This window comes from Phaseolus vulgaris, chromosome 7 (assembly GCF_051622355.1).
Source record: "Phaseolus vulgaris cultivar YP4 chromosome 7, ASM5162235v1, whole genome shotgun sequence".
In the NCBI taxonomy this organism is placed as follows: domain Eukaryota; kingdom Viridiplantae; phylum Streptophyta; class Magnoliopsida; order Fabales; family Fabaceae; genus Phaseolus; species Phaseolus vulgaris.
Genome location: NC_143504.1, coordinates 53,075,321 through 53,147,409, shown reverse-complemented (window position 1 = coordinate 53,147,409; position 72,089 = coordinate 53,075,321). Strand labels below are relative to the sequence as shown.

Below are 72,089 nucleotides of genomic sequence, written 5' to 3'. Positions count from 1 at the left end.
ATGTTCGAACTAGGTTTGTGGTTCCGAATCCTTGCTGTGTGACTTTCTCCCTCGAATATGGTCAGATATGATGATGTGGCTGGTTTACCAACCAAAGTTTATGAATAACTATTCTCTTACACTCAACTATAACCGAATCACTTCTTTCAATTTATACACCAAATCCAAACCAACCAAAGCCAAACCTTACATAGCAATCATATATTCTCATTTTTACTTTGGTACAATTCTCTATTAATTCTCTATTAGAGATTTCATAGTGGATGCAAATCTTTCAGTATAAACTGATTTTAGAAAATTAAATTAAATTTAAAATTAACTTTGTTTAACCCTAAACAAATCATACCGTATGAGAAGTATATTTCTCTCTCATTTTTATACATGAGTGACTAGTGCATTGCTATTTTTCCTCCCTCCACTTCTTCAAACTTTTGTTTTTTTATACACAAAACAAAATACAACATGCAGTAAATTAGGTTACCTTTTTCATTTACGAGAACTTACTTTTTGGGAATTTCAAATGTTGATTTTACAAGAGTCAAGAGAGGGAATTAGGCTCACCGATTTAATCTATTTATTTAAGGATTTAGGATTTAATTTTTTGGTCATGTCACGCCATTTATTTTTTTAAGACTTTTTTTCCTAATCTATTCACGAATCCCTGTGCTAGGTTAGTTTGTAAGACAAGTTGGCCGAATATCAAAACCTGCTGCAAAAGCTTCACACAGTGAAAGAAAAAACTAATGAAAAAGGTAGGTTGAAAAAGAAAAAGGAAACTAAAGAATTAAGAAAGTGACGATAAACTTTGAAGGATTGATCAGATTTCGTAGATCACATGCACACGAGTGAACACTATTATTACAATTTGGCATTTTCAGAAAAGACGGAGAAAAAAAAATTCATTTAACGCCGTTAGAATCTAGGAGATGACGGAACCCCGTTCACACACACCCTAAACCAGTTAAGGGGTCAAATGCTACGTATGAAAGCGTCGACCATGGCATGCATTGATTGCCACCGGCTCAGCGTTGTCCGTACCAGTCCATGACCTGCACCTGCCAGTCAAATCTCGCCTTCATTTCTATCTTTGTTCCTTCCACACAGTTTTCACTTTCTTCTAAATCCAAGACTACTCATAAACTTTCTCTCTCTCTCTTTCACACACACCTAAGCTATAAACCAGATCAACCCTACCTCTCTCCACTTCTTACTAGTGTTAAGTTCGAGTTTGTGGCGTGTGAGAGATGAAGGATTTGAGCATTTGAGAGATCAACTCGTTTGGTATATGGAGAAGAAGGAGATGGTTGTGAAGACTGAGGATGCGGTTGGGTCCTCTTCCATTCCTTGTTATAATTCAAACGTTTATCCATTCTCGAACGCCTTTGATTTCTCTGAGGTGGAAAAGAGCTCTTTAGGGTTTATGGAGCTACTGGGTGTGCAGGATTATAGTCCTCTGCTTGAGTTACCTCAACTTTCAACAGTTTCTGTGCCTCATCACTCTACAGTTAAGGTTCCATCTGATAACGGGAAAGAGTCTTCCGAGGTGTTGAACCACCAACCCGCCACTCCAAACTCTTCTTCTATTTCATCTGCATCCAGTGATGCTGTCAATGATGAACAGAAGATGACTCTAGACCAAGTTGAAGAAGATGACGATGAAGAAGAAGAAGAAGAAGGACAACAGAAGACTAAGAAACAGTGGGTTTTTCCTATTTATCTCATCATTTTTTCTTTTCTCGTGGATTGCTGGATTTTTTTTTTTCTAGTGAAAAGATTACTCATATATATGGTGAATTGTTTTTAATTTTGTGCAAGTATTCAGTATTTTTTTATTAAGACCGCGGTATCTTCTCACCGAAGACAATCTTAGTCTAGCATAGCTTTTGTTTTCATTTTTCGTGGTTGTTGGGGGGCGGGGCGATGAAGCTTTCGTTTTCAAAAGTTAATTTTACAAATGAATGGTTCATGGGATGTGAAGAACACACAATTTGGGATGGTCTCTCTAGTATAAAGTACGTGTTTTTATATATTGTTTGGCTTTAATATGTAGCGAGGGAGAACATGTTTGACGATCCAATTAGATAAACTAAGGAGATCATGGGATACCTTTTGTTTGTTTAGTTATCTTTTCCTTTTGAGATAAGAAAACAATACATGTGATGTGGTTGATGTGAGGAAGGTTATAAGATTTGATGGTTTCTGGGATCTGGTTCTTATCGGATTTAGGTTGAAGCCAAAGAAGACAAATCAGAAGAGACAGAGAGAACCAAGATTCGCGTTCATGACGAAAAGCGAGGTCGATCATCTGGAAGATGGGTACAGATGGAGAAAGTACGGTCAAAAGGCCGTGAAAAACAGCCCTTTTCCCAGGTAACATCCGATTTAATTCTCCCGGTAAACTCTAATCTTAAGTCTTACAGCTCCTGCACCTACCTACTTTTCCTTCCTTCCCTATTTCTCTTAATTGGTTTAATTCACTTACAAGTTACACCAAACAAATTAGTTAATTAATTAAATAAATAAATAGTCATAACATTTGGAATATACTATGTGTGGATCACATGTAGGAGCTACTATCGTTGCACCAGTGTTTCATGTAATGTGAAGAAACGCGTGGAGCGATCTTTCACTGATCCAAGCGTGGTAGTCACAACCTATGAAGGCCAACACACACATCCAAGCCCAGTTATGCCTCGCTCAGGTGTCTCCGCTGGATACGCCACCAACTTGGCTTCAGTTTTTCCACAAGCAGGAAACTACTTATCACAGTATCAGCAGCAGCACCACCACCAGCAACTTATTTTTAGCACATTGTCCTCTTTGGGTTTCCCTTACAATGACTCTTCCTCTCCAAAGAACGCTGGTTTTACTCAAGAGAGACGGCTTTGTAATCCGGGGACGAACGCATTTCTAAGGGATCATGGACTTCTTCAAGATGTTGTTCCTTCACACATGTTGAAAGAAGAGTAGAGATGATAACTCCATTACTCATGCTTCTATGTGGTTTATTTTTTGCTGACTTTTTCGTATGAGATATAGGTGAGAACTGTAGTACTGGTACATGTAATTTTTCTTCCTGACCGAAGGTAATATTAGTGATCGTGATCATATATACTTGTAAAACCCAGTTTATAGCTTTTTGCACATAGCCCTTCGATCATTACTATGTCTGTATAACAAGATGGATTATGATCTAACGCAGGGACTACTTCTAGTTCTAATTATTTGGCTTGGATATTAATTTTCTTATTATGGTATAGAAAAACACTTCTCCTCCCAAGAAAAGAAGAGAAAAAAAAGGGAACGAAGCATTCATTGGTGGATTGGGGTGTGTGGAAATGATAAAAAAGAAATAGGCAAATAGACTTCTGTCTTCTTTTTAATAGTCTGATTCTGACTCCTCGTTTTGTCTTGTATTTTTGTTTGTTTTTGTTGAAGGAATGTGCATTGATTTCACAGATGTACAGCAGTGAAGATTGTTAGGTTAAGGTTTTTAAACGGGAACGAACAATTGGTGTAGAAACCTGCTTTGGCTTGTTTTGTTCCTGGAATCGACCGAAAAGTAATTATAGATAAATGTTTTTTGAAATTAGGAGGATATGGTGCTAAAAGTCTTGTCCCAATATGGAGAGGAGGTTATAAATAGGAAGAGTAATTCAACTACTCTGCGATCCATTTTGAGGTGAATGAGTTAATGCCTCTCTGAATCCTGCACGCGATGCAATCCATTCACGGATTGAAGAGTGGCGGAGACGGGAGGAATTAAAGAAGAACATAAACAAAAGGAGAAAAATTTATACAAGCTAAGCATATGGAGTGTGATATGGTCACTATGATGGAATAGATCTTGATAACGACACATGTTAGCTTTATTTATGAAGGTATCAAAGATAGCTCGTGCTTGTTTACAAGTTTTGTTTTTATTGAGCAGATGAGGCTCTCATTGTGAAGAAGAATAATTGAAGTTTTTGATATATAGCCGTTCACGGACAGATAGGCATAGGCTAACATTTTGTGAGATGTTATATACGACACGCCACCGTCAAAGAAACCACTGGGACCAGCTCTCTTTTTCTCTTCTACGCTTTCGTTTTCTTTCTCTTTAACGGCAAATGCCAAATACATTGCATCCAATTCAAATCCTTCACTTCCTTCACCATAAAGTGGGGAATCATCGGTTACCCTGCTCTCTTCTTCTAAAGCCAAAATTGTCTCTTCATTTCCCTATTTCTTCCATTATTTCGGCCTATAGACAAATAACTGCCACGCATTACGCTTTTGTTGACTTCATTAAACAAATAATATGTTAAACTTTGTTTAGAAAGGGAATAAACCAACCATCCTTTTAGAATCCACTAGAACTTCCACAATCAATCACAATTTTAACATCAAAAGCAACACGAGTTCATGAAACAGATATTTTGGCTCCGTTTATCACATGCCATCACTACAACGCCTTTTATGTCAAATTTCAATGTAGAAAATCATTTTTCTAGAATTAAAATTTAGCAATGTAACGAGCAGACAAAGAATCTTAATCGTGTGGTGCCTACAGTAGTAGTGGAGCCACACTTCTTATCTTGCCTTGTAGACTTAATTTAGTTTCTTATTCCTCTCTCACCCACAAGCAATCCAAGTACGAATAAAAATCTAAAGATTTCTTTGATTGACAAGCCGAGTATGAACGTGAATCAACAGCAGCAATAACCTGCCCCCACCAAAGAAATGGAAAAGCCTGGCACCGCATCATGAAATGCGAATAGCACGCTCTATACAGAAAAACAAAATGTCCATGTTTTTTTTGGTGTGCGTGTGGTAAGGAACCTGTTTTACAATCACCTGAATTATACTACCTCCACAGGTTTAAACAGTTCTAATTAAGAACATTTTATTGGATCATTTACTTATCTAGCTATCAATACAACAAATCATCCACAGAGTATATCTTTTCAAGTGCACTTCCATGTATGAAAATAAAAATGCAAAAAGGTTTCCTAATAACAAGATTTTGCTGCTGTAAGTAAATTGAGAAAGTGATAGTATATTACGATTACAAAAAACTTTAAAACTAAATTAACAATGGGTAGTTCTTCTCTTTCTTACTCTCAACTGTACTTAATTACTTGAGAGGAGTTATACCCTAAATAACCAAATATCAGTAGCTTATGATACAAGTAAGGGCGCGTTTGTACAATACCCTAGCGTATCATGTTGGTTATGTAACTTACACTTATTTTTTATTAGTTTGAATTAGTTATCAAGACTAATAGCATTGCAACATGCTAGTTAAAAGTGAATAACATTTGAATAGTTTTTCTGTCAGAGAGAGGCGGATGTTAGGAGTCTTCTTTTAAGCCGTATGAAGAATCTTAAAGATAAATTTTGATATCAAACAAAAAGAACCACAAGAAACATTAGAAGATAAAATCTGAAGCAATTTTAAAAGTCTCAATGATAATAACTTTTAACAATCTGGTAATTCAGGCGACCAAGATTAACATAATTAAACCTGCCGAACAATAGGACTACTTTCTGACAGCCTATTAACATGATTTGTTCCTGCATAATTGCATCACGTTAAATGAAGTAACAGACTGTGAACAAATAACATTTAGCACCAAATACAGGTCACTCTGTTAAATAAACATGAGTAAATTAGTTTATAGTTTAAAAAATTAACTGTCACAGTATGATCAAGTTTCAAGGAGCCAAACTTGGCATGTGCAAGTGCAAGAAATGGTTAGAGCCTAACCATCCTCAATGCCTTGCAAAAGTACAAAGTAACCAAAATAATTCATTGGAAGAAGCCAGAATATAATTGTCTACCCAGGGAGGGGGGAGGAAAAGAGAGGAGGGGAATCACCGATGGTTTTGAATGTACGATACTACCAATACACAAAGTTGACAGAATAAACCCTGTTTTGGTTACTCTTGCAGAAGATCTGTAAAGTAGAATTATTGAAATAGGAATATGGCATCAGAATGCACAGGAAGATTGTCATATTTGTGCAAATTTAAAGAAATGATACTATAGCAAGCACATGTCATTGAAAGACAACTAAATTTATTCATAATTAGGAGATAAAGCAAGACGAAATTCAATGGGACTACACTACACTTCTGAAACGATGATCGACCAACTAGAAACATGGTTTCAAAAACCGATCTATAGCCTCAAGGTTTTTGGACTCACCGTGAACTCATTGTTGCTGCAATTTAAAACCTTGATTAGAAAGAATCTCAGATTAAAGAGGATAAGAAGCTAGCTGATGTCTTATATATAATTGAGTGTGTCAGTGGAACTGTTTTGAGAGTGTACCCGTTGTCTTTGAGCATTTTTGTTGAGAGAAATAAGATGACAAGTGTGAATGAGACCAGCTATGACCCTTATGCTCATCGCTGCTATTTCTGTCACTCTTTCCTCTACATCATACAAGGCTTCTCCCACCGCACAGACTTAAAAGAGTAATAATCATCACACACTAAACCTGCAGAAACCTAGCACAAACAAAAAGGGTTAAAACATTACTTCGCTGCCACAAGCTTCACGGATGTAACAGTACTTATAAGAATTGCTTTGAGGCTGAGTAGGCAACTTCGAAAAACGTCACCAGAAAAAAACACTAATGCTGATGCAAATTAAAGAAGGTGAAATAAACTAGAAAATTGTCAAAATAGATAATTTACTTCAAACATTTTAAAGTAGTCGGAACTGGTCCTAAATTATGCCACCCCATCAAATAATGAAAAAAAATTCTAAATTTGAAGCAGCAATTGAACGATTTGGGAAAGCTCAAAGTCACTGATATGCAGAAATTGAGGGCTGTTATGAATTATGACTAAAGAGTGAGAATGAACATACATGCATATAAGAGTTGAATAAGTAAAAGTATCGGCTAAAAGACGTCACTTCACCTCTTCCATACCAGAAATTCAATTGACAACGATGATTGATTGCCGTTACTTCCATGTCGATTACCAACCACCAACCACTCTTCTTGAGAAGATGAGAAAAGTGTGTTAGATATGATTAATTAGAAAAAGGATTCAATACCTATAACTATTATGATGATGATGATTTAACCATCACTGGCAAAATTGCAAAAACTATTGGATAATCTTTAGAATTGCTTGTACCTGGAGAGGTAGGAATTCGGGCAAGGACGAGGCACGATTAGCAAACCCTTTTTTGTGATGCTCTCTGCACAAATTGAACTATTTGCTTGCTTGGCTGTTCCGATTCTAAAAAATCATAAAGGTTAATTGAGTGCTGGGAAGACTAAGAAAATCCGCGTTACAAAAAAAAATTGAGGTTCATTTCTGTTATAAAAGATTGAGTTACTCTTTCAACCAATTACAAATCACAATCTAAGTTTGAATTTTTATAATAATTATTGAAAAGTTATATAAAGAAATTTTAACCAGTAAAGATTGGTACAGAAACACATCACGAACAAAAGAAGTCGTACTTAATAAATAATATTCTTTTCATACATAAGACGTGAGAGGTGAGAGAGAAAATCATTTTGATTTTGTTTTAATTTTTTGAACTTTTATGTTTTATTTAAGTTGAAAACAAAATGGATTGAGCAAACAAAAATACAAATAAAATAAATGCTAAAGAATCTAAAATATTTTTTATAATTTTAAAATTTTATAATAAGAAATAGAACAATTCTGGATTTATATTTTAATTTTCTAATTTAATTTAATTTTTAATTTTTAAAACTTTATTACTTTTTAATTTTAATTTTAAAAAATTATTTAGCTTGATGAAATTTAGTATGGATAAATTTGGTGTTCAAAATTTATTTATCTATCTCTTTCCACTTAACGGTATTTAGTATGGATAGATTTTGGTATTTATTATATAAATATAAATATGAACATGAATGAATTAATAATATAAAAATATAATATTTATTTTATATAATAATTATAAAATATATATTTAATATATATTATTTTTTTAATTTTTTTTATCGATAATAAAATATAAATAAATGTGAACCACTTCAGGGGTGGTCCAATCCTTATACATAATAAAAGACCTAAGACACTCCAACCTAAAACTCGCACCACCGGACGTCTAGGATAACAAAACACCCCTAACTTAACACAAAAGTAAACACACTAAAAACATGCACCTAAGCTAAAAAATATATCAGAAACCTTCATCATACAGACCAAAGGTTCGAGACACCAATCGAAAAAGGAGAAAAAACCAGAGAGAGACTTGGACGTAGTCTAAGACCAAGCCTTCACTTGAACCAAGGCAACCACTTCTAAACCATCAACAACTCTCCCTTTAAAGATTTCATTGTTTCTTTGCTTCCACAACTCACTTACCATTGCAGTCCAAATCACTCCCCACATCTCATTTACTGAAGCAGACGCATTACACAATCTAAACTGAGAAAAATTTAGCAGTGGATCATTATGGGACACAAATTGCACTCCAAGCCATGCAAAACAACAACTCCACACTAGCCAAACAAATCTACACTCGAAAAAAAAATGGCTATTTGATTTCACCTCCACCGTACAAAGACTACACAAGACTTTCAACTGCAATCCCACGCTTTTCCAAGTTAATCCTAGTAGCTAATTTATTTTCCAACACCCTCCAAGCAGTAACAAGTGCAAAAGGCAGGGCTTTACATCTCCAAAGCTGTTTAAACACGATGACATTCACCTCTTCTTGACCCCTCCTAAGACGATTATAGGTAGATTTAACCATATATGATAACGCTTCCCCATCCTTCCAAACCCAACTATCCTCATTTTCCAAGTCAAAACACACACCTTGGACTACCTATGAAAGTAGACACTCCAATTGCTTTTCCCATTCAAAAAGACTCTTTTCCAGGCGAAAGTCCAAACCCTAAACCCATTATTCTACGCCCCAAGCTCGACCACCTTAGATTCTTTTGACAAACTCAGGGAGAACAACCTCAGGAAAACACTCTTCAAAGCACTTGATAGCATCTTCAAAATTCCGACCCCAACCCTCCAGACTCCAAACCTCCTTCAAATCTCTCCACCAAAGAGAGTCCTTACTATTTTTCCCTCCCTTTCTCAAAACTCTTCACCCCCGTACTTAGAGTTAAGAATCTCTTTCCACAAACCACCCTTATCAGATCCCAATCGCCAAATCCATGTACCAAGCAGCGCCAAATTAAAAATCCTAAGTCAATGATACCAAGACCACCGGTCTCACGTGGTTCACACACCTTTTTCCAAGAAGCCAAGGCAACCTTTCTTCCATCATATCCCCATCCCATAAAAAATCTCTTTGTAATCTCACTAACTCATTTGCCACCGCAGAGGGTATTTTGAATAAGTACATATAAAACAACGAAATAGAGGAAAATACCGACTTAATCAGGCAGATCCTCCTTGCCATTGACAAGAACCTACTTTTTCTACCTGCTTAATCTATTTCTCAGTTTGTCAACCACTCCAACCTAGAATGCCCATCTCTTATGGCACCCCCTACCTGCATACCCAAGATAACTGATCAACCCACTAGGTGGAAAAAAATAACTAAAATTTATCTAAATTTTGAATATAAAACACAATCCAAATCGATTCTCAATGGCAAATAAAATTTGAAGAATTAGGGGTTTAAAAACACAAAACATAAATTGTAAAATAAAAATTAAATTAAATTTCAAAAGCGTAACTCCAAAATATTAAGACAAATCGATCATTAAATACAAAATAACCAAACAATTCCAAATCATAGTTCACTAACAATTTAATCAAATTTATATTTAATTATCAAATTAATATTGAACTGATTCCTAATTTGAATTTTAATTTTAGAAACCAAACTGACATCACAAGAAGTAAAATCAAAATTTAGAAAAAAAAATCTCATTTTGACAAATGATATGTGCAAAATTCAATTAGTGTTATTTGATAATGATTACGTAAAATGTATTAGAAAAATATGGAAAGATGAAAATCATAAAAAAAGACGTAAAACCTAAAAATAGTACAATTAGTTTTTTATTTTGTTTTGAACAAAATTAGGCTTCAAATAAGATATGACCTTAAACTCTGATTATGCAATAAAGAAATTATGTATCTAATCTAATCTTACTAAAAGTATAAAACCCAATTAAAAAACGGTAAACTACAACAAGCAAATCAAAATATACAAGATTCTATAAAAATGATAAATAAATAATAGAAGAATTCAAATCCAACAATCCATATATTCATTTTAAAGGCATACCAATAATCCACAATGTTAGCAACAATTACCGCTAGTTATTAGAGGAAGGAGACAACAGAAACACAAATTGCTTTTAGTGAAGAAAATTAAAAATAACACAGGAGAAGTATCTCCTAATACACATAATTCCACAAAACATAAACTTCAAAGCAACAAACATAATCAAACAATTTTAATACCAGATACCTACAAGCTTATTCATAAGCTTTCACAACGCTCAAGCAATCTGCTCCCAACTTTATAAAAAGAGTAAACATTAGTGGTGGCTAGCTTAGCTAATTTTACGCCAAGTGCACATTGACCCCAATCCTTAAACAGAGCAGTTAAGGGTCTGTGTTTTCGAAGATCGAGTTTATTAACCGCGACGGTTAGTTCATCGATGCCACAACCACTCAAACGAGGCATCTTCATGACACTGGCAGCTAAAGGCCCTAGTTCCACTGCATTTCTGCACCTGATCCCATACTCAACCTCCAACTGATACAAATCATCTCTGATGCCAATACCCACGAAACTATAATCCGGCAAATGAAGAAAATTAAACAGAGACTTGGGAATGGAATCCATATGCAGCAGCTGGATAATAAGACATGTGTTTCCATCACAAAGATTCAAGGTGGCACATTTGGTTTTTTTCAAATCATCATTTGTGTGATGCCACTCCATATCGATCCCAATAACTTTCACTTGCTCCGAATCTGCGGAATGCAAAAATGATTCTAGAACCTCAAGGATCGTACTCTTCTTCTTGGTGACATGGGTGTTAATTTGCACTCCTTGCAGATCAAAACAATGAACAGAATCCATAAATCTGAACTGCAACGTGACTTAGGAAAAAAAAGAGAAAATGCTACAGCTATATATAGCTACAAGATATGTTCGTCGTGTGACTTTCCAATTCCTATACAATCTAATGAGTGGATTTGATGGGGAAGCGCAAGGGTATCCATCTCATAAATTAGGTATTCCAAAGGTTCAAAATAACTCTAATGCTGACATTTTTCTTGTTATTAATCATCTATAATTTCTCCTTCCATCCCTATTTTCTAGAATATCTGTAATTGATAAAGATATTTTTGTTACAAAATTAATAAATATTTAAATAAATAATTTAGAGTTTTTGTCTGTTTAAATATATAAGTGTTCTACCTTATATCTTTTAAAATATAGTTATCTGGGTTGAGTTTTGTGAAGAAGAGAACTAGAGAATATAATTGTGAATAATAAATATAATATCTCCTAATAAATATTTTATTCCTAAAAATGAAGAGAAACAAATAAAAAGTGATGTGATTATTTCTGAATTTAGTTTATTAAATAAAATTAATTAACACAAATATCTTAATAAAATAAAATAATAATTATTAATAATAATAAAATAAAATATAATACAAAAATATACTTATTTATAATAAACAAATTATATAATAATTATTATTATAAATATAATAATATTATTTACATTTAATACAAAATAATTTCTAATTACAATTTTTAAATTTATGAATATTTAAATTATTTACTTTTATATAACAATTGACAATTTTTATATGTATTCAAAATTTTACATGTAAATTATTTTTTGTCAAGTAATTCGTATTTTTTATAGAAATTAATTATTAAACTATATAAGGTTATACTACTAATAATTTTAATTAGTACAAATTTACACAAAAGTACTTAATATTTGATTATTCTATTTTTTTAAAAACAAGAGTAAATTTGTAATATTACATTTTACACCTTTACAAAAAATAAAAATATCCTCACAATCATCACATCACTCACAAGATTCAATAAACTTCTTACACAAATCCACCTTAACATACCTCAATCTAAACAATGTAACTTTATTCACAAAATTCTATCAAATTTTCACACAATCACTCCCTCAAATAATCATATTTGTACTCTTCAATTTAAACACAACCTTAATCTTTTAAATATAATAAGAATAGATTTAAAATAACTAGTGATTATATATAAATTAGAGGTATTGAGAATAGAGACGGTAAAATATTATGATTATAAAAGAAAGGGTAAAAAACAAATATTTTTATATTTATTTTTTTCTCTATGAAAATTTCCCTTTTAATATGTACTTCAAGTCTCATTAATATTTAAATAGTTTTATATTTTTAGTAATATTTTTTTTGTCTTCCTTAATTTTCAGGTCTCATACCCATATGAATCGATTAGAAGATAAGTAAAGTATAGCGAAGGATTATTTTGTCAAATAAAGTATACAAAATCCATATTTTATTCTAACTACAGTTAAGCTCATTAAGTTATATTATGTGTATATTAATTAAATTGACTACTAAGATAAATCTAAACTCTGTAATATTTATTTATTTATTTTTAAGTGGATGATAATCTCTAATTCAATTTTGTATTAATTTCAAAAGGTCTAAACTTTTAAAAGTACATACAAGTAGACAAAGAGATTCACTCTTATTATTATTTTTAAATGGATTAAAAGGCAAAGAATTTTCAATAGTTATAACCTATAGATAAATCCTACTTATTAAAAATAAAGCAAAATATTAAATATAATGATTTTTGTTTAAAGTTTTTATAAAGCAGACAAAATTATAAAATAAATCATAAAATGGCATATAAGAATATGTAATAAAATTATAGCAAAAAAATAAATAAAATCTAATGTTCTCTATAATTTTGTGAATGTGTTATTTTGATTCTTAAAATTTCTATGATAAATTTGTTCATGTATTTCTTTAAAATTAAGCATGTTTAATTCCTTAATATGTGATTTAATTACTAACAGAAAAGTTTACATGAATAATACCGTATCGACGTAATATATTACTAATAAAGTTTACTAATAAACTTTAATACATGTTATCCTCACACATCAAAGTTAATTAATAATTAAATTATATATGACAGTGAAATAAAAAAAATAATCTTAAATTTTTAACTATAAAATTTATAATTAATTTTGTATAGAAATCAAAATTATATATTCACAAAACTAAAAAGTAAATTTAAATGCAATATTATATTTAATATAGTCTTTATTTAATATTCTTACACGAATTGAGAAGAGTCGTCTATTCACACTATTGTCGTGATTTAGATCTTCAACTTTAGTAAATAATGTTCAAATAAGACATAATTTTTTATGATTGAAGTATTAATTATTATTATAAATGCATACATTTGTTTTGATTTGGATATTATAAAATATTAATAACATCATAATAGATGAATGGATTAGGATGAGTTATTGAGTTAATCGGATTATAATGATCTTTTGTGATCAAAGTTAATATTAATTTTTAAAGAATGTCAATTAAAAATAAAATATTATTTTTGAAATAAATTAATAAAATGAATGCATCTTAAATAATTCATACTTTTTATTTATATATATAGAATATAATAGCCATTACTTACTGCGCTAACCTTTCTTTAAAAAAAATACACGAGTGGATAATAATTGATCTATAAGTTGGAAATCCTCGTGGTGTCTTCTTGTGGGAGTGTGCATTGGGAGGACAGAGCATGTCTTATGACTCTATTCCAAACAACTAAGTTGATGTTGGATTTCATTAAAAGCATCAAAATAGATTTATTTCAAAAATAAGTAAAAAGAAAGATAGAGAAATCACTGGCCATTATTAAAAGAGAAAGAAAAACCTTAAATTGTTGTTGTTGTCTTTTTATTTGTTTTAAAAAAATGTCATGTTTGTGTATGAGTGCGCCTGCTGGCTTTGACAGATTCCTAGTTAGGAATGTTTCTAGGGTTCTACCCTTTGACACAAGGTACATCCCTCTTATTTTTTCATGATATTCTATTTATTTTCAATTTTCCATTTTTCGTTTTTCTATTTCGTCTTAATTTTTGAATCATTGTTTTGACTATAACGTTCATGCTTTAGGATTGAAATTTTCATATTTGGGGTGATTGGGAGCTGGGTTTTTTTAAATTGAAACTCCTTGTTAATGAAACTGATTCACCCCAGATGAGCCATACTATCCCAAGAGAGAAAGACGTTGCATTTGACCTTGAAAGTGGTGGGAACACTAGCGAAGAGGATGTAGGCAAGGATCGTTGTGTTGGTGACAAAGAATCAAAGGGTGTTTTGGGTTGGGAAGGGAATGATGGGGTTCCAAACATTGATGGAACAGATAAGGGTAAAACTGAGATTGAGTCATTTAGAAATTCTGCAAAATCTGGAGATGTTGTGATTATAGATGAAAATAATTTAGAATTGTTTGTGGATAGGGGTGTTGTTCAACAGCAATTGTCTAATGTAAATGGTAATCATGCCAAACAAAAGATTAGGCCCTTGTACCCCAAAAAGCCTCCAAAGCCACCCCTGCCTCCTACCGGTCCTTCTCTTGATGCTGGTGATCAGAAGTTTGTCAAGGAACTTGCTGAGCTTGCCCTGAGAAAGCGCGCAAGGGTTAAGAAAATGAAAGCAGTGAGAAAGATGAAAGCAAACAAGTCGTCGTCATCATCAAGTTATACCAGTCTTTCTGCCATGGTCATCACTGTTCTCTTCTTCCTTGTCATAATACTCCATGGTAAATATTAATTTCTTCTATTGGTTTTGTTTCCCAAGTGCGATTAGTGCACGTTTTGATTTTGATTTCTTTCTAGGATGTTGTTTTAAGGATATCTCAATAAGATTTGGTATGTATGTTGTTTTGAATGTAAATATGATTCTTCAAACACACACTTAGTGTTAACTAGCACAACAACCCCCAAAATCTCAAATTACTGTCTTGCCATGTATATATGTAGCCACTTACTTACAAACTTGAAAAGAATAACTATATTCTATCCCCGCTGATACTAAATTGGTGATTTAAAAACGATAATAGAGAGAAGCATTTGTTCTGTACACAATTTTGAAGCATAGTTGCCCTCATTGTACATTCGCTTGAGTTCATTATGTCCAAAACTTGTAACTCAGTTTAATATACACTTCACACCCATCTTTTTCTCCTGCTCTTTTCTTGTACTTACCTCTCACGATGTCTTACAATGTCTCCAAACATTTTATTTCAGTAATTAGTTGATTTACATCAACGGCTTTTGACAAAATAAATGGTTTTCTGACTCTTTACAGCTAAGATTTGTCTTAAATGAGAAGCTTAGAATGTAATTTTATTATCACCAAGATATAGGCATATCATTGGGGTCTGATTGACTTTTGTTGTTTCCCTGTATTTTTTTCTTTTACCTCTCATTCATCATAGTAACAAACGGTAAACTCTATTTTGAAATCAAATACTTACTCTGAATTGACAAAATTTATGAGTGGTATTTTGCATAATGCATGCATGTATCCACATTAGTCTCATCTCTGCTTTAATGGTCTTATTCTTTTTCAGGTTTGCCAATGATACTATACATATACACAACTTCGAGGCTGTATCCTGATACAAAATTATCATTTCATATTATACATAATGAATTTTGTGCTACTGGATATGCATTAAATTATAAGAACACTGAATCCAAACATAAACTGTGAGTAATTATGATAGGGAGGGAGTTAGATAGACCTATGATCTGCCGTCTTGAGTATGAATTGAACATCTTGAGACATTGTAAACTAACCTTTTGAGTTAAGGAGTTTTTAATAGTTTTTCAATATGTTTTGAAAATGTCTCATTCCTTTTATTAGCTTGTGTTGAGGTTCTTTTCTTTTTACCTAGTAAGGGCCAAACTTTTTTGCATAATATTAAATAATACTAAGCTGCCCCTATTCATATTTATTCACACGCAACTATATCTAAAGTTGCCATTCATTACATGGTGTTTATCTTATAAAACCTGTCTTGCTTTCTTGGCTTTATCCATGCCTTCTAACAAAGAGTTACAGTTTATCTTCAAACTCTAGGCTGTCTGGTGTCTTACATATCTAACTTTAGACTAGTATTTTGGATTATCTTATTTGAAAGACTGCTATTTAGGGAATACTCATGTTGATTAAACTTTGCATGCAGGAATGAGATCTGTGAGTAGTGCTTCTGTTGGGGTAATGGATTCCCCTGAGGCTGCATTTGGGGCAGATGAAGGCTTGATTTCCGTTCACCTTCCCTCGGACTTCAACACGAATGAAGGTGATGTACCTGGCTCTCACTATTCATGTATGTATTTTTTTTCCAGCAACAGTATGATTGAAGTAAAATTTTATTCTCACTAACGTAAATTGCAGCAATTTGATAGTTCTACTACTGTCTTATATTGTTGCAGTTCTGCAAGAAAGATGATGTGCAAATTTTGAAGGTTCTTTCCCTTTCAATGTGGTTTAGTCTATTCTTTGCTAGTTTGGATTATGTATGTGTTCTTGTACAGCCATTAGGAATCTTAGCCATTTGTCAAGTTTTCTGTATAGTGTGACTTGGTTGGTAATGTTAATAAAAAAAAGTCCTGCTTATGGATTATGTAGTTGAGTTTTTCAGTTCACCTTGCTAACGATGACACCGCTGATTTATCCTACTATTTTACGAGAAAAATACATATTTTAAATTTATTTTATTATAACAAATACCAATTCTGAACTTTTATTTATTTATGTAGACCAACAAGCTAAGGTTTTCTACTGTGATGAACTTGAAGGTGTAATTAGTAGTAAAATAACCTTATGCAAAATAATAAAACTCAATACAATAGTTGAAGCTAGAACCACACATTTTTAATTTAACAAGAATCTGACTTTCATAAATAAAACTTTCACATCTTTAAGGGTTCTTTTTTTTCATTAAGTTTAGAACCTCGATTAAACTAATAGATTGCATGAACTACTTACCAAAAGTTTTTTTCAGAAAGAAAGTTTTAAACTTGAAAATACTTTACCAGATGCAAATGAAAATGTTAACGAAAAAAGAAATTAAGTACTATCATATCATAAAATTTCAAGTAACATAAAGTAAAGAACGTAAGCATTTTCAAGAAAATGATATAGGATACTTGCTTTAAATAAGAGTTAATTTCAAAAGCGTAAATATAGACGCTATTAAAAAAAAGGTGAAAGAATTTTGAAATTGAAAGAGAAGTTCTAAAATGAACATTCAACAACATAAAATTCGGAATATAAGAATAAGAGATAAATAACTGCAAATAGTTAGCAAGAACATACAAAGAACTTGAATAGTGAAAAGAGATTATACAAAAGAGATAAATAATTGTAAATAGTTAACAGGAAGATAGAAAGAAGTTTATTAGTGCAGAGAGTTTATACAAAAGATTGATAAACTAACACATGAACACTCTTTCATTTGAAAAAGACTATCCAATACTTAAGTAAGGACATAATGACGGTAATATATATTCAAAGTATTGAGTTAAGAGTATAAAATAAGATAAATTGTATTTCATGGAAAGTTAGTATTTATAAATCTTAGCAATTCTTGGATTAATTGTATGATGACCATTTATGACTTATAAATGACCGTTTAGTAATAAAAAATCTTTGAATAAGTCGTTTTGTTCATAATTATCATTGATGTTAATGAAAATTCAATTATGATATATATACCGTCGTTCTGAATTGTAAATATTTTCGCCTTTACGAAAGTTAATACAACTCTTATCTTATTTTATTTTATTTTTCATTTTGGCATTAGAAAATTTGATGTAATGTCTAATTTTCCATACTCTAAAATACTATATCCAATCTCTATTTATAAACTAGATCTTCTATCTAACTTGTGATCTATATAAGCTTTTTCTTTTCACTTCATTCTAACAACTCATTCTTCAATTTCTTTATAATCTCATTAAACTCTCCCTATTATCTTTTCCTTGCTCGAGTTGAATATTCCTTGACTTAGTTTAAATAATTATAATATCAACAAATTATTATCGAGTGATAACACCCAAAAATTTATGTGTAGATTTAATTAGATTTTAGGTAAAATGACATTTTTCCTGTAGTTTCGTCTACAAGATTTTAGAGAAAATTGAATGCCACGATATATAGGTGATTTTTTAAATTGTTTTTTTGTAAATTTAAAAATTGCTATGAAAACTTTTTTGTCAATTTACTGTATCAATGTTTTCACAAGTATGTATATGTAGGGAGAGGGCATAGCAGGTGAGAATATAGATTATTCTTAAATGGTCGACTTCACAGATTTCTTCTTTCCTAAAGTGAGATATTACCTTTTTTTTTATCGGCAGGTGAGATATTACCTTAATGAAGAATAGTGTGAATTATTGATAGTTGTTGATAAAAAAAATAACAGTCCAAATTTAAAGAAATGCATCTTTTGTTATCCATGCTTTTATATTTTATGAAGACTTTAACTCTCTTCTTTCCTTCATCATATCTTATTTCACGTTTCCTTTTTACTCTATATTTGTTTCAAGCGAGGGGAAGTTATGGATCAAAGAAAAGCGATTAAAGTTCAAAATATAAGACGTTAAATTAAAAAAAAAAAAAGTTCATCTCAAACTCCATCATCACATGTAAAGAAAGTTTGATTTTTTATAGTTTATAATCAATTAAACAGATAAAGTTAATCTATTATAGATAAATAAAATGTAACTACTTTTTTTATTTTAAAATAATAAATAATTAATTTATAATCAAATAAAAATATTAAAATAATTAATAAAATATAACAAATTTAATATTTTAATATTTTAATATTTTAATATTGTTTTATGTTAAATAAATAAAATAATAATATTAAAATAATAATAAAATAAAACTAATTAAATTTTGATGATTTATTTTAATATAATTTTGTTTTAAAATTTTATTTTTTATTTATTAAGGTTTTATAATAATTTTTATTTAAATTTTATTTTAACTTTAATTTATATTTTCAAAATGGATTTATATTAAATTATTTTTAAAAATTTATTTTTTAAATTATTCTCTAAATATATATTAATATAAAGTCAAATTTATTTTATTTCATCAATCAAATCTACTATAAATTTTCTTTTCACTTTTCTCTTTTCACTTTCTCCCTCAATGCAAACAATATCATTTTTCACTCTCTTTTTTTTTTTTTCTTTCAATTAAGAGGGTCAAATAAGCACATTAATTAGGGCTATGAGTTACTCCCAAATCCGTACTATAAATTTCAATTTGATTATTATTAGACTGGTAAAGAAAATTAGTGAACACGTGCGAATGGAACCATATACTATGCTACAACTTATTTGACCAGACTGCATTTATAGATGTACTCGAACAACTGTCATTGATTGTGTGAATGCCAAATAATCAAATCAATGCCTACAACTTAACAGTGTCTGGTTTTAGCTTACTAGAAGCCATGTAGCATGAGTTTGTAACAAACAAAAACTTGTTTGTTAGTTTGTACTTTTGTATATCCTCTGATTGAGTTAGTACAATAATAAACTTGTACATAAATTCATTTTAGTTTAGGAAAAAAATATTTATTTATTTTGAGAAATACTTATACAAAAAAAATACTAAAAAACTGCATTTGCGGAAAAGCTCCCCATTTTTATGTCAAGTCACACGCACATCTATGGATTATAATCATATTCATGGTCAAATAGAGGTTAGCTTCTTCGTGCATTTTCTGGTCATTTCAAGAAAATGAAATAGGAGTGTACTAGTAATAAGGAGAGTGTAAATAGCAACTTATTTAAAGTGAAATTGGTCAAGTGCCTCGATGCGGGGAACAGGTCACTTGATCATATTAAAAGGTTGCTTCTTCTTACACATCTATATTCTATATGTTCTTGTCACTTATTTCTAAAAGTTTTTGTATTTCAAGAATGTCCTTCATTTAAAAAAATTAAAATGTATGAAGTTTTGGTTATGGAAGTGAGTGGTATTGGTGCGTGAAAATATTGGTGAAGGCGAGGGTGTTAGTTATTCTACTATTAAGTTGTAAGGTGGTTGGGATGTGCTTGAGTTTTTAGTTTTTGTATAATTTTTGGTGTAGTGTAGTTTATATTTTGAATTGTGTCATCTAAATATTTATTAGATTACACAATTTGAAATTAATTGAAATGTGTATGTACCTTCTAGATTGTACAATTTAAAATTTATTGTTCATTACTTTAGAAAAACATTTTAGATTAATCAATCTATAGTGAAATGATCCATGGCAGATTACATAATCTGAAATAAAAACAAGTTTTGAATTGCTTAATCTTAAAAGATACTTACACATTTAAATTAATTTTAAATTATGTAAACTAAAAAATATTTTTAAAATTCAAAAAGTTATTTCCAAATTCGGAAATATCTTCCAAAATATATATATTCTAGTAGAATAACAAAACAAAATTAGTGATATGTATTCCAAACTTTAGAATCACAATTAGTGATGAATTCTCATTAAGTCTCACGTAAGTTTTTACACAGAAGCTTGCAATTTCTATCTGGAATAAAAGTTCAAGTAACTCATTACTTATGAGTTCTTTAACTATCTTAATCAAAGGTTCTTATTTAATTTCTCCCATTGATCTTACACTTTGATTTGAGGCGCAGGTATCATGAATGAAAGTTTGGTGGCCGAGACTCTGCAAAGCTCCATGTGCCAGTTTATCCATTTTAGGGACCAATACCAAAGTTGTGTATACTATGTATCACTTTTAAATTTAAGTAAGTTTGAAATATGTAAATGCGAATTAAGCATATATTATTACGGTTAAATAACTATTAAATCACATGTTTTAAGTAAAAGACTTTATGAAAAAGAAAAAGAGACCATAGAACACGTAATACAGCTAGCTTTTTCTAACTTATCCAAGAATTGAGTTAAAGTCATTATGAATGTAGTTGGCTTACAAAATTTGGATATATATATATATATATATATATATATATATATATATATATTCAGTTGAGAAGAACATTATGGAGGTAATCTTCTAGTCAAAAAGGTCTGTAGTATGTTAAAATTCAATATTAAAGAAATTGTTGCATGATTAACTAAATTTAAGTAATAGCTAATATTTTATTTCCTAATCACAATAGATAAGTATTTAATTTTATGCAGTCAAACTTTATAATGAATATGTTTAAATAATATAAATTTTATTAGAACAAAAATTCTTACTAAATGAATGTATTTAAATATATAAACTATTTTTTTCATTTATTAGGATAAATTATTGTTTTTAATTATATTAACAACTTCTAGAAAAGAAAATTTTCAAAATATACAGTACTACTAGAGAATTATTAAATAAAAATTATAATATTAATTAAATTAAATATTGTTTTAAGTATTACAAAATTTATTGATATCCAAAATAATTATTATTATAAATAAATAAATTTTAAATTAGTATTTAATTAATTACAATTATTAATTTTATAATCTAAATTAGATAGTAATCAAAATCTAGTAACTAATTAGATATAAATTTAAAAATTATTTATCAATAGTAAATTATTTTAAATACTAATAATTTTTTTTAATTTTTAAAATAATATATAATTTAATTAATATAATAATTAATTATTTTTTATCTTTAAAAATTAGTTTATGTTTAATAATTTTTTTTAGTAATAATTTAGATATAAAGAAAAAAAATGAAGGAAATAAATTGGGATGGTCAGGTATAAAATGCATGTTACTTTTTTTTTCAATTTTAATGGTTTATTATTTGAAAATATGTTTTTTTTATATAAAAAAAATTATAATTAATGAAGTCACAGTTATATTATTCATACATTGAATAGCAATGCTTTAAAGAAAAACAGTTGCTGGTAAATGAGTGAATGCAGAACCACAGTTTCCCAGAGAAAGTGGATGCAGGATTGCATGAATTAAATTTCCTTAATATGTGTGTATCTGAAGCATTGTTTTGGGGGCCACTCTTGCCTATCTGGATAATCCTGTCCAAGTTTGAGCATATCGGGAATTGGCCAACAATGGGAGGATTCATAATTTTTGCACGAATGGTGTAGAAAGTAGTAGAAAGTGGGAAAAGATGGGAAGAATGTGGTGATCAGTGATACTAATGGAATAGTTCACAAGACTTTTTTGAAGTGGTTTAATTATGGTACATGTCCCTTTGTACGAATTAGAACACGCAAAGAAAATAGACACAGTCCATTGCATGCATAATCCTTCTTTACATGTGTTTTGAATGTTTGACGTATGGTGAATGGTCCAGAGAGCATGGCCACAGCGCCACAATAAAAGCTCGCGCCGGCACAATGGATCCTTTATCTATCAGTGTTGGCCATATAAAGCAATTATGAAGTTTGACAAATTCAACGAACGACGACGTCGCATACTCTTCCTCAAACAACAACTTATCATATGATGTCAGAATTTTGGATGAAAGATATGTCTGGTATTGGTCTCTTTCCTTGCACTAACAATACGACCAAATCCAATCGAATAGCGAGTGAGGACTCACAGCTTGCACAACCCATACGCACTGTTTCACACATATATCAAACCGTGGTCGGCTCAAGCCATTTCTTGGTCCACATGCTCTCCCTCCATTCATGTTATCAGATAGATACTAGACACACTTCACTTTTTGTTCTTTACACTCTTTGCAAATGAAATTTTTATACATGTTTTCTTACTACTGTTAGAATATTAGAATATGAGGATTAAATTTAGAATAAGGTGAAGTTAGGTGAAATTGTTTAGATTAAAATAAATTTGTGAATTTTTTTATTAAAGTTTATAAAGTGATATGATGATTGTAATTTTATTTTTATTTTTTTAAAGATATAAAATATATGTTTATAAAATTATTTTTAAAAATATTTGAATAATGTAATATGATGTATTTTTTTTAATTAATTAAAATATTGTAAATTATTTTTAATACTTTTAAATGATTACTTTTGAAAAGGTACAAATTACTAACATTATTGGAAAAGTGAAAAATTATCATAAAAAAAAATATTATCTCAATATATACAGATTAATTATAATATTTAAAATATAAATCTATTTATTTATATATTTTAATTATTTGTAATTAAATATTATTTTTAAAACTGTGTAGAAACTGCTTTAGAGAAAATAAAAATTATGTAAATTTGTAAAAAATACTTGTCAGAAAATAATTGTATTTCAATTAAAAAAAATGATATTTATAATTGTAAATTTTTTTACTTGAAAATGTATCAATATATGTGAAAATTAAAAACTGTTAAATAAAAATAAATAATATAAATATTTATAATTTTAAAATATAATTAGAAAATAATTTTGTATTAAATTTAAATATTGTCAAATTTATAAATAATCTTAGAATAATTAAAATTAAGAAATGGAAAATAATGAAATTTAATGTTCTTTCTATAAACATTCACGGATATAATGATGCCATTTGCTGTATTATATATGGAGGGATTAAAGTGTTTCTAGAATTATGGTCTTGAGCTTTCGTTCACTTGAAGGAAAACACGCCTTTTTGAACTGCATTCATTTCAGGAGGTCGGCAATGAATTAAAAAAACAAAGATTTAATCTGTTTTTAGTTTCTGATCTTTCAAATTCTACATGTATTTTTGTTGTTGAGTATCAAATTAAGTAATGGAAAAGTGTACGACATGATATTCAAGATATTCAAGTATAATTTCAATAAATTATGGTCTTAGTGTCTCTTCTTTTTTAAAAATTCAATTTTAATTCTTCACTAAAAAATTGGTTGGTAACATTTTATTGAATTCATTTTTAGTCTTTTAGTAATTTTTTATTACTTTTAATCCATCAACTACGTTGGTAATTATTTTTGTCTTATATTAAATATCATCATTATTTATTGATTGATGTAACAAAACATATGACTTTCGGGATATTATCATAGAAAGAAAAGTTGATAAAAGAGAAAGATAACTAATAACTATTCCTATGGATTTAGTCAATATTTATTTAAGTACAATTGACATAGATATTTTATAAAAAATTAGTTGTATAAGGTTGACACACTTTTGAAGTATTTTTTTTAATTTATTTTTCAATGTTCTGAAAACAAAGAAAATATGTTAGAGAAATTTTATCGAGTTAAAAGAAGCTTTCTATGAGTTTGATAAAAAAATTAATAAATCGAAGTATGATTATAATAAAAAATAATTCGAAGATCAGTAAACTAAGAGAAGTTACAAAACATAAGGAAATAAGGAACAATTTTCAAATGCAAAAGAAATGATACACTACAAGAAAATCATGAAATAGAAATCAATTTGTAGAAACCAAAATAATTAGTTGTAATAGTAACTAAATTAGAGATCATTTTAGAAACTAAAAAGAAATTTGGTTTCTAAATTAGTTTTTATTATTTTCTATTATTGTTAAATAGTTTTTAAATTGGTATCTAATTAGCAACCAAGATTTTTGTTACCAAATTTAGAAACTAAATAATTGGTAGTTAAAACCTTAGTTGCTAATTAGATACCAATTTAAAAACTATTTAACAATAATAGAAAATAATAGAAACTAATTTAGAAACATTTATTTTAGTTTCTAAGATGGTCTCTATTTTAGTTCTTATTGTAACTAATTATTTTGATCTCTTATGATTTTCTTGTAGTGATAACAAATCAACATAATTGTTCAAGGTGTGGTTAAATGATGAGAGTTTATTATTCTTTAATTTATATTCATAAAAAATTTTAAGTATTTATATCAAATGTATAATTATTTAATTGATTTTAAACTTCTTAACATATTTCATCATTTAATAAAGTTGTATAATTAAATTAAGCATAATTTTTTAAAAAGGTTTAAATAGGTTGAGTTAAAAAAGGAGTGAATTAAATTATGAAGAACAAATGTATCAGGATGAAGAATAAAGTACTCTCAATAGTCATTCAATTTAAAAAAAAGTAAGTTCACAAAGTTTTTGTGTTCCGGTGATAGTGGATCTCCATGCAATGAGAGAGGAAGAGATGATGCAATTACAAATTGTAAAAATGAATTATATGAATCATTATTTTTAATTAGGCTGATTTTTTATTAAAAGGGAAGTGACTTATCCAATTAGAATTTGCTAATAATTAATCGATGAATTCAATAAAATTATTCACAATCTTAGATAAAAGTAAGAGAATATGTACTTATAGTAATTAAAATCGATTGATAAAAATACAAATTTTAAAGATTAGATAATATTAGTTAAGATTCAGAGAATAATAAAATAACTAATTAGGACTTATAAATACATCTCTCACTATGAATAAAGACATAAAATTTTAGATACTCTAATTAGAAGTCCTAGGAATTAGATCGAGGTACTTTTGGCTAGAACATTTTGTCCTACACCATATTGAGTTAAAAATCATATTACCCCAAATTCAGCATGAAAGGTCCTCAACCCCAAGTCCTAGAAGAAGGAGATGCAGCCTAGCATCATATAATGCAGGAAGTTGATGCAGTAAGTTGATGTAGTAAGAAGGCAGACCGAGATGACACAATAACCAGTAGAGGAGGCTTATAGGCCCAATATGGCTTATGAGTCAGGTTATGCACAAGGTGACTTGTAGACCCTAATATGACTTCTTTGTTGGGATATGCACAAGGTGGCTATAGATCCCAATATGACTTATTTGTCAAGTTATGCATGAAGTGACTTGTAGGCCCCGATACGACTTCCTTGCCCGATTATGCACCAATTGACTTGGACTTTTTGTCGGATTATGCACAAGGTAGCTTGTATGCACCAATATGGCCTCTCACCCCCTGGATTCGTCTCACATTATCCAAAGCTTGTCTGCCAGTTGCGCAAGGCCATTTATGGCTTAAAACAAGAACCCAGGTCTTGGTTTTCTAAACTCACCACAACCTTATTTAAGCTTGGTTTTACTTCTACTATGAGTGATACTTATGTATTCACTAAGTTTACATCTTCTTATACCATGTTTTTGCTAGTTTATGTCAATGATATAATCATCACTACTTCTTCTTCCACAATTGTTACTAACCTCATTTCTACTATAAGTTCTTTCTTTGCGCTAAAAGGTTTAGGTAATCTTCACCATTTTCTGGGGATCCAGGTTTCCCAAGTAGAAGTTACTACAGAAGACAAATATGCTCCATGTAAAATCTCACTCTACTCCTCCTATCTCCTCTCCGCTTCAACAAAATTCATCTGAACCTTTCCATGATCCTACTCTATACAAGTTAGTTGTTGGTGCACTTCAGTATATACTTGTAACATGTCTGATCTCTCTTATTATGTTAATTGTGTGTGTCATTTTATGCATGATCCTAAATTACACCGTTGGGAAGCTATAAAACAAATAGTACGATATTTAGTTGGAGCCATACATCATGGATTGTTGTTGCTCTATCACTCGTCCTTGTCCATCATTGGTTTTTAGATGCTGATTGGGGTGCCGACGTTGATGATCGTAAATCAACCACTGGTTATTGCATTTATCTTGGATCTAACTTAGTATCTTGGTCATCTCACAAACAAAAAAATGGTTTCCAAAAGCAATACTAAGGCAGAATAGCAAGTGGTGGCTGCTTTTCTTACTAAAGTTGTACGGATTTAGTCTCTCCTATCAAAATTACGCATTCCTTTCTCCAAACCAAAGCTCTATTCTGATAACCTTGGAACACTTCTTCTCAGTGCAAATCTAGTCATGCACTCCAAAAACAAGCATTTTGAATTAGACTTGGTGTCCACAATAACAAATACAACTTCTCCATCCTCCTGCTCAATTTCAAGTTGTTGATTCTTTGACGAAACTATTTTTGGACATTTGTTTCTTCATGTAGGGGATAAACTCATGGTGGTGACTAATCCAACCATGAGTTTAAGGGGGGTTAAGGATACCTATACATAAGCCTTTTGTTATAAATAGTGAGTGTATATTACTTGTGAATGTATATGTAAAATACTCATTATTCCTTTATCTGTAATACACACAGACTCTCTCTAACACACATTAAGAAATAAAACATAAATTTTTATAATCTCTTCAGGTGATCGTAAAATATATAAAAAAAAAACATGAGCTGAGATATGTATAATCTACTTTATATAAATTTTTAACTTTGTCATATAGGTCTTTTACTATATCGAGGTATTCATTAAAAAAGTTAACAAGAAGGGTTTTCGATCTTCAATGAGTTGTGCATTAAAAAACTTAAACCACAAGGATTTTTTAAAAAGTGCCTCTTTGGGTGGGGAGAACATGCTGCTTGCGTGACAAAATTGTTTTACATGCAGATATTATTCTTTTTGTGATCAACCAAAAGTAATAATATGATGGGAGAAGGATTTTGTTACTTTTAAATGATTGAAATTAATTTTTTGAATTCAAATCATAAAATTTATTTAACTTCTTGTATTAAATAAATTCTTATGAATTTTTCAAATATTATTCTTAAAAATTAATTATGTTAATGACATTTATTTAGAATTAAACTTTTTAATAACATTTTGTTTAAATTTCAAATAAAGAAATATAAATTAAAGATAACAAAAGGGGTTAACTTAACATATATATTTTTGCATGATCCTTGTTGGTCCTTCAAAAATAAAAGACGTCAGGTTGATCCGCTATCATAGAGAGGCTGAAAATCTTAATTTGCTTTGCCATAAAATAGATTCACGAGTTGTTGTCAATCCACCAATTTTTTTTATAATTTTGTTTTATTTTAATATTATATATATATAAAACATACTTAATATTATATAAATATTTTTGAAGTCTTCAATTAATTCATTAATATATTTAATTAAATAAATTAAAATAATAATAATTTATTTATATATATATTATAAGAAAATCATTAAATAAAAATTAATTTTAAAAATAAAAATAAACAATTACTATATTAAATAAGTTAAATACTATTTTATAAACTAAATAACAGTAAATTATATCTGACGTCAACTAACAAGTTTTCAGAACTAACTTATTTTTATATTCTAGTACCATGTGACTTTTTGACTTAATTGGCTAGCCACTTTCTTCTAATTTCAGCTATATTCACCATCTTCAATTAACTGTTGTTGGAAATAGATCATTTCTAAAAAGCTTCCACTTGAAGGTGTGGTGCCGACAAAGGAATTTATTGTTACAGCACACAAGTATTAGTAGTACTGGTTTTGATATTTTTTTCTTTTAAATTCCAAGTGTGGCATGATGATTCAAGTCAACGAGAGATAAACTTTTTGTAATATTTACCAAATGAGTGAAGACGCAGAAAAAGGTTGCCAAACACTATAAGGGACTTGGGAATTGGTCAACAGAAAAAAATAATGGTTTTGGCAAACCATGTGAGACTAGTTCTAGATGAGCAAAATAGGTTGTCAATATCGTAATAATAAGACAAAAATATGGGCGTTAGGGTATAAGCAGTTCTATAAATACCAACCCTTGCCCTCCACAGAATGCCAACACATAGCACCTAGCAACAACGTGTTGAGTTGAGTTAAGTCCCCTATCGATAGTTTCGATGGCTAAATTGTTAAGATCGTTTTTCTTCAAGTCTCTTTTCTTTTTTTGGTACCGTTTTCTCTTTAGGCAGTTCAAGAACCTCATTCGCTTCTACAGAACCATTAGCAATTCTTTTTCTGGTGCAACACAGTTTAAACACCCCAAATTCTCCACTCTCTTTCACCGATCTGACCTCAACGAACACACCTTGGTCTTTGATGTGGAAAATGCTTTGTTGAAATCCTCTTCTTTGTTTCCATATTTCATGCTTGTGGCCTTTGAGGCAGGAGGGCTACTTAGGGCCATGGTCTTGGTTTTTCTATACCCTTTTGTTTGTGTAGTAGGAAGGGAGATGGGGTTGAAAATAATGGTGATGACATGCTTCTTGGGGATCAAAGCATCAAGCTTCAGAGTGGGAAGGTCCGTGCTGCCAAAATTCTTGTTGGAGGACGTTGGTAGTGAAATGTTTGAGATGCTGAAAAAAGGAGGGAAGCAAGTGGGCGTGAGCAGACTCCCTCGAGTCATGGTGGAAAGCTTTCTGAGAGAATATTTGGAGATTGATTTGGTTGTAGGCGGAGAGCTGAAAACGTTCTGTGGATACTACTTGGGTTTGATGGAGAACATCAAAACTACGCATGCCTTAGACCTACTTAAAGAAGGAAAAGGATGTTCTGATATGATCGGAATAATAAGCCTCAACAACACTCCAAACCATGAATTTTTCTCTCACTGCAAGGTTTGTCACTTTTCACTCAACAGTATATTATATGAAAAGAGTCATTTTTTTAATGGCCTCAACATAGCATTACATACATTTTCTTTTGGCAAAAAAAAAAGATATCCTTTTGACAATCACAAATTTTTTTAATAACCATAAAAACGGTTTTTTATAATAAATATTATACTCAAATAATAATAATAATAAATATAAATAAATTTTTGAAATAAAATAACAATTTTTTCAAGTGTACAAGTTTTTAAATTCTTTAATCTTTCTGTGTATAGGTTAAGAAATTATGTACAATTTTTTCCTTAACAAAAAAGATTACATTACATAAAAAGTATAAACTCATTTATAATTAATTTGAAGAAATGTGCAAAAATTCAACTTCATGATCTATTGACTCGACACAAAGGAAGGCTAATTAATAGCGTATTCTTTACTATACTTTTTGAACATACTTTTCTATTCAATCTTGGTAATTGTTTAGGTTTCTGGTTAAAAAACTTTAAAAAAAAGTTGTTGTTCAAAATTATAAAAAAAATTCAAAATAATAATAATAGGTGTTTTTTTTATCATAAAAAGTATGTTTTGTTCTTTTAAGTTTTTATTAGTATTCAAAAGAGATATTTTTTAGCATTTATAATTCATATTCGTAATTATAATTCATATTCGTAATTATAATTCAAAAGAGCTTTATTGATAATTTAATAATTTTGGATAGATTTCCGAGTGTTTTGAAAAAGTAGGTAAGACTCTTCTTTGATATTTGTTGCAATGTAAAGTGGTGCTCTTGAGCTGTTTGTGTTTTTTATGGAAACTCCTTTTGAGTTGGTACAAGTTTTTGACTGAAAAAATATGCATGTATAATTCCATGCAGCAGTAGTTATATTTTTGGTGAGAAGTGATGAGAGGTATCGATTTTCAAACTAACATGTTATTTGTCCTTGTGAACAATAAATAGGAAGTGTTGGTGGTGTCAGAAGCAGACAAGAGAAGCTGGCAAAAGTTAGAAAGGGAGAGATACCCTAGACCCCTCATTTTTCATGATGGAAGATTAGCACTAAGACCTACTCCAATGGAATCCATAGCAATCTTCATGTGGCTTCCCTATGCGATTATCCTCTCTGTTCTTCGCATTTTCCTCTCCCTCTCACTCCCATTTACCATCTCAACACCCCTCTTGATAATGACTGGCCTACGTCTGACAACATCTGCATCCACAGAACAAAATGTTACTCGTAAAAATAATCTCTACGTCTGTAACCACAGAACCTTGCTAGACCCACTCTACATCTCCTTCTCTTTACAAAAGAATATGACTGCACTCACATACAGTCTAAGCAAGATGTCTGAGATGCTGTCCCCAATAAAAACGGTGCGGTTAATGAGAAACCGCGACGAGGACGCCAACATGATGAAACACTTGCTGGGTCAAGGTGACCTGGTGGTGTGTCCGGAGGGGACCACATGCAGAGAACCCTATTTATTAAGGTTCAGCCCTCTGTTCTCCGAAATGTGCGATGAAATTGTGCCGGTTGCAGTTGATACCCACGTTAGTATGTTCCACGGAACCACTGCCGGAGGGCTCAAATGCTTGGACCCATTCTTCTTTCTCATGAACCCCTCTCCCATCTACACTGTTAAACTTTTGCAACATGTCTTCCCTTCACAGTTTTCTCACACGACCACCACCCATGTTGACCAAGACAGCTCCAAATTTCAAGTGGCTAATCAGGTTCAATCACAAATTGGAACCGCGTTGGGATTTCACTGCACTAAACTTACCCGCAAGGACAAGTACTTGATGTTGGCTGGCAATGAGGGCACTGTTTCCAACCATGGGAGGGCCGCAAGATGTAACTCCTAGTAATGGATAGTTTACCGTTGTTCTCTGTAAAATCGCCAACAACCATCTGTCATGAAAATGACCACTTATATAAATATATATATAAATTAGATTATTTGTCCTATTCCTTTCTATTGATGTATGCTACGGTTCTGTAATAATTCCTTGTGTATAGTACAGAATCGATATTTATTTATTCTTCTTCTTCTTATTTTTCTGAATTTCTAATATATACATATATAGTCCTTCTTGCTACATTATCATCTCATGCAATTAATGGATCGAGCTACTCCTAAACACTTGTGTTGTGCTATGTGGGTGAGAGATGCATTTCCTCGAATAAGATTTAACAGGTGTAACAGATCCAGATCCCATTCATTTAATTTTTTTCTATTTCCATCTTTCTCTACACGATCTTTTCTATCGTGTACGAGTAGCAATTGTAAAGTCTAAATCAGTGGACATATTTCCTTAGAAAAAGTGGTTCTATCTATCTTTTGTCCAAATTTAAAATGCTTGGAGCTGTGACTTTATATCTATGCTGCTCTTTAATTTATTTAAGAGCTTGTATAAATTGAGAGAATTATGAAATACTACTGTTGCAATGCAATGCACTTAACTCCCCTTGCTTCTCCACTATTTAACACCTGAAACTGGCCCCATCATCAATATGCTGCTGAAAATTAATCTAACGAGTGAACATGTCATTTTCTTATCATGTTTCTGTTTCCTTTCTATTTATTTATTTCTTTATTTCTCTAACAACCCTACAATTAACAAACTAGATATTTAACAACCATGTTTGATATTTGAATTTTGTTGAGATAATTAAGATTTCTTTGCAAGCATAGCACAAGATGTTTAAGTAAGGACACTTTGCATTATGTGATTTGTATTACCATAAATTATGTAGTTAGTTGATAGTTTAAGTTGTGATTGGATGAATTAATATGGAATTATATATGTGAAGGAAGAATTTAATATCTGGTTGAAAAAAATAAATAAGTGGAATAAGACTTAAACCAGAAAATAACCGTATGTTTAATATTTTTAATATTTTTCACATGTAATATTAATTCATTTGCTGTAAAAGAGTCAATTTTATCCCACTTCTCACGTCATTAATAACTATTAATTTCATTTTATGTTGTTATTTGGTGAGTTGTTAATGACAATCTTGCTAGTTTTATTTATTCCTCTTGTCCAATAAATTATTTCGTCCATATTTTGTTGTAATTTATCTTTTTCATTATTAATTTAAAGTATGTTATTTTAAAATATTAATTATTCTTTTTATTAATATATATTTATTTTGTCAAAAAAATATTTATTAGTTTAAAAATGTTATTTTATTTAATAATTATTAATTGATAATGAATAACTTCATTGAAAGGTGCATCATTTAACGATTTTACAAGTGATATAGATTTGAATAAAGTTTGAAATTTAAATTTTATAAATGAAAAAAGTGGACAAAAAATTTCACTAAAAATATCATGGCCTATTTTGAAAAAAAAAATCATAAATAAAATTTTACTGATATTTTATATCAACCTTATGAAAAAGAAATTGGTATAACTTTTGTAATAGCTATTCTAAGAGTTGTTTAAATTGAAAGGATAATTCTTTTTATAATTTATATACATTAATTAAATTCCTATTATATATTTTGAAAAATGTTAATTGAAACAAACCACTTTAACCCATTTATACTGTGAGTAGTTTGAAATATGCTTCTCTCCTCCACCAACACTATATGATGCCACACAAAAAAAAAAATCTTTGATTCTTCCCTAAATAATAAATGCTGCTCTCTTAGAAAATGCTCAACCACACAAAAGTAAATATATAAGATAGAGCAATGGCAAGGAATGATCAATTAAACACTATTTGACCATAAATCTTCAATTGGTCAGAGATTGGTTTCATCACTGGTTCTTCATCATAGTTGATCTTAATTTAGTTGTTTACATTAGTCTTACATTCGAATTTCTGTATGCAAACGCAAATGTTCTTTCTGTTGCAACTACAACTCTGCAAGAACTTTGATGTGGAAATAGTTGCCACAGAGATGATGTAGAACAAAGTTGCACCGAAACTTCTTCATCCATGCTAGTAGAAGAGTTTGTGCCAGTATAAAATAATAACTCTGGCCAGCGGTTTTGAATGTGAATGCACTTAGAAGCTTTGTACAAATCCATAAATCTTCCACCTACTTAACACATGTGATTTGATCTTGAAGAAAAATTCACAATGTAAGTGCAATGCCACTGTAATGCATCTATCTTATATACGCGTACTCACACTTATTCCACATAAATAAGGTTTTGTATCAATACTGATAGGAATTTAACATTAATTCCTATATCTATGCAAAAAAAATAAAAAAATCACATGTATTTTAATGTTATTTATGAACTTATATAGAATATATATTTTTACATCAATTATGATATATTTAGTGCAAAACACATATATATTTTATATCAATTATGTTAAATTATCAAATATACTAAATATAATCCATCATTTTTCTGTTGATTATGATAATTGATAAGAATGAATTCTAACTTGTACAGTTTTTCAATTTCTTTATATACCATCATGAGTGAATAAGTAGTCCAATTAGAAAAGTTAAAAATAGAATCCAATAATATAATCCAAAATTAATCTAATAAACAAAAAACCAGTTAAGAATAACTTTCTTGTTTACCTCTTTTTTTTTTTTTTTCAATTGAGTCATTTTGTTTAGATTGACAATAACCAAAGTAAACAAAAACACTTATTATATTTAAATTACCATTATATATTTAAAGTTAATTGATAATTAATAAGCAAGCATCATGACAGCAGCAACATCTGCTACCACTTTAGAGTGAACAATTCTAGAGACATGTCCCAATCAAAACGTAAAATAATGATGTTTTGTTTGATTTAAATTTTATATTAAACTAAACTTAAACCTTGTTATGTTTAAATTTTTATGTTTAATTGAAATATTTTTTAATAAAAAAATTCAACTAAATCAAATCCTGAATACCTTTAATCCCAACATGGTAGCCAAGAAGGTATAATCAGTCAAAAGGATACGACTTAAAGTTTATTATATCTACGCGTAAATTACTTAACTTTCGCTTAATAAATATGAGAAGTCAAATTGTGGACGATGAAGACTTTAGCGTGATACCAAACGTCCATAAAAACCGCAAACTTTTCTCAATATTTGTCCTGCACCAGTACATACGGATTGCTTACGTATATTTATTTATTTTTATTGTTAAAATATATCATAGTTTTATTGCAATTCTCAGTCAAATAAACTAATTAAGAAAAAGCACAAAATAAGTAATTTATTGAATAACATATTACTAAATTATTATAATATTTTTCTTCAAAAATATTTGAATAGAATTAAATTAATATTAAACTGAGTTGAATTATGTTAAAAATTAAGTTGTTTAGCAGAGTCGGTGGTGGAGACCCTCATTAGATACTTAAATAAATTATTATTTTATTATAATATAATGTTATAAAATTTTAATTCATGTTAATCATTTTGGGTTAGTGTGTTTGTTATATTTGTGTTAAACTAATGAAGATTACATTGATTTATTAAGTTGTCCGATAACCAAATAATTTGTTTACCTGAAGTTGTGAGAATTATCAACACGCGTTTAATTAAATATATTGTGATTTAATCATTTATGAGTATGAGTTAATTAATTAAATAAACTGATATAGGTTTTAACATATATATTTAATCAATTTCCATTAACAGATAATATACCATAGCAAGACAGGTCATGTGGGCACGCAGTCTGCTACAAAAAAAACATGATGAGTACACCAATTTAGTTTTATTGACCCACTTATCTATTATGTGGGCAGAGTATATACGAATATTAAATACGAATATTAAATAGATGTAAAATAAAACTTTAATTATTTTTAAGTTATATTTTTGAATAACTTTCATACTTAAATTCTTTTATTTTTATTTTATTTAAATCTAATAAATTGAAACAGTGAAATGAGCTCAGCGGAATGAGTCCATTGACACCCCTAATCATATATAACTCTTTCGAATTTCTATATTTTTTTTATTTGAAATAATTGGTTGTATAGATTCACGGGTAAGGTAGATAAAAAGTTTAATTGGATCAAACTGTTCTATTTTTACATGATTCATTAAAATTTAATTTATTTAAATTTAATTTTTCTTTTAATATATATTTTATTAATTTTTCAGATCAAATTTCTATTTTATTTATACAGATTTTAGAACTTAGAAAAATCTGAATTTCTAATCCTAAAATTTTAAATCTCTCCATCACCTTAAAAAAAAAAAGACCTGTTCTTCATAATCAAATTGAAATTGGAAACAGCTGCTCACTAAAACAATTTATGTTTAATATTTGAAATTGCTAACAAAGGGAATAAGGGGTCTTAAATTAAAAAATCGAAAATATAGTTGAATAATAAAAAAGATTCTTTTGATGTTCGTATTAAATCTACTCAAGTAAAAAAGTATACTAAAAATTCAACCATCTTGCCAAATGTTTCATAAAGAAAATTAAATTCTGCCTTACGTAGTTTTTTTTTTTTCTTCAATGCACAATTACACAAACATGTTAGTTGCAGGCAGAACGTAAACTAATTCAATAAAAAAATCTTGATAAATAAGTTTAAATTTAATTAAAGTATTATACACTCACGAAAAATATTAAATAAAAATCAATTTTATTGACTAAAAATAATTAATTTTTATATTAACTAAATTATATATTATTTTAAAAACTTAAAAAATTATAAAAAATTCTTAATTTCTAAATTAGTTTCTATTATTGATAAATAGTTTCTAAATATCTAATTAGCTATAAGGTTTTAAATATCAATTATTTAGATTCTAAATTTAGTAGCAAAAATTTTAGTAGTTAATTAGATACCAATTTAAAAATTATTTATCACTAATGGAAATTAATTTAAAAATCAATAATTTTTAAGTTTCTAAAATAGTCTCTAATTTATAGTTAATATAGTAACTAATTATTTTTTATTTCTAAAATTAGTTTTTATTTAATGATTTTGTTGTAGTGTATAGGTGATATATTTTGAATGTTAAGAATTTATATATTATATTAATTTTAAAATTTTGATATTATTAAATTGTATATTTTTAATATTTATATAATATTGATTTTTTTACATATTATTATTTATTATGTTAGTATTATGTTATATTTTTTAGAAAATATGAATTTGGATTTAAAATCCATTTTTTTTAAATATGAATTTCGATTTAAAATACAATTTAAATATTTAAATTTAAATTTACAAAAATTTAAACTAATTTTATAAAAAAATTGAATTTAAAATATGTCGTCTAAATATTTATATTTGGATTAGATTTTAAATGGGCATGAGTTGCATAGAAACCTTAGTTGTAGATTGTCTAAAGGTTCACATACATGCTATCAATACAAATATACTTCGTGAAATCAGTAATCGAACAGAAAAAGATTAGTTACACACATATCTCAGATTAACACGTTTTTAAAGAAGATTTACTACTTTTGATAATAAAACTTTTACCATTTTTGGTATAATGTGGTATCCATTCTTGAAATAGTACAAAATCTTGAGGGAAATTAGTGACGAGGTGATTAATATTAGTGTTGTGGACATTTATGTTGAAAGAGTAATTGACAAACTGTAATTTGGTGCACTAACACTAATGGAAAATGACTTGTTGACATTTGATGTCACTTAGTTATGTAGTGATGACAAAGTCACACACAATTAATCTAAATTTTCCACTATCTTTCTTTATAATTATGGAATTATTTGTTGCATTAAAAAGACAAGAAATTATGCGGCTAATAATCATTCTTAAGCAAAGAAAAACATTGTTTTGAAGTAGATTTGAGAATTTAAATTCCATTCTTATATTAGAATTTTATTTTTTAAGCATTAAGAATCATTTTCCCAAATATTCTTCTATACAATTTAATTTCAATTTATCCTCTTTCTTTTCATGTTAATTCATATTATTTGTATTTTATAATATTAACTTCAATATTTAATTTTATCAAAAATACTGACAAAAACATAACTACTAATATTATTTAAAATTTTAAATATCCGTGTACACATATATAATAACAATAATAACTTAAATAATTATTTTTAACTGAATTATATACTATTTCAAAGACTACAAAAATATTTGTGTTTAAAGTAATTTTTATTATTAATAAAAATTTATAAAATAATTTTTAAATTGATATCTAAATTAGGTATGAGAGTTTTAACTACTAATATTTTATATTTTAAATTGGTCTCAATTATCTAAATCATTAATAATAATACTTATAATATTTTCTTTCAAAATGAAATTAAAAGAAATTTAATATTAATTTATATTTAAATATAAAATTTAAATTATTACAACATTTAATATTAATTTGTTTTAAATTGTTTAATTTAATAATTTATACTCAATCAAATTTAATTAATAATACCGATTTTTAATATTAACAATGGTTAAATTGTTTTAAATTCAATAAATTTATTAACAATAAAGAAATACCCATTAATTTTAATTATTTAATTTAATATTTTATATAAAAATTATCAAACAAATACTCTTAAGATTTTTTTTTTTAATTTTATGATTTTTTATATAAAAAAAACTAGGCTATAAGTAATTATTTGATACTGAATTTTAGTCATTTTTTGGGTATAGTTACTTGGAGTTTTTTTTTTTAGTTAGTGTATTTTGAAAACTTCTTTAAGAAATTTAAGGCAAGTCAAAAGGCTACACAAACTTTTCAAAACATCCCTCTCCCAACCTGAAACAATAATTATTGCTTGAAAACAAATATAAAAGAATTTATAACAGTTTCATTACAGGAGTTATTTTAAAAGATTTTAATTTATTTTTTTAAAATTTTATTGTATTATATATTTTTAAGTTTTTATTATAATATAAAAAAATATAAGACTTGCATTTTTATTAATATTTTGTTTAATTAATGCCAGATATATATTTTTAAGACAGATAAATATATTTTTACTTTACTTTTATGATTAGACTCTTACTTTTTTATGCTTTTATGATTTAGAGTCTTGTTTTTGTTTTTTTTTATTATTATATTCTAATAAAATGATATTATAAGATCTAGATAATAATTTTATAATCTAAAGACACTTATAAAAAATTTCATATCTCCATTTGAAAATATTTAAAAGTAGTTTTAATTTGTTTCAAACAAGTCTAGTTAATCTTTAGAAATATTTCAAAAGAAACACAACCAAAACCTTCATTTAATTCACACACATAAAACCGTTGTTAACAATAAAGACCGTTGTTAGAAAATTAGACTATATATATATATATATATTAAATTAATTAGATTTAAAATTGATATTTGAGTTGTCTTCATTTGAAAATCCCTACGTTTTGAAGTTAACGCTTTGGACCGTCATAGCATAGTTGATGGATAATGAGTTTCTGTTTTTAATATGATAGAATGATGAAATAATTGGAAAAGGTCTAGTTTTAGATTTTGTTTCTCTAGCTGCTTCCAACCTATATACACCATCCACGTCAAATCATTATGTTCGTTATAACATTATCGTACCTCACACCCATCCACCTCAAACATTATCTAAATCGTTTCATAACACGTCACTCCACTACATGCTTCCATTTTCATTTCTCAAAACTTTCACTCACATAACATTATGCCCATGCCAGCCATGTAATGTCGTAAGTGAAAAACAAGCATCAACAAATCTATAAATATAACAATTGAGGGAGTAAAAAAAAGAAAGTTTTACAACTTGTTTCTATTAGAAAAATCTACACACAAAAAAAAGAAATCAAAAGGAAAAAAATTGACTCATTACACATTGTTCTATCTGTAATGTGAGTTATCTATTATTTGTCGCATGTCTAGTTTTACATGTTCAACACACTACGTCTCGTTGCGTTTGATATCTTCAACGTCTCTTTCATTCATACCTTTTTTTTTTCTACCTTAGTCACTTAACTTTTATGTTTTTGACATTCACAAAACTTAATGCAATAATAGGTGTTAGTTGTTTTATTGTTGCTCTTCTCATTGTCCTGTTATAAAACACACTCAGTATGCATCAGTCATAATGTATCTATAAATCATAAATTGTTGGAATAATATATGTGCGTATGTCACTAAAGTTAAAAACTCTTTCTTTGGATTCCAAATACAATACATTAATTTTGGTTTAAAGTCAATATTCATTAACACCACAATTGTTGCAATTTTTCGTTAAACGTTTCTAATGAATACCATTTATAACATTTAGAACTAATTTATTTGGAAAGTTGAATTATTCATGTTGAATTATTTGTTCAATATGCTCCAAAGTCTACACACTACTATTATCACTCAAATTAAAATATGGTACATGAAATTAGTCTTCTTTTTTGTTATAAAAAAAATTTATCAACAAATATTAAATCCACTCTCAAAAGATTCGTACACATGGGTTCAAATACTAATTATACATTTCAATTGAATGCAATAGAGAGAAACCAAATAAGAAAACTAACAATAGTAAACAAATTTTATATGGTAGAAATAATAAGGAAAAAAATGAAGAAATTTTTCTTTACTTGTTTCAGTGAAAGAATAAACAAATGAAAATACACTTTGTGCATTTTCGAATGTAAATAGTTTCCACTTTGATTTCTTGACCAGTATTGGTCCAATTTCTACTTCTTTTGAATTCGAATGTAAATAGTTTCCACTTTGATTTCTTGACCAGTATTGGTCCAATTTATGCTTCTTTTGAACAAACTTAATAGAGGACTGTTTCTTCCTGCAACTCCATATATTCTTCTTAAACCTTTATAAATTTTCATATTTTTCAAAATATTTTTTTAAATATTTTGGATTACGTAATTCGAAATTTTTTTTTAAAATTCGTAAGTAGCTTTTGGATTACATAATCCAGAAACCTTTTTTCAGATGCGTGATTAATTTTTGGATTATATAATTTGGAAGTTATTTTTAGCTTCCGGATTATGTAATCTGAAAGTCTTTTTTCAAATATATGTCCAGATTCCATAATCTAAAAACTACTCTATAAAGTGACACAATAAAGATAAAAAGGTTTTTTTACGTTTTGTATGGGAGTGACAGGAAGAAACAGTCGTAATAGAGATATCTGAAAATTTGTGAATTGATCCAATTGGAGACATGAGACCAGGCCCATTTAAGACTGGAGCTCTTAATTGTATATAAGCCCATTATAGTACAGCGTAAGATCCAAAGTTACAAAAGATTAAGCGCAATTTGGTGGAAGAGCAGACCCAAATAAAAAAAATACCGCTAGAGTGTACAACACATTTAAACGGACTACTTCTTCTGCAACCTCATACATTCTTGTCACACCCCATATTAAATATGAAAAAACCTTTTTATCCTTTTTGTGTCATTCTCATACATATTTTAAAAGATATTTTCAGATTTGGAAGTGTTCTCCAAATTTATAAAATCTAGAAGAAATTTAAAAAAAATATATTTCAGATTACATAATCCAGAAGCTAATTTTGAATCCAAAAATAACATTCAGATTATGTAATCCAAAATATATATTTTTTTAAAAAAAAAATATTTTTTTAAAAAAATAGTATTATGGATTACATCTGAAAGTTTTTTTTTAATTTGAAAATAACTTATGATTACATAATCCAGAAACTAATAACGAATATGAATAAAGATTTTCGGATTACATAATTCAAAAACTAATTACAAATTTTAAAAAAGTCTTTAGAATTATATAATATAGAATATAAACTACACTTTTTTTTTACATAAGGACACTTTTAGAATTAAAAAATTTATAGAGATTGATACAATAACATATGAACAGAACGAGTCCATTATGGACATAGAGGTGCAGGAAGAACGAGTCCATTAAACGTTGTTGGCACAAACCACATTGCTACATTCCACTTTCATAGGGTTTTGATGTTATATTTTACTAATTAATTCAAAGCTTGCTTTGCAATTTTCGTTTTTTTTTGTGCTCTTTTGTTGCTAATGAAATGTTATGTTTTTCTCTCTGGCTAGTAGGTATCTCATTCTTGATGAGGCACATGAGAGGACTTTGGCTACCGATGTGCTGTTTGGTCTTCTTAAGGAAGTGCTTAGAAATAAACCTGACTTGAAGTTGGTTGTTATGAGTGCAACTCTTGAAGCTGAAAGTTCCAGGGCTATTTTAATGGAGTCTTATGAAGGTTCTTGGAGAGGGATTACTTGGAGGTTGCTATTAGGACTGTGGTGCATGTGTGAACCTTCTGGAGAAATACTTGATTTTCTCACTGGAATGAAGATTGTAGTATCAACAAATATAGGAGAAACTCCTTCCCAATTGATGGTATAGTCTACGTTATTGTCCTTGGATTTGCTAAGCAGAACCCTTGAGTCTGTGTCGAGTCTTTGTTGGTGTTTCCAATATCAAAGGCTAGTGCTAATAAGAGATATTGGGGTGCTGGAAGTTATGAAGTATAGACGTGGATATATACATGAATACAGTTATGGAGATACGGTTAAATTAAAAATTATATAACACATTATATATATAATTATATATACTTATGTATATCATAATATTTTATATTTGTTTATCATTATTAAAAAATACTATTTTTAATTTTGGTTTATTAGAAGATAAGTTAATAACATCAAGAATTCTATTTTCATCCAATGAAAAGTCATATTCTGCCATATTTCATAATTTAGTTTTCTCTTCTTTATAATTTAAGGAGTTTCTTGAGAGAAGACAAAGATTACTATGGATAAATGCTAGATTCCCTACCTTTTTAAGTGTCATCTTATTTATTTTTTTAAAGAATGTATAAAGGAGTAAATACTCTAATTCTTCTCACAAGAAGAAGAACATGATTGTCCAAGTAATTTAAGAGTTGTTTTCTGAAGTGTTAGTGCATGAACTCCATGAACAATCTACCATGATTTTGCATCAATTTTTATCTATATCCCTTAAAGAGTCAACATCGGCTAAATTTTCTCTTCCATATGAAAAGTTTGCAAATTCTATATTTAATTGTCTCCTTACATTCACATCATCAAAGTACCTCTTAAAACATTTCTTCCTTTCGTGAGTAAATTCCTTATCTTGACGTGGGACAAGTCTTTCTGAATCTTCATTTGACCATTCATGACTATAATATCTACATAAAAATATATAAACATAAGTTAATTTAATATTATGTACTCAATAAAATATAATTATAAAATAATTTAATTATATAATGTATTGGATTTAAAGAATGAGCAAGACAATGAAGAGATGTGCTACTCTTACTCCAATGATAAATTAATATTAAGTTTACTACTCCAAAAAAATGATGAATGTTCAACTTCTGTATTTCTTTTATGTTGGTATATGACCTTTCTCACATTTTCAATCATTGAATCTCACATTTCGTATACTAAATAAAGAGTAGCCATATTTGTATCTGTTTTTCTGAGAACATCATAATTAGGAGCAGTAAAAACAAGTATGTAATCAACCTTCATCCACCAATTATCAGTCAACAAAGTTTCTTTCACAAATTGTGCACTATTCACATTATCCTCTTTGTAAGAAGACCATTGGTCACTAATAACCATTTTTTGGAGTCTTTTTTCCAAACTTCTAAACATTTTTAGCATGACTATGGTTGAAGCAAATATGGTTGAAGCAACAGAAAGCAATTTCAATGAGTTGAAGTTATTGAACATTGATAATCTCATAGAGTGTCCCATAATAAAGGTTTTAATAAAGGTAACATCATCATCAATTTGTGAGATCCAAGAACATTGTTGATAAGTATCACTATTTTTTTGGTATTTTTTGTTGCATATATTTTTCAATGCAAGATTCAAGGTGTGCACTACACAAGGAGTCCAATAGATTGAAAGAAATTCTAATTCTATGAGCATACCCGCTACCTTACATACAAATGCATTAATAGTTACAATTTGTACTACATTTCTTAGTCCAACCTTCATAATTGCATCTCTCATGTGTTTAGTAATAAAATCTTTGTCCTTTATTTTACCAGATTCATCTAGTGACTTCAAAAAGAATAGTCCACTCTCAGTGATAGCCATAAAATTTATAAGTGGTATTCTTTGAAGATCACTCTACCCATCACTAAATATTGTTACACCTTTCTGATTCCAGGAGTTTCTTATAAGTTGTAGAAGGTTTTCTACATGACTTATTTTCTTTGAAAGTAAAGGACCTATCAGTTTATTATATGTTGGCGGTACATATCCACTATATGATTAGAAGTATTAACTGCATAAGAAAATGCACTCCAATAATAAGGACTTCTTACTAAATGAAATGGTAGTTCTGAAGAATAAAACATTCTCGCAACTTCACAATCAAGAGTATATCTCTTTTGAATATTGAAAACATCTTGTAAAGAAACTTTGAGTTTTAGGTTAAGATAATTGTTTGTCTAATTTCCTTCATCAGATACAGGTGGTAGAAGAACCTTTTTCTTTTTTAAATATTTTATTTTCAATGATGCTTCATTGTCTATTTTTTTTTAACTCAATAAGTTTTGAAGAGGTCACATTCGAACAAATTCTAACTCCTTCCCTGTTAATTTTTTAAAACTATGCTCTTACTGGGGTGTAAGATTCATTGAATAAAAAAGCACACAGACTACACTTGATCATATTATTTCCACCATTGGGAGTTTTTCTTAGCTTTGAAACATATCTCCACAGAGATTTTATTTCATTTTGTTATTCGATAGCTTAAGTAGGTATATTCATCTTAATTTCAATAAAAAAAATTAAATATAAAATATTTACTTACATATAAAAATCAAATAAATTAATTTAATAGAAATAAAATTATGAATATAAAATTTAAGAAATTAAAAATTAATTATAATATAATATATTATATATTTTTAAAATAATTTCCAATTATTATGCTATTTAAGGTTATTTTATATTTTTAATTTCAACATCATTATTATTAAAATATTATCATCTTTGATATAATAAAAATAAATTTAAAATAAAAAAGTTTACTAAATAAATATAAAAAATAAAACATATAATAAATTAAAGATTAACTATAATATGTTTTATATTTTTAAAAATATTCAATTATTATGTTATTTATTTAAGGTTATTTTATATTTTTCATTTTAATATAATTATTATAAAATAAATTATCTTTCATATTTAATTTTTTAAGTAAAAGTTTAATTTACCTTTATAAAATATTATTTTTAATAAAAACTTAAGCGAATATTTAAAATATTAAAAAAATTATTTTCATGTTAGTAATTAAAAAATAAAATAAAATATTTAAATTATATAAAATACAGAATATTATATAGTTATATAATAGATTATATTTAAATTATTTGAAAATATTAAAAAATAAATAAAATTATTTTAAATTCAAAATTCCTGTGAATATGTAAACTTTGTCAGATAATAATATGCAGTGTCCATTCAATAGAAAAAAAATCCTAATAAAGATTATATAATTATATTCAAATTATTTGAAAATATTAAAAAATAAATAAAAGAATTTTAAATTTAAAGTCTGTTTGCTCAGAATTGACTGTGCGCATTAAATAGAAAACAAAAAGTCATTATGACTGATTTATAAATGATTGTATACCAAATCCTACAAGTCATTTCTAAATTCTTAAAATTTGAAATAGTATCTATACTGAAACTAAGATAATGGATGGGAAGGACTTGGATTTATTTTTTAATTTCATTAAGAATAAATATGTCTTTTCATCAAAAATATGAAACTGCATGAAAAAAAAATATGGAGGTGGAGGAAGAAATTGTCTATGTTCTAGTTTTCAAAGAGATTTTTTTATTGTTTTGATTTTCACATTTGTTGGTAGTTTCTTGATTTTTAAAGTTTAATTACTTATTTGGATCCATAATTGATTTATTTATTTTTTCAATGTTATCTCTTAAGTACTAAAAGGCTGTATTTAGTCTTACTTGTTTTTTAAATGTATGGCAATGCTTTTATTTTCCCTAAATTGATATAGAAACAAACTTTAAATAACGTTAATGTGTCATTGTTACGGTTGATACGTTAATGTTCACATGGTTATTGTTGAATGTGACATTAAAACTTTCACTGCCACCCATAAAAATACCTTACACCAATACATCATGTTGTTTCCTCACTTAAATGTGAATTGAGACACATCAACAATACTTGACACTCTTTAAATATTGTTTCTATCAATCTATCGAAAGGAAAAATATAGAACTATTTTTTTTTAAATGGAATCAAATTGAACATTAATAAAAAATAGTCGGAACGACGTTGAAAAAAAGTAAACAAATCGGTGATAAAAAATAAGTACTTAATCCTTATATTTATTAGCAAAAATGTATTTGTGTAATAGTATTTTTTACTTTTTGAAATTGAGTTTGTTAAATTTATAGTTAATGAGAATTTTTATCTACGTAATTAAAGGTTGAGAATTTAAATAAAAGTAATTTTAGTGGCAAATAAATGATATCTTAAAGAAAAAATTGGAAACCAAATATGAGAAAGGATGATGACAGGAGCTCAAGGGTAAAAATTGGAGTGTAAACGAAGAATGCACGTTGTCATTATTATTAGTATACATTGTCTTTTCCTTTATTATACTCCGTAACTTCATTTTTACAGTTACAGCGTGTTTTGGTTAACATATTATTTTGATCTTTTATTTTATTTTTGGTTACAGTTTAGTACCCCAAGTTTAAAAATTTCTACTTTAACCTTCAAGTTTATCTATTAGACTAAGTTGCTTTAAGAGGTAAAAAAAAACTAACATGTTTAATCGTGATTTTGGAAAATTAAAGCGTCTAAGGAAGTGGGCACTAAAGCGTCTAAGGAAGTGGGCACCCTCAAATTGAATAAATTAGAAGAAGTTGACAGCAGTTGAACTAGACGCGGGATAGTGCAGAAATGAATTGCTGTGGTATATATAGATTGAGTCTTTGAAATTAGGAAATATAGTTCAGCACTTGGTAGTTGCTGAATAATACAAATTAGCACTGAGCTTTTAGGATTATATAGATGAGTTTGAGAAGGGGAATAAGAGCACTAAATGGCATAATCGTGCCTAAAACCTTACATTTTTTGCTTCTCTTTTGTCAGACTTAGGTATAGTTCATCTATTTCCACCTGTGACAATATAAACAATTTTGTGAGTATTTCTAGACTGCATTTCAGAAATAAGAGCATACTGATTACCTGATAATACTTTAGCAGTTTGTTTCTTTTCTTCTTAAGTGTTGCAGTCACCAATTCTCTTTCCATGTCGAATGGATAAGGCTCTAATATCACTCCCTTGATATGTTCAAAGCCCCTCAGCTAATTTGGAAATCAAAATTCAAGAGGAAAAAACACAGTTAGAGAATCATATCCATGCTTTCGTACTTCATAAACCTCAGCATTTGATGTTACCTTATTTCTCTCAGCTGTCAATTTCAGCTCAGATAGCACATATTTGTTGAGTTGGTCAAGAGAGCAGAGTTTGTCGAAAGAAGATATGTGACCATTTGTATATGCCCACTTATTCGCAACTTCTTCATTAGGAACTACTACTGCAACTAACATTGACTTCAAGCTATTCCCATAAACCCAGATCTAAAAGTAAAACATACATAAACCGAATCAGAAGTAACCAAAACGCAACAGTCTATTGACTAAAAACTGTGCCTATTAACAGCTGAACTCATGAAAACACTTACATCTTCAACTATAGGAGTGATACCATAAACATTTTCTAGATGCTCAAGTGCTATATACTCTCCTTGGGTGAGTTTAACAAGATTCTTCTTCCTGTCAATAATCTTAATTATACCATTAGGAAGAATTTCTCCTACGTCCCCTGAGGATACAGGAAAATGTCAAACAAACGCATTAGACTATATAAAGATTCCTAAAACCAAATTCAATTTTTGGGCAGAAAATGACAACTCAATTACCTGTGTGAAACCATCCATCTCTAATAGATTCCCTTGTTAACTCTGGATTTTTGTAGTAGCCACTAAAAACAGTTTTCCCTCTTACACATATTTCACCACATGGAGGAGTTTCAAGAGGGTTGTATCCCATCTCTGGAACCTCCTCCAGCCTTATTTCATTGTATATTGATACAGCTCCAACAGTACCAACCATACACATTTCATCAGGAAAGCCAAGAGTAGTTGGTCCACATGTTTCAGTCAAACCTGGATTAACCATTGTGTCAATTTGTACTTTCTACATGCTGTGTCATGTTGTCTTAACAAAAACATTTTTAAATTGTCTGTCTATAAGAGTTATCCACATAAATTTAATCTATCAGGGAGAATGTGCTAAAAAAGTAAAATTAAAAATATGCTGTTTATGTGTCTTGTAATATAGTTAAATTTTTAATTACCATAGCCTTGGCATACAAAAGCACAAGTAGTGACACGCAAGAATTCTTCCACCTCAGGACTCAATGCTGCTCCACCAGAGATTATTAGTCGAACACGACCACCAAGCCTGGCTTTGACCTACAATGGAGAAAGTTTTATCAAATTTCAAGAAAAATATTAGTAAAAAGTTATATATAATAAATACAGGTTTTAGTTAAGAGATTATGAGACAACCTTTCTGAAGGCTAATAGATCTGCTAAACGTGATGCTTCTCTTTGCTTATATCCTTTTTTCATCCAACCAAGTTTGCTGTGTTTGAAAATAAATGTGAATTAACAGAATATCTCATGATCTCAATAAATGGATAAAGATAAAGATAGGGTACAAGATTCCAACTTACTAGTTATAGAGCAAGCCAAAAACAGTTCTCCTAATTGGGTTAAGGTCTTCCACTGCTTTCTTGATACCTGAAACAAATATTCTTCCATAAATTATCATCAAATAATGTGTCAACAATACCACAAATTTCAGTAATATTATATTTTTAATTAAAAATGATTAAAAACAATAAAACTAGAGTCTATTGATAATATTTGAAGTATATAAAATATTATAATTTCTAATAAGTTTCTTTATGTATTCAATATGTTGAAGTGTGGCCTTGCCTTCATACACCTTCTCAAAAACCCGTGGGACGCCAGCAAACAGTGTTGGTTTCAACTCCATTAAATCATCCCTCAACGCGTTCAGATCCTTCAGAAAACAATTCCACAAATTCACCAAATTAAAGAATATAAAACTGGATATTTATTGGTATGAAGCAAAGAAGAATCATTAACATGTCAATGCCAGCAAGCAAATCCAAATTAACAATAAATTCTTGGACAAAATTACCCCATGATAGTAACCAACAGATGCACCCTTACGGAAAAAGTACTCCTCAATTGTGCGATCAAGGATATGGGCCAAGGGTAGGAATGACAAATACACATCATTCACAGTCATCTGTACAAATTAAGTTTGTGTCACTTTTGCTAAAAGGAAAATGGTACTATATCAGTTAGGCAATGGATAAGCATCAGATTTACCTTGTCTTCAAATTGTTCCATGAAAAGATCCATTCCTCTTACTAAAGCCATTGCGTTTTCATATATTAAAACAACTCCTTTAGGGTCTCCACTTGTCCCACTAGTGTACATTATTGTACAGATGTCATGAGCCTGAGGAGGAATAGCACTTTTGGGGTTTGCTTTTCCCTGAAAGATAATAAGTTGATCTCATTACGCAGGGTAGATCAGAAAGATACCTACCAAGAATCACAGGAATAGCCTACAGAAACAGTTTTACCACTTTATATTTACATCCATGAGCTATTTCTCTAGTAAGTTGCCATATCAAAGTTTCTATAATCTTGGGATTGCATTTTATTTTCATTCAAGAGCAAAGTTATTGTACCAGAACACCTTTACAAAAGGAAAAAGTAACTCACTTTTCCTGTGTGAACAACTTTTGTAAAGTGTGGCATGTAAGCTTTAAAACAAACCTTCCACAATTGCAAAAGTAGACAAAAAAGTAAAAACTACTTCTCTAAGAACTAACCAACTGCAAGAAGTCATCCCAGGAATATGGCTTAATTCCAATAGCAGAAGCCTTATCTTTCTCTTCCTGTGTTAATGTAGTGAAGCACACCATGGCTGTACCATAAATCAAATTTAGCTTAATTCATTTAATCATTCTGCTAGTTCTAGCACAGAATAATTGAAATGCAAAACTTAAATTCACCTTTAAGTCGCTTTGAGGATTTACATTCAGGATTTAAGACCTGCAAATGATATATTTACTCATAGCTAAGAACCTATGAACTGCAGCTCTGAATCTCTGATATATACAAAATATCTGAAGTGGAACATTATTTAAAAAAAAAACATTATCTTATTGGTTACCTCTTTAACCTTCTTATCCTGGACGAACACAACATCTATTTCTGCATGATCTAGGATAAAATCTACAGCACCATGTCCTGCATTAAAAATATATATATAAAAACTTAAGGTTTGAATGTTGCTTCTTTTTTCTTTGTTCATTTAGATCAGAAAACAAAATTGCACTGATAAAGAAAATGAGTATCAAAGCTTTTTACTAAAATATGTAAAATGAACAAAGTGTGAAGATTTGATTAGGATCATATTTTTGTCATGGCTCTTAATTTTGCAATACAATAAGAGAGAGAGAGGTGGGGATACATATTTATTTGAGAAAAGTTACCAAGGGTGTCGTAGAGAGGCACACAAATTAAGCTTTGAGCAGAACAAGCCTACAATTAAAACATGATTATGAATTATGGTACGATACGTAGCTTCATATAAAGAACATGAGAGAAAACTTTGAGAAAGCAAGGGTCATAGAACTGTCAAACCTCCATTGCCACAATCCATTCAGGGCAATTAGATCCGTAAATTCCAATTCGAGCACCCTGTTACATAAAAAAGATTCCCTTTGAAAACTGCTGATCTACTGTACTTACAAATTACGAGGGAAACCATCTCACAAGCACTTACAACTTCGGCTCCACATGCTCGTAAAGCAGAACTTATATGCAGAACTTCTTCATAAACTTCCTTATACGTGTTCCACACATATGGTCCAATCTATTAACATGATCCAAAAATAGTTACTTTATTTTTTTTACATATATAAAGTCATATAACAAAACAAATCTCCGTAAGATACCTTTCCATCTACAATTTTACGCCGTCCTAGCATTGGGTTGTTAGGATAATTTTTGACAGACTCACTGCAGCCATCAAAGAAAAAGTTATCAGTGATCAAAATATCATTCATTGATCAACCACCAAAATCTCAGTTTTTATTAACAGACCCCACATTATTGTTATATGGGTAAAGCTCGGTACAGAACATATATTGTATGATTTTAATGTAATAGCGACTGCTGAATCATTATCTGAAATCAATTACCAGAAAATATCCCAAGTTGTGGAGAAATCAGGATCCATTGGTGGAAATTCATTTTTGGAGAAGACACTGCGGTACACTGGACCAACAGAGAGGCTACCATTTTTACCTTCCCTTCCTTCCTCAACCTTAACCGAAAAGGCCTTCATTCTCCTTTGTTGCGAAACCTGAACAAGGCACAACACAAGTATATCAACCACCACTGAACTTCCATCAGTTTCCCTCAACTTGGTTCACTTTGGTGTATATTCAAGTACCCGTCAATGACAGGCACCAAAAAGTCAAACCTAAAAGTACTACGAAGGTTTTTTCTTTGGTTTAATCATTTTATCAAAACAAAAGTGACAAAAAACCAAGCATAACTAGACACATTGCGTGGTTAGGAAGAAATTTTCACTTATCCGCAATCTCCCAACTAATTTTTAACTATGCTTTATGACCAAAGTTTTAGTAAGCACTTCGCATCTATTCGCTGAACTTTGGCAGAGGTGGTCCCGGATCAGAATAAGACAAGATAACAGTTTTTACATGTCACATATACATAGAAAAACAAGCACCAGAAACATGACTCCGAGACCCCGGGAACGAGGGAGAAGGTGAGAGGGGTTTTTGCTAACACGATTATCATACTCTATAAATTATTATAATATTAGAAAAACAGGCCAAAGAGAAGAAAATTCAAAAGGGTATGGGAAGTCAAACAGTGGAGAACTACGTAAGGGCATAAGAAACATAACACGGGAGATATATCTGTGCTTAGATATAGGTACGGACGTTTGCGTGGATGAGTGTACGTACTAAGTTGTATGAACTGAGGCTGGTTTCCGTGTAAAAAGGGTGTACCTCGCTGCTTCTCTGCAACTTGTGTAGAAACAAAGTTGAGAGCAGACATATTAACGAAGAACCAAGTTGAGAATTTTATAGCCAAGTAAGGAGTTGCAAGTGGAAGTTGCAAGTGTAAATGAGGTAGTTGAAGGTTGGAAACGAATAATAATGAAGACCGAACAGCATCCATGTCGTACAGTAACTTCAATTGCTTCCACGTGATCATGCCCTTCCCCAACGTTTTAGCTATTACACTACTTTTTTCAACTCTGGAAAAAAAAATAGTAAAATAAACAAAAGGATTCAAAATAAGAAAATTTATACTACTCTACAAATATTTTTAATATAAAAATGTGTAAATTAAATACAATTTAATATTTTATCTTAGAAAAAACACATTTTACTACTTTTTTTTTAATCCCAAACAAGATGATAAAAAAATAGTGGTCACCTACTTTGTTCGGTTCCTTTACTTTATTATAAATAATAACTGAACAGTAGACTGTTTCTTTTCCAAAAACATTTCCGTTCTGTTTCCACTATTCCAACCCAACGCTTAATTTATAAAGGCTAAAATACATTTTTAATTTATAAATTTGTTTTGTTTTTTATTCTATAAATTTTCATCTCCGTTTATGTTTGTAAATTAATCAATTTTGTTCCTCTCGGTTGCACAGAAATACTACTAGTGTTTTTATTTTAAAATAACTAATTTTAATACAATAACCATTAACGTAATCATACACAAAATATCGAAATCTGAAAATGAAAATGAAGTTGGATGAAAATGAAGACAGACCCGTAGCAACTCATCAAGTGTGTTAGGTTCACAATGCACACAGGCTCATAAGTGAGCTCATTGATCAATAATCTACAATGTTATCACAGATATGAATATTTTTTATTTGTTTATTTTTATCCACTTATAAAATATAGATTGTATGTTCTATTTTACTTTAATTAGTTTTTTTTCACAATGTTTTCTTTTTTAAATAAATATTTTTAATTTTTGTCTTTATTTGTTTGATTTTAATTTAAAGTTTTGTCGTTAATTGTTTGACATTATTTTACTTGGAGAATGAAATTTGAAATGAAAAAATTGTCAATTACTATTTTAAAATTTGTTTGTATGTACTAGCTTATATGCAAGCTCCTAAATATGTGTCATAGAGTAAATAATGTAACTTACAAGTGTTATTTGAATTAGTTCGTTTCATTCTGATTTTGGTGGGTAAAATGGGACAGAACAAGATGGGTGGAGCTGCATTACTAGTCTTAACTTTCACTTTTATGTAGATGATGTAGTAAATGATGTCGTTGATTAAAATTAACTCAAGCACTCCACTCTGTTCTTGATGCCTTATTGTGTATTGCATGTATGGAAAAATCGACTTTGGAAGCTACATCAACTTTATCTTACTTTAATATAACACTCGCAGGTAATGTTTGAACTCGTCTTAACGAGTAATATTTGCATTGATCCAACAAATATACGAGTATGAATAATATTTTATTTATTTTAATTGAGTATAAAAGGGAATAGTATATACATATTTATTGTCATATCATTGTTCTCTTACCCATTTTTTTAAAAATTATTAAAACATAATTAGTTTACTAAGTAACGTAAAAAAAAACTTATTTACATTATTCTCTTTAATCTTTAGTTTCGTTTCATTTTAAAAGTTCTTATTTTACTACATAAAATTTTATCTTCACTTAATTGTTTTGAGTTGTTCAATATTTATCAAGTTCATTCAAATCCCTATCACAACCTTACTGGAGATTTTTTTCCTTTGTGCGATTTTATTTATATGCTTAATTGTATTTCAAGAGACGCAAACCTTCAATTTCATTGACTTAAATCACTTATAGGACATGCATTTGATCATTTACACTCTTAAATATTTTATTTATTGTTTATTTTTGTTATATGAAAACGTCTAACTCTCAATTTTGAGTGTTTCAATCACATAATCATTTAGTTTAATAGGTAACCTAAAAATCTTATATTCTCTTTTGTATCTAGTTTCATTTGATAGTTGTCATGAAATTTGAATATGTATAATTATTTACTCTTTTTCTATAATTACTTTATATTTATTTAAATTTTGTTTGGTACTTTTATTATAATATTTATGCAATTTTTTTCCTTAACATTTGATTTGAAAGATGTTAAAGTGGTAGAATTTATGTCAAACTCAATATCACAAAGTTAACTTTCACTACAAGAAAAAAAAGGTTTTAATAGAGGTTATTTAGTGGAGGTTAATATAACCTTAGGAATTGATTTAATTAATAGAGGTTTTTTCTAAAACCTCAACAAAATAACGGAGGTTTTTTAACCTTAGCTAAATTCCAAAGGTTTATTCTAAAACCTCAGTAAAATAACAGAGGTTTTTTTAACCTTTATTAATTTCCAAAGATTTATTTTAAAACTTTCGCAAAATAACGAAAGTTTTTTTAACCTTCGTTAATTTCCAAAGGTTTATTTTAAAACCTCCACAAAATAACGAAGGTTTTTTTAACCTTTGTTAATTTACAAAGGTTTATTTTAAAACCTCCATAAAATAACAAAGATTTTTTTAACCTTCGTTAATTTCCAAAGGTTTATTTTAAAACCTTCGTTAAATTCTAAATATTTATTCTAAAATCTCATCAAAATAATAGAGTTTTTTAATTTTTTTTAAGTGTCAAAAGTTTATTGTAAAACATCAATTAAATATTTTATATTTTCTCAATTCTTAATAAATAGATATAATTAAATTTTTTAGTGAGTTTAGCCTAAACTGGTATACATATTTAAATATGCTTTGAACTTAGGTCTTAGAGGTTGATTCATTAATTGAAGTTAGAAGGCACTTCATTAATTGAAATTATTATTCAATTCTTAAAGATTGTTTTTATGAATTTCAATAAGTAAAAATAAGTTGTGTGTGAAGTGACATTAACTTATCACATATATACATCATCATAATTTATTTTTTGGTTACATTTGCAGTATCAAATTTTGAAGAATCAGACACTGAAAACTATTCATTATAATAATATTAATAATAATATTTATAATAATATTAACAATAATATTTATAATAATATTAATAAAAATATTTATAATAATATTTATAATAATATTTATAATAATATTAATAATAATATTTATAATAATAATAATAATAATATTTATAATAATATTAATAATAACATTTATAATAATATTAATAATAACATTTATAATAATATTAATAATAACATTTATAATAATATTAATAATAATATTTATAATAATATTAATAATAATATTTATAATAATAATAATATTTATAATAATATTTATACTAATATTAATAATAATATTAATAATAATATTAATAATAATATTAATAATAATATTTATAATAATATTAATAATAGTATTAATAATAATAATATTAATAAATATTAATAATATGAATAATATTAATAAATATTAATAATATGAATATAATATTAATTATAATAATAATATTAATAATAATGTTAATATAATATTAATATGTATAAATTATGTTAATAATAATAAGTAAAATAAAAATGATAATATGACCAAATAACTTCTTTGGTCTAGTGGTTAACCCTTCCCTCCTTACTGGTATTTAACGGAGGTTAATATTTAATGGAGGTTATGAAAGCCTTTTCCTGGTTTTTAAAAAAACCGTTCCCCAGGGATGGTTTAGCGAGGGAAATCGCAACCCAGGGTAAACCACTTAATGGAAGTTTTAACCTTTGGTAATGTAAAAATAAACCCTCGTTAAAACCATTACTCTAGCCAGTTGACCCGCTTAGGCCCGTCTGGCATAACCTATATACCATGCGGGCCAATAGCGGGGCAGGGCGAGTTGGCCTGCTGGCCCGCATAAATAATTTTTTTTAAAAAAAAATAAAAAAACATACCAACAACACAAAAGTGACTTTAGAGGTTATCCAATACCTGACCTTTAGTTAAGTCATGAAGTTAGTAGGAAGAGTGACACTGAATTTAGTTTTAAGTAAAGTCTTTAAAATTTGTTAATAAAAAAATAATATAAAATAAAGATTTCAATAAGATAGTTAAAAAGTTAGTAATCTTCATTACAAATATTGTCTACGTATTAGACATTAATATTAATTATAGTTTATAATTATGTTTGCAACTTAGTCATTTTCATTTCATATAACTACTTTGCTTTATGGTTACTTTAGTTTTGTTTTAATTAAATTAAACATTTATTATATTTATATTTATTAGTCTAGATTATTATTTAAATTTCTTCTGTTGGTAATGTAATATATGTTTGCTACCAACAAAATTGTATCCTTTCAAATTTATCTTATTACTTAATTGGGACAATAATCGATACAATATGACTCGTTTTACATCTCAATTACATCGATTAGAATTTTTAATCATTGTAATATATATATATATATATATATATATATTATTTATATATTAACACACTGGTTTTTCAACTAATATAAAAGTGGTTAACATTCATATAAGGATGTGTTTTGAATAAGAAGAAAATGATGAAACTTAGATAATATTAATTATACTTACCAACACCAAAATTTGTTCAATCCAAACGTTCTATACAGCTTTAGCTCCAAAAGACCTTAGTCTAACACGATTAAAATTGTGTTTTTGTTAAAAAAAAGAATATTGAGAAAGAAAAGTGTTATGAACTGAAAATTTTATAATAAACTAAGGAATGAAGATCTAATATATATATATATATATATATATATATATATTTTATTCCTATTCACTTTAAAATTTATTATTAAAATATCCGGGTTAATTCCCTCTTTTCATCACTCTTCTTTCTATAAACAAATACTTCTACAAAAACTTATCAGGAATGTCTTTAATATATTTTTTAAACAATCAATTATTTAATTTAATTTATATTCATGTAAAGACTAAATTATGACCTTTTTATATATTTTAAAATTTAAATAATAATTTACCCTTTACAATTTTTATAAATTTTTAAAAATTAATAATTATAACATACAAAAGTACCTTGAGACTAAAATTGTTTAAAATTATTTAATTTTAAACACTTAAAATTTAATAAAATTAATAACGACTAAGAATTATTATTACTCTTTTTGAACAAGTTTTTAAATAAATTGTAAAACTATCACGTTAGAACATTAGTACAAATAATCATATTTTACATGAGATAACATGTTAGATAGACATTTATTTATAATATATTAGTTTATAAAGATGTTACGTTGCTATTCTATTTATAGAATTAAGATAATATTTTTCTTTATTTCACCACTTAGTCTAATCTTATATTTATAGTTTATATTTTTTTTAAATATCATGTTAATTTTTTCTTAAGGATAAAATTAAAGAATTATTATACTATCTCATAATATACACTGGTGTAAGTGAATAATGAACGAAGTAGATGGTATCTTAAAAATATATAAGTACATAGGTTTTATAATATTACAGAAGACGAGGGGTGAAAATAAAAACTATAAACAATTACAATTACAGATATTCTACCATTATATCATACATTTAATAGACATTTTTATGCGTAAATTATTATCTACTATTCAAATATTTTAATAAATAGTAAATTGATAAAATAAAAAATAATCTTCATTTTTTATAATTAAATAAAGTAATTAAGACATATATAAGTTAAACTTACTATTTTAACTAACTTACTTTCTTTTGCTTCCTTTCCTTTTTCGTAAACACTTCTTTCCATCGTTCTTTGTCTCTGTCAGCTGCAAATAGAAATTACTGATAGTAGATAGAGACTTACAAGTTTTCCGTATGTCATGGAATACAGAGTAGATCTTGGTGAAACATAACACTGTTAATTGAATGTTGAACTCACAACAGCTACGGCTCTGCTGTTATTTTTCTGTTATAACTAATCTCCTTCCTCCAACTAACTTCTTTTACAATAACTGAAAACTATTACTGTGTAGATCAAAACTTAATTATATTATAGGATTCAAATAAGTTTAAATAGAGAAATTGCTCTTTAAAAAGATGCTTGTATCTACATATGAAAAGATGAAAAGCCAAAAAGTGAAGTAACAATTCAAAAAAATCAAAGCTTATAAATATTATAAAAATATAAATTTCAAAGACTTAAACTTTCTTGTATAAGAGCGAAAATTTGGAAAAAATAAGACCTAATCAATTATATTAATAATTTATATATATTCACAAGAAAATTAAAATTATCTAATAGTAACTAATTTTTTTTTAAAAATTCTAAATTATATATTATTTTATAAATTAAAAAATTATTAATATATAAAATAATTTCTATTATTAATAAAAATTTATAAAATAATTATTAAATTGATATCTAACATTATTTATCAAATTTTAGTTACTAACTATTTTATATTTTAAATTAGTTTTTAATTTAAAATTAAAAATTAATTTAAAATAGTTAATAGCTAAAATCTTAATAGTTAATATTTGATATAAATTTAGAAACTATTTTTAAATTTTTTATAAATAATAAAATTAATTTAAATATTAATATTTTTTTTATAAAATAGTATTTAACTTATTCAGTGTAATTAGTTATTTTTTTTTCTCTAAATTAATTATTATTAAATAAATTAATTACTATTAAATGATTTACTTGTAATGATTATTAATAGATAATTGAATATATGAAAAACATAATTCATTATATTGCTATAATAAAACAAATAATCAATATAATATTATTAAATTAAAAATAATAAATAATAAATAAAATATTAATAATAAATAAATATATTTTATTTTATTTGTGATTATTTTCTATTCACCAAAATCATTCTCTTTCTCTTGTTTCTTTCAACTTTTACTTTGATCCACACAAAACCAACGTAATTCTTGCATAATTGTATCTAAAGTGAAAACAAACTTTTGCATTATGATTGTATTAACGAATGTAACAAAATGAATTGTGCATGGTAAATGGTGGATGTAACGTGGGCAGAATGTGCTTTCTATAGAGATTATTCCATACAAGTGACTATTTGTTGTTTTGTGTTGGTAAGGTTGAACTAGATTAGATTCTGATGTAGGAAGACGTTGTCGTTGTTTGTTAGCATAATTGGAAGGTGCATGAAGATGTACGAAAAAGTGAATGACTTCCATAACACACACAAAGGAAGCGCAATGAAGAAATAATTGATTTTTCCTTTCACACAATGGATCATAGACTAAAATTTAGTGTACAATCGATTATGCTTGAAAAATAACTACACACATAATCAATTATATATTGTTTCTGCTAGGGAGATGAGACTTAGAGAACTATTGAAGTCTTCTTCTTCTTCCTTCGATCGGACAGGTGACTGTGTGATGAACTGTGATTCTTCTCGTCTTCTGGCTTATCCTTCGGTACTCGGCGCTCGGTCGTCGGGCGAATCACCGGATGGTGGGGGTACCTGCGAAGGCACTCCGACGCTCAAGTCAGTAAAGCAGGTGGTCAGCTCTCAGGTAGGTGAACAGTAATAAATGACATACCTTACTCCTTGGGATGCGCGCTATTTATATTATTCTAATGGACCTACCTTGTTGGGCCCGTTTATCGAGGTGGATACCGCTTAGGGTTGCATTACCTAATTCTTGATGATGGATTAGCTTCACTGATCTCGGTTTGAGCGTTAATTGTGATAGGGTTCGGCCATCAGCCAAGTTCCCTTGACGCGGGTCGGCCATCGGCCAAATCCTTATGGTCTCGGTCGTCTTAGTTAAGTCTTCTAAGGTCTCGGCCTCTCGACCTCTCGGCACAAGTCTCCAAAGGTCTCGGCCTCTTGGCCTCTCGGCACAAGTCTTCCAAGGTCCCGGCCTCTCGGCCAAGTCTTCTAAGGTCTCAGCCAGGTTCCCCTGATCTCGGTCAGGTTGATTGGACATATATATATATATATATATATATATATATATATATATATATATAAAAGTAGGAATAGTTAATTATGCTTTAATTACAATTAGTCATATAATCAATTATGTATATAAAAAATCAAGAATAATCAATTATTCCATTTTGATAATCGATTATGTGTGGTGGTGTGTTTAGTTGTTGTTGGAGTGTGGTTAGTAGCTGTTGGGGTGTGCTTACAATTAATAATATTATTTAAATTCAATACAAATTAATTTAATAGTTTAATAATTATGAATATTCAATTTATTTATTTGAATTTTAAAATTTAAAATGTTTACATATATATTGATAGTTTTCCACTAAAAGTTTTTACAATTATGAAAAATTCAAATTTAATTTTGAATACAAACACAGTTATTTTCGGATAAATTTTTATTTTTTTAACAAAATGAAATAATTTGGATTTTGTTCCAAATGAGTTGCAACAGTATTTTAATTACAAATAACTAAAATTCACAAATAAATAAATAATATTTTTTTAAATTCTGTTTATATGAATATGATTTTGTATATTATTTTTATGAAAACTTTCAATGTTAAAATAATTTAAAAAATTTAAATAAACACACACAAAAATTCCTCATATTTCATTATTTATAAAATTTTAATTAAAATAAATAAATTTGTAAACATATATTTAAAATCTTTAAAAAAATTAAACCCTTCCCAACCATTACATAACTTACAAATTACAAATTTTTTTTCTTATAAATTCACTTTAATATATCTTTATTCAAACACATTTTATCTCTTAATACTTTTCTCTACTCACAAATCATCTTTTCAATCTGAACACAACCTTAATGTTCTAAAAATAAAAATGTTTTCTCTACTATTACTTTTTCATTCGACTTCCTTCAATCTCCTATTGAACACTATTTTTTTCTTCTAACGTATTTAACCCATCTTCAATCTCCTTAGCATCAATGTTTATTTTTCCAACCAAATGACGTCACTCTTATTCATATTTTTGTTTCACCACAATCAATGACGGTGCTTTTTTATTATTGTTTTTCTCATCACACTTATTATCGTTCTAGAAATATTATCTTGGAATTTCGTATACAAAAAGTTATGCTTCCCTACTACCGACATATATGTTAAAAAAAATATGACAAAGTTCATTTCTATATGAAGAAGGTAGGAGGAAGAAACTTTACCTTTACATTGCAAACATTTACCATTATACTGTAAAGATACTGTTTCTGTTTTGAATTTCAACGAATGACCAACAAAGATGTAAATTCGTAACTTTGCCCTCAGACACTTTATTAGGAATATTAACATATATGTCATTTTTAACGACTAGTACTATAGCAAATATGGGTTTTATGACATTAAAGTTGTACTGCATGTGGGTGTCCAACAAGCACAGTAGTACAAGCCTTAATTAAATTTGGTAGATACGAAGGCTGATAATAATACTTACTCTATTTAGTGGGTTAGATATAGAGAAGAATGAGTAAAATAAGATGTAAAATCGTTTTGTTACAGTCTGCAAAATTTATTGTGTTTCTTAATTCTTGAAAAAAAAAAGTGACGACCATAAATGAAGGGAGAGAGAGCTGATTTAGTTAGTTATTTTTGCTACTCTTGCCCAGCTGGCTCATGTGAATAAACCGTATTTCTGAAATATTCAGTGTCACTTGTAAATTGTTGGTTTGGATGGTAACAACCGTGTTAGAATGTTGGTATATGAGAAAAGAAAATAAGAACTCACTTTAGAAATGAAAAGTGTAATTAGTTATAAGATAAGACTTTGGATTAATTAAAACTATTTCATAAAATAGTTTTTCTTTCGCTTTAATTATATAACTAAAAGCTCCCTGTTTGACATATTTTTTCTTATTTTTAATTTTTGAATTTAACTACTTATTATCATTTTAGTGTATAATTTTTTTTGTAAACTTAATTATTTTGAAATTTTGAAAGTGTTTTCAGAAATTGAAATATAAGAAATTATTAATTTCATGAATAAATGTCAATAAATTATGAAACCTAAGAATTTAAATGATCTTGGACGATAATTCATGGACATAAATGATAATAAATGTTTCACGTGATTAACTTTAATCTAAGTATTCTAACAGTAAATTAGAGCAACAGACTAGTTACACTTTTAGATATTTTTTAAAGATTAAATGCATTCTAAACTTTGGATGGATAAATTGGATAAGGATTTAGAACTTTGGTGTGATATAGTTTAAATGGCATGAAAATTCATATATTTAGGTTTCATTCAAAAAGAATTATCATTCTTCTAAATTTTCTTTTTTTTTTCTTTTTTTCCTTCTTACTAAAATTCTAATCTCCTTGCTTATTAGATCAATGATCGAAGTTCGTCATTGAATTCCTGACAGGAAACTCTACAAGATTGTCTGACCAGAATTTTTGATAGAGTAAGTTCATTTTTGTTTTGATCTTTGAATCAAAATTTGAACTTGTTAGGTCGATCTCTATTTAGGCTTGCATGTGATGCTTTTAACTTCAGAATTAGTCTCTATTAGCTCAAGGTCCTAGCGATATAGTTAGATTTTTTATGAGGACTTCGTGGTGCAGGTTAAACTACCTTTAAGCATTTATAAGATTGGAGCTCTTAGTGAGTATCTCCTCAAACTCAAGTAAGGGAAGCTAGTTTAAATTTCCAATTAACCCTAGGCTAGAAGATCTGGATGTGGAGTGACGGAGTCACCAGTATCAAATCTTCTTGCAAGATTTCTTTTTTTTTGAGAGATTAGAATTTGATTGATTGGAATGTGAAATTGTAGATATGGTAGATGTTATAGAATTTATATGGGTTTTGATTTGAATGAGTTAATAAATGTATTTGAATAGTTTGTTGAATCACTTAAAGTGTAATATTAGATGTGATAAAATTATAATTGTTACAAAATATACTTTTAAATATTAAAGTGTTTGATTATAAAAAATATTCAAATATAAATATAAAAAAATATTCAAATATAAATATAAATATACTTAGTGCTTGTAAACCAAATCCATCATTAAGTCAAGTGTGAACGGTAAATCATACACACAAGTAAATTAGATTCCTATATTAGTTTTCTTAGATAATAAAAGATAGGTAGGATATATTAGATATGTAAACTTTTTATTTTTTTCAGCTAAATATAAATTATAATCTATTATTTTTTTTAAAAAAAATTGTTATTGATGATACTTATTAAAGTTATAATTAATTAGTGATGTAGACATATTTGCAGTGACTTTTTATAAAATCATGAAGGTGGAATTTCAGACTCCTCCAATTGGAGCTAAGTGGATAGACTTTCAACCCATCAATAATATACATATTTTAATCCAAGCATGTATATATATTAATTATAACAATTAATCAATTTTATTAGTTTTTTTTATAATATTAAGTATCGTATTATTTATTAGTATAAAAGGATGTATATCCGTTGCTTTAATATTAGATGCCAAATCAGTCACAAAAAGGATACATATTTCTAACATTAAACAGTGTGTTTGATAGAGGCTATCTCCACACTTTTTTATGGGATATTTTTTTTTACTGTTCTACTATTGATTATGTATTTATTATTATTATTAAAAATAGATAAATAAATAAAAGTCGTGGAAAAACAAGAAAACTTTCTTATGGTGAAAGATAAAAGTTGGTGAATAAATTTTAAACATTTTGGGGGAGATTTACGTAAAAAGAAGTTCACACTAAAATGTGAAAACAAAAACAGAAACCTCATCTATATAAAATAAAAATAATGTCACTTTTTTATTTTATGATATGAAAATATATATTTAATCAACTATATATCTTATTCGAGGGCGAGGACTAAAATGTCAATGATCCTATCCTAATCATATAAAACATAAAATAATGAAATTTCTCTATAGTATAATCTTATTGTTAAAAGATTTGTGTGTATGTCAAAATGACATAATATAATTAGTTTGATTAATCTTTTATATTTATTCAGAATTATTATTTTTCTTAAATATGATATTTTCTATTTTCACCCGTAAGAAAATATCAAATTAATTTTTAAATATTAGTGTATGATCAAATTATTATATTATAGTTGCTTAAGTTGATTTTAATGTGATATATTTTTTTTAAGTTAAAAGTTATAAAATTATTTTAAGTTTTTTTATTAAATATATATTTATGTTAATATTGGATTAACATCATCTTAGTTAATATTAAAGGAGTTCGCTTAATGTTAGACATAGTTAGTTAGAATTTGCTAAGTAAACTCTATAACAACTAATATATTAGTGTCAGAGTAACATGCGACACTAAATAAAATAAATATTAAAAATATTTTTTTATTATTTTATTTTTAGTATGTATATTTATTAAGTTAGCGTTTACTAAATCGTATTAATTTATATTAATTTATATGTTAGAAATATGTGTACTTTCGTGATAATAATATGAATAATATAAATTGTAGATTATTTTAAATTTAAAAGACCATATTTAAAGATGATAAATTTTATCATTAATAATTTTTTCTTTCTCACTTTTTATATAAATATCACCATATTTATTTTCTTCATTTACACTTATAAATCTCCTCCATCCACATCCATCTAATTTATTCATATTCATCTCCTTCACACACTCATCTCATTCATTCATACTTTTCTCTAATCTCTTTCCTTCAACTCCTCTATTTCATTCACATTCATTTTCTTCATCAACACTCATTTCCTTCATCCACTAATTTTTTTCTATATTTTTTCATTTATATTTTTTTTTTGTTGAAGATGGATGTGTTTTACAATAAACCATTTTTTAAATTACTTTCATTAGTGTAATCAAACGATACAATTTAAATTAATATGAAAAATAAATTTTATTTACGGTTAACTAAGCCAAAATTAAATTAAATATATTTTAAAATAAGAAAAAAAGTATTAGTTCAACTCATCTAATGTTAAATTACTTTAATTACAAAAATTAATTTAAAAATTAATAATAAGTTAGTTTGAGTCTTCAAAAATTAGTATTAATGGTTTTAGAATGGCAAGGAGAATCAACACAAATCTAACATTATTGATTAATCAGGGTCAATTTTTTATTGTTAAATAAAATCATGATAAATATCTTATAGTGTAGTGTTTATATAATTTAATTGTGTGTATATAAAATATGTGAAAAAAATTTAAGTATGATAATATGCTTTTCATATATTTCTGATTCACATGTTACTGTAAGTATGAACATGTACAACACCGAATTGAATTGAATTGAATGTAGTATTTGAAAATACTTCAGTCATGTTTTTTTTTCTTTTCCTTGTCGGAGACAAATCCTACCCAACCCATAACACACCTAAATAAAAAATACATGGATTTAATGAAACTTATCAATTTGAATTGAATCAGTGATTGTTTTTCAATCAAGGAACATGGTTGGCCACTACCCACAATAAATATTATTCATTAATGCATTATCGATATATAAGAAGTATGCATTATACACATTCAATCAGAAAATAGTACGTATATTATTGATAAAAGCACATTCAATCATATGACTCGGGATTCCTGAGTTATAAACAATTTCTCATTCTCATTAATCTATTATTAGTATGACCCCATTCTACAGGGAGTGTGCTTTTCTGTAAAAATCTCACCGTAGTTAATGTCCTTAGTGTTTCATCTTTTGAATATAATTCGTTATCTGCTAGCCAAAACACTTCCTTGCATAACTTTATATATATATATATATCAACCAACATATTGGAATGGATATGAATTAATCCACGGACGCAATTTTTGATTATATTAATTTTTGAGTAGGTGGGTAGTTAAATATTATATGGAAGCTTTAAGTTTTGTTTGTGTTTAATAACGTCACATTGTGTTAGTTACTAATCTTCTTCATCCCAAAATAGTAAGTCACATCACATCATAAACATTCATTAGTCATTTTCTTTCCAAATCCACATTCTTTTATTAATTATGTAGTGGAGAGGTGGCTCACTTTAATACGATGCCACCCTATCGTTATTGTCATATCGTTATGGGATAGCAACTTTGTTCATAATGAATAGCTACCTTAACATTGATGTCTTAACAGAATGGAGACAATTGGATGATCCTCGCCAGAGAGACACACGCTTTAATATTTGGATCTTTCTATTGCATCTACACAACTTCCACATTTTAACAATTAATTCTATTTTTTCATTAATTATCTAAATTATTTTTGTCAATTGTCATAATCTTATCCTATAAACGGACTTTCAAGTTTATTTGTTTAAATAAAATGATGCCAAAATAATTAAATCCCTTTATTTTCAATGAACCTTATATACATAAAATATGGTATTGAATAAAAAATCAAAAGAGTTTATTATGGCTAATTAAAAACACAACTAATAAGAGGTAAATTGATTTCAAAATATCTCTAAAAATTATACTAGTTTCGTTCTTTCTTAATCTATTTTCAGTTAATCCAAACAACTTTCTATTAATAACCTTGAATTATCTAATCACAATAACTCATGTAACTAAAACAAAAAATACAAATCATTTCTTAAAACATCATTCAAGAATTTTTTTCAAAAATAATAAAAATAATCGATTATCTATTATAAACAGACTAAAGACTGATGTAATGCAACTTATAAAAGAAAAGGAAATGTGACATATTTATAGTAATATATAGTAATATAGTATGCTTTCTGATGAATTTCGAATAATTATTTTTCAATCAACTTATAAAAAAAAGGAAATGCAACATATTTATAATGAAAAACTTATAATATGACATTTTTCTGATGAATTTTGAACCATTATTTTTCGATCAAGATGTAAATGTATAACAACTCAATAAAGAAGCAAAATCTTTGTAATGAAAGAACCTTTACAAAAGAAAATATTTATCTCACCCAGAAAAAAAAGATATTTTCTTCACAATAAATTACTTCGTTTCACTCTTGAATTGGTAATTACTGTACAGTGCGATATTTAATAATTCAAATTGTTTTTTCATTGTATATATTAGGGTTAACTTAAATTTTTTCTAAAACATAAAAAATAAAACTAATTGAATCAAAACAACTTTATTTTAAATGCATTACTTTAAGTTTAAATTTACAACTAAAACTAATTGGATGGTTAAGTAATAAACTTTATGTAATTGAATCGAATGCTGGTTTCATTCATTACAAGAAAATTATGAAATAGAAACCAATTTGTAGAAACCAAAATAATTAGTTGCAATAGTAATTAAATTAGAGACCATTTTAGAAATTAAAAAAAAATTTGGTTTCTAAATTAATTTCTATTGTTGTTAAATAGTTTTTAAATTGGTATCTAATTAACAACTAAGGTTTTAACTATCAATTTGGTAGCAAAAACTTTGGTTGCTAATTAGATATCAATTTAGAAACTATTTAACAATAATAGAAAATAATAGAAATTAATTTAGAAACTAATTTTTGTTTTAGTTTCTAAAATGGTCTCTATTGTAACTAGTTATTTTGATCTCTAAAAATTGATTTCTATTTCAGGATTATCCTGTAGTGATATAAAAAAACATCAAACTCAATTCCCAAACATATCCTTTAAATGTATAATTATAAATTTAGTTTCTAAGTAAATTAATTTCAAAATCTTATTTAAAGCACTATCATATTGTTAGCTATCTCCATTACGTTCAGTGTTTTCGTGAGGCACCCCCTCTTACATGTGTTGAATAGGATAATGCCTTAGCCCAACTGTACACCATGAAAGCACTGGAGTTTTGTTCTTACTTCATTATTATTGTGGTGCAAGTGGGATCCATTTATAGGAAGAAATTATTGCAGTGCAGGAATTAAGTGCCTTTGCAGGAAGGTAAAATACCATTAATAGCTCAATAATAGCATCTATCTATGAATTGCTGCGTTAAAAATAAGTTTTCAAAATTAAGCACAGCCTAATTTATTTAATGGCCCCAGATTGGCCAGTGTGGATGCTAGCTAACAGTGCTTTTAAGAGTTTATCTGCTGAAAATATTTTTTAAGTAAAAAACTCAAAATCTTCTAATTTTGTAACTATTAGTTAGTTTGTCTATAGACTAATAATTAATCATTGGTCGGGGGTATGAATTATAAGTTGTTAAACCAATATATTTGAGGCCGATTTGGTGTGATCAAGAGAAAAATTACATGTTATATAAACAAACTCTTACGTGAGTAACCAAGTTATTGGGTCCACGCTGACTTAATTCAGAGAGAGTGAAAAAAAAGGAAGAAAATAGTAAGCAATGTGTCCGCTATAAATTCGTGCAGAGAAGTAGTTTGGAGAAGTTTAACTAGATACCCATTAAGGTATTTTTGTGTTATTCACCTTGTTGGTGAAGAGAAAATTTCCCCTTGATCATTGGAGGCCAAAGAGAACTTGTTGTTTACTTTATTATTAGTGGAAGTTTTACTTGACTAGTTCTAGTGATTTTTTTTTTGTTCATATTAATATTTTCCAATGTTAAAAGTTTTGGTGTTGGCTGGTTTCTCTCTTTTTTTTTTCATCCCATTGTTTTGCTAAATAGGAAAGAATTAATATGGGTTTTGTTTTCAACTGTTATTTTTTTTTACCTTCCCAACAATTGATATTAGAGTTTCAATTAGGAGTTTTGGTTTGTGGTCTAAAGATAGGAGATGGTGATGGTGTTGAAACCGTGATTAAATTGGATTCTACCAATTATTCAATATGAAAATTTTACCTGGAAGATTTTTTATTTTGTTTGCAAAGGCTTGTATGATGCTATTGAAGAACAAGGTATTAAATTAGCACATAAATTTGGCGAAGATTGGAAGAAGATAAATTGAAAGACTATTGATATTATCATGCAATGGATAGATCAATTTGTTTATCGTGATATATCAGATGAAATTCTAAAATTCCTTGTATAAGGCATTCTTTATAAAGAAACTAATATAGTAAACTTAAATTACAAGGATGATTCCTTAGTGTGACTAAACACTTAAATAGTTTTCAAAATATGGTGAATGAATTGATCATTATGAAGATTGTGTTAGATGGTGAGTTACTTGCATTGTTGTTGTTTAGCTTATTATTAGACTCTTGGGAAGCATTAGTGATATCTCTAAAAAACTCTACTTTAATGGAAAATTTTCTTATTACAAGAAAAACATGTTTTGTATTGTGATAGTCAAAGTGCAATCCATCTCAATAAGAACTCGACCTTTCATTCAAGGTCAAAGCATATTGAGATTCAATATCATTGAATACAAAAAGTATTAGAGAAAAATCAATTATCATTAGAGAAAATCCATACAGACAAGAATGACTCAAATATGAATGTAAGTTTGGTTGATTATGACCCAATTAATTGAAGAGGGAGATATTTGTTAGGTGGGTCACCAATTTATTGGATCCATGTTGACTTAGTTAGGAAAAAGAAATAGGAGTGTTTTCTTTATAGGCTATCACTCATTATGTAGCTGAAAGTAAACATCCTTTTGTATTAGGACTTCTATGGAAAGACATAAAAACAAAAACTCTAATGCCTCTGGTGAGAAAAGAAATGGGCAATTTCTTCCTGCACCCAATATTTTTTTTAATTTCCAAAATTATCCTTATTCTAGATTTAAAAATCCAGAATAGAAAATATAATTTAAAAAAAATACATTTCGGATGAAGAAATCTGGAACACAAAATTAAAAATGCATTCCAGATAAAAATTTATGGAATTCAAAAATGTGTTCCGGATATCTAAATCTGGAATGTTCCGGATAACAGGTTTTGAAAGCAATTTTTATTTACACTCTTTTTCATTTAAGGTTATTTTCATCATTTTTGGAGGATAAGTTGGGTCCATGTTGGAATTGATATGGTACTGGAGAAATTGCCAAAGAAAGAAAGTCATCAAAAGACACGACGACGCAATTATCAAGGATACGCTCTACCACTGAGCTAATAGCCCGTTGTGTGGGTCTCTCGCCAAAGTCGTTATGCTAGCCCGTTGTGTGGGTCTCTCGCCAAAGTCGTTATGCCAAAAGTAAGAGAAACCCCAATCTCATATGGAGATTGAAGAAAGAAAAAATTAGTAAAGAAATAGTTTGAAGAAGAGGTTATCTCTATTGTCTGTTATTAATCTCGGTGAAGAAAATATTTTTTGTTAATCTTGGAAGTTCCAAGAGAACTTGTGGTTTCCCTATTAATTACTATCAGTGGAAATTTTAATAGATTAAATCCCGTGAATTTTTTCTTCATATTAAGGTTAACATTTTTGTGTGCTTGTTGTTATCTGTTCTATTTGTTACATCCCATTGTTTGGCTAATAATTATTTATACAAGGAAGAATTAGTCTGAATTTTGCTTTGGCTTGTTACTTTTGTTATATTCCTGCTACAACTTCATATAGAGAGGATCTCTGTTAAATTTTCAATAGAAAGAGAGAGAGAGAGAGAGGAGCTGGAAATTTCAAGCAGAGAATTGACTGAAGTCGTTAAGCTATGTCATTGTGAGTACAATATGTATCAGTACCATCATACATTAAACCAATAAAGCCTTGCCACAATGTTCTTGCTAAGGCTGCAAATTGGTGCTAATGGAATAGGCAGCACAGATACATAATGTTTCAGGTAGACTCATCTGTTCGAGGATCATAAACTGTTCTCAACCACCGTGATAAATTGATTAAGAATGGCGTATATACGAAGTAGCAAGTGAGTGTCCAAGTGACCAGTCCCTGCACATAGTGTTGGGAGGTGGTATGAGAAAGAGAAATCATGAAGAAGTTCAAAATTTGATGAAAGGCTTTAGAGGGAACTGTTTGCAATATGAAGTACCTGGCCAAAGATTTCAATGTTGGGTTTAGGGTAGTACCAAAGGTGGAAGAACCTGGAAGAAGCAATTGCAAAAGAGAAAAGACCATAAATATTTCAAATTTCAATTGGTCATAGTAAGCAAAGCAAATACTGAGAAGTACGAGAGAAACAGTTTACTTCATGATTGGAACCTCAGCCAGTGGGCAAGCAAGGCCAACAATGCATGCCAAGGTGAAACCTAGCCATGTTCTATCCAAGAAAAACCACATGAACTCTGCTCCAGCAAATAATATGTAAGCCTCAACATTGTCAGCTATTCCACCTTTGTAAAGTTCAGCACTCACTTCAATAAACAGTGCCAACAATCTAGAACAAGACAACCTCATAAGCTTTCAATGTAATTTTAATTTATCAAAATATCATGATTTAATATTTCATAGTTATAGTTGCTTATCACACATTTTCTTTAATTTCTAAAGTAAGAATAAAACCATGTCACTTTATTAAACTAAGGACTAAAATGAGGGATTTTTACGATATAATGCAGTTTTACAGTTAAATTTTTAAAAAATTGTAAAAATAGGTCCATTTCAATAATTTCACCATGCGAAAAATTCCTAAAAGAAAGAGTTGAGAAAATCATATTTAATCCCATACTTATGAATACGATTTTCTTTTTTGTATAAATCCTTAGGTACTTACATGAATGAAACAATTGTTTTTGGTAAACTTGCCTCTTGAACCTTGTTGAAGAGCTTTTGGTCGAGGTAGAGTTGAAGCAAACCAACAGAGGAGTAAAATAACCCCAGCAAGAAAGGGACCTGTGAATTTGGATTTTGGAAAGTGAAGCTAATAGTAATAGGCAAAGTGGAGAAAGAAGGATACATAAAATGGAAGTTGAATTGAAACCCACCCAGATGTTTGTGTGGAGTGGACCTATGTGAATGGCGCCTGAGTCGTAGACGAGGAGATTGACCCTGGAATGGAGTCCATCGAGAAGGGGACCGAGTAAGAAGCCTGTGCCAAAAAGTTTAAGAGAGATTGAAGGCCATGAAGTTCTCAGGTTTCTTGGGCTCGGTTCTCTCTGACCACACTGAGGCTTAAGCAAAACCAATTTGCGTGTTCTGTGAACAGGGTAACTGTGGCGGAGGAGAGAATATGCATGAACAGAGGAAGAAGAAGCAGATGCAAGAAGACATTGCATACTTATCCCTCTTTGCGATATTCAGGCAAACAAACAAAATCATTCCTTACTTCTAATCTCTAATCGTAGACATGTTTCATTTTTTTTTTCATAAATATTTATAAAAATGAAAAACAGTAGTTTTTTTTATAATTTTTAATTAACTTATACATAAATCAATATATTCAACGATTTAAAATAATTTACTAGTCTTAATTTTTAAAATAAACATTTTGTTGTTTTTTATATTTTAAATTTGAAAAAACTTTTATTTATTCAGGATCAAAATAAATCAACAACCCGTTGATATACCTTTACTTAAAAATTGCCCTATATTGATAAATGACCTAATGTAAAATATTTCAATGACAAAACACGTCAAAATAAAAGAATATATTATCGTAATATTAGGAAATGAAGATAAAACCACTTCCTAAGATAATTTCCAGTGATATAACTTGTTGAGATCTTAACATTTTGTTAGGTTAATTAGTGACACGTCATTGAAGAAATTTAAAGGATTTTAACTCCAATACTAAAAAAATTCATTTGAGTTTCTACTTGATTTTTTTGCCTCTTTCTCTATCTTTTTGTAATCTTAAAAAAAAAAAAGTTTTCTTAAAGTTTTTAAACGTGAGTCCTAACTTATTCTTCTACTATTCAAAGATTAAATAAGAATTGAATTCCTAACCTCTTTAGAAAGTTGGAAGAGATGCCCAGTGATAAGTAATTCACTTTTCATTTTACTATCT

General features: G+C 28.3%; 6 protein-coding genes, 1 long non-coding RNA gene and 1 pseudogene across 21 annotated transcripts; 3 read left to right on the top strand and 5 right to left on the bottom strand.

The window, feature by feature from the left end:
- The first annotated feature begins 945 nt into the window (after positions 1 to 945).
- On the top strand, positions 946 to 3,221 carry LOC137830192 (WRKY transcription factor 68). Its single transcript, XM_068637374.2, has 3 exons — positions 946 to 1,698; positions 2,227 to 2,370; positions 2,568 to 3,221. Exons 1-3 carry the CDS (start codon positions 1,286 to 1,288, stop codon positions 2,968 to 2,970), a joined length of 960 nt encoding a protein of 319 aa, XP_068493475.1. The 5' UTR covers positions 946 to 1,285; the 3' UTR covers positions 2,971 to 3,221.
- A 626-nt stretch (positions 3,222 to 3,847) lies between these two features.
- Positions 3,848 to 7,507, bottom strand: LOC137830193 (uncharacterized). Of its 9 annotated transcripts, XR_016523166.1 has the most exons (5): positions 7,138 to 7,388; positions 6,916 to 6,994; positions 6,320 to 6,498; positions 6,194 to 6,209; positions 5,853 to 5,942 (listed from the first exon to the last, which is right to left on the bottom strand). It is a non-coding gene; the product is annotated as an uncharacterized LOC137830193 (long non-coding RNA). The 9 variants fall into 9 exon arrangements; XR_016523169.1 differs by lacking the exons at positions 5,853 to 5,942; positions 6,194 to 6,209 and adding an exon at positions 3,848 to 4,246 and having other exon boundaries at positions 6,927 to 6,994; positions 7,138 to 7,446; XR_016523163.1 differs by lacking the exon at positions 6,194 to 6,209 and having other exon boundaries at positions 5,637 to 5,942; positions 6,916 to 6,997; positions 7,138 to 7,507.
- Positions 7,508 to 10,293: 2,786 nt separating this feature from the next.
- On the bottom strand, positions 10,294 to 11,054 carry LOC137829411 (3'-5' exonuclease). The gene has a single exon (XM_068636213.2). It carries the CDS (start codon positions 11,048 to 11,050, stop codon positions 10,442 to 10,444), a length of 609 nt encoding a protein of 202 aa, XP_068492314.2. The 5' UTR covers positions 11,051 to 11,054; the 3' UTR covers positions 10,294 to 10,441.
- Positions 11,055 to 13,743: 2,689 nt separating this feature from the next.
- LOC137830191 (uncharacterized) lies at positions 13,744 to 16,669 on the top strand. Of its 4 annotated transcripts, none has more exons than XM_068637372.2 (4): positions 13,744 to 14,032; positions 14,233 to 14,797; positions 16,229 to 16,345; positions 16,479 to 16,669. In XM_068637372.2, exons 2-4 carry the CDS (start codon positions 14,233 to 14,235, stop codon positions 16,493 to 16,495), a joined length of 699 nt encoding a protein of 232 aa, XP_068493473.1. In that variant the 5' UTR covers positions 13,744 to 14,032; the 3' UTR covers positions 16,496 to 16,669. The 4 variants fall into 4 exon arrangements, with proteins under 4 accessions (XP_068493473.1, XP_068493470.1, XP_068493474.1 ...); XM_068637369.2 differs by having other exon boundaries at positions 16,229 to 16,372; XM_068637373.2 differs by having other exon boundaries at positions 13,908 to 14,032; positions 14,149 to 14,797.
- An 11,868-nt stretch (positions 16,670 to 28,537) lies between these two features.
- Positions 28,538 to 31,358, top strand: GPAT3 (glycerol-3-phosphate acyltransferase 3). Its single transcript, XM_068637368.2, has 2 exons — positions 28,538 to 29,328; positions 30,278 to 31,358. The coding sequence occupies exons 1-2, from the start codon at positions 28,612 to 28,614 to the stop codon at positions 31,181 to 31,183; spliced, it is 1,623 nt and encodes a 540-aa protein (XP_068493469.1). The 5' UTR covers positions 28,538 to 28,611; the 3' UTR covers positions 31,184 to 31,358.
- An 11,607-nt stretch (positions 31,359 to 42,965) lies between these two features.
- Positions 42,966 to 43,974, bottom strand: LOC150025994 (uncharacterized; annotated as a pseudogene).
- A 2,199-nt stretch (positions 43,975 to 46,173) lies between these two features.
- Positions 46,174 to 51,543, bottom strand: LOC137830188 (long chain acyl-CoA synthetase 1). Of its 3 annotated transcripts, none has more exons than XM_068637366.1 (20): positions 51,398 to 51,543; positions 50,603 to 50,766; positions 50,357 to 50,420; positions 50,185 to 50,274; positions 50,043 to 50,099; positions 49,892 to 49,940; positions 49,570 to 49,646; positions 49,409 to 49,448; positions 49,226 to 49,320; positions 48,715 to 48,882; positions 48,521 to 48,631; positions 48,292 to 48,379; positions 48,027 to 48,093; positions 47,860 to 47,935; positions 47,646 to 47,763; positions 47,209 to 47,454; positions 46,972 to 47,111; positions 46,685 to 46,867; positions 46,472 to 46,591; positions 46,174 to 46,402 (listed from the first exon to the last, which is right to left on the bottom strand). In XM_068637366.1, the coding sequence occupies exons 2-20, from the start codon at positions 50,746 to 50,748 to the stop codon at positions 46,349 to 46,351; spliced, it is 1,989 nt and encodes a 662-aa protein (XP_068493467.1). In that variant the 5' UTR covers positions 50,749 to 50,766; positions 51,398 to 51,543; the 3' UTR covers positions 46,174 to 46,348. The 3 variants fall into 3 exon arrangements, with proteins under 3 accessions (XP_068493467.1, XP_068493468.1, XP_068493466.1); XM_068637367.2 differs by having other exon boundaries at positions 51,443 to 51,533; XM_068637365.2 differs by having other exon boundaries at positions 51,374 to 51,513.
- Positions 51,544 to 69,805: 18,262 nt separating this feature from the next.
- On the bottom strand, positions 69,806 to 71,431 carry LOC137830187 (insulin-induced protein). 2 transcript variants are annotated; one of them, XR_016523450.1, is made up of 5 exons: positions 71,068 to 71,416; positions 70,889 to 70,975; positions 70,332 to 70,520; positions 70,176 to 70,227; positions 69,806 to 70,075 (listed from the first exon to the last, which is right to left on the bottom strand). XR_016523450.1 is itself a non-coding variant. In XM_068637364.1 (5 exons), exons 1-5 carry the CDS (start codon positions 71,356 to 71,358, stop codon positions 69,965 to 69,967), a joined length of 762 nt encoding a protein of 253 aa, XP_068493465.1. In that variant the 5' UTR covers positions 71,359 to 71,431; the 3' UTR covers positions 69,806 to 69,964. The 2 variants fall into 2 exon arrangements, 1 of the variants encoding a protein (XP_068493465.1); XM_068637364.1 differs by having other exon boundaries at positions 70,857 to 70,975; positions 71,068 to 71,431.
- Between the last annotated feature and the right edge of the window lie 658 nt (positions 71,432 to 72,089).

Excerpts from the sequence above, each read along its gene's own strand:
- LOC137830192 (XM_068637374.2), top strand. The coding sequence starts at position 1,286 with ATGGAGAAGAAGGAGATGGTTGTGAAGACTGAGGATGCGGTTGGGTCC. Across the intron at positions 1,699-2,226 it reads CAACAGAAGACTAAGAAACA|GTTGAAGCCAAAGAAGACAA; the intron begins GTGGGTTTTTCC and ends TATCGGATTTAG. Across the intron at positions 2,371-2,567 it reads AAAAACAGCCCTTTTCCCAG|GAGCTACTATCGTTGCACCA; the intron begins GTAACATCCGAT and ends GATCACATGTAG.
- LOC137829411 (XM_068636213.2), bottom strand. The coding sequence starts at position 11,050 with ATGGATTCTGTTCATTGTTTTGATCTGCAAGGAGTGCAAATTAACACC.
- LOC137830191 (XM_068637369.2), top strand. The coding sequence starts at position 14,233 with ATGAGCCATACTATCCCAAGAGAGAAAGACGTTGCATTTGACCTTGAA. Across the intron at positions 14,798-16,228 it reads CCTTGTCATAATACTCCATG|GAATGAGATCTGTGAGTAGT; the intron begins GTAAATATTAAT and ends CTTTGCATGCAG.
- GPAT3 (XM_068637368.2), top strand. The coding sequence starts at position 28,612 with ATGGCTAAATTGTTAAGATCGTTTTTCTTCAAGTCTCTTTTCTTTTTT. Across the intron at positions 29,329-30,277 it reads AATTTTTCTCTCACTGCAAG|GAAGTGTTGGTGGTGTCAGA; the intron begins GTTTGTCACTTT and ends AACAATAAATAG.
- LOC137830188 (XM_068637366.1), bottom strand. The coding sequence starts at position 50,748 with ATGAAGGCCTTTTCGGTTAAGGTTGAGGAAGGAAGGGAAGGTAAAAAT. Across the intron at positions 50,421-50,602 it reads ACAACTTGGGATATTTTCTG|TGAGTCTGTCAAAAATTATC; the intron begins GTAATTGATTTC and ends TGATGGCTGCAG. Across the intron at positions 46,868-46,971 it reads TCACTCCTATAGTTGAAGAT|ATCTGGGTTTATGGGAATAG; the intron begins GTAAGTGTTTTC and ends TTTTACTTTTAG.
- LOC137830187 (XM_068637364.1), bottom strand. The coding sequence starts at position 71,358 with ATGCAATGTCTTCTTGCATCTGCTTCTTCTTCCTCTGTTCATGCATAT. Across the intron at positions 70,976-71,067 it reads CACTCCACACAAACATCTGG|GTCCCTTTCTTGCTGGGGTT; the intron begins GTGGGTTTCAAT and ends CCAAATTCACAG. Across the intron at positions 70,521-70,856 it reads AAAACAATTGTTTCATTCAT|ATTGTTGGCACTGTTTATTG; the intron begins GTAAGTACCTAA and ends GTCTTGTTCTAG.